Genomic DNA, 72,089 nt, shown 5'->3' with positions numbered 1-72,089 from the left:
ATGGTTATTTTTTCCTGCAATGCATTGTTATCATGTCTGTTTTTTTCTCTCATATGAGACCTGCTTTTTTTCCCTCATACTACTCTCTCTCTCTGTTTCTCTTTTTGTAGACAGAGAGATGATCGGTATTGTACATATATGGGTATATACACACACACACACACACACACACACACACACACACACATATATATTTCTTCCCTGAAGTTCAGTATAAATTAGAATGCATTTAATAGTAGAAACCTAATGAAATATATTTAAACACTGAGAGAAAGATATTAACTGCCACAAAAATCATATGTAAGGGTGGTCCTAACAATTTTTGACAGTTGTTAAAACATATTTGGAAGAATTTCTATCTCTAATCTGCTTCCTAGGATTTTTTACTTTATCTTAATGTTTCGTCAGTTAAGAGGCATATTCTTCTTTCATAAGCAAGGGATAAGTGGTGATATTTGTGGTGTCCTATGTGCAAATTGTTGGATTCTATTACCCTTGTTGACTTGAATTAGGTCACTTGCCCATAACTGAAAAGATTATTATGTCCAGAGAGTTGAAGGATTGATTTTCTTCTCTTGATGGGGACTAACCAATGTAGCTCCAAGTGAGCTTGGCACTAATTCCCTCCTTCCAGCACACTCTGAATTTGACACAGTGGAAAAGGATTGACTTTCTCAAAGGGAAATCAATGATATTTTGGTGGCAATAAATGCTAGAGAAGGACTCAATAAATGCCCATATTTCATGGCCCTTCTCAATTCAAGCTTTTTCCTTCTACTGCATTATTTCTTTCCATTCCCAAAATTCCAACTTGATCCTTCAGTTTCAGTGAGAGACCTGGTTTGTTTGTTCTGAAACATTTGTTTGCATGTTTGTTCTACTTCATATTCCATTTAGCTATTCTAAAATTTACAATGTTACCCATGTTTTCTATGAAATCATGTGGAGGGAACATTCCAAGGTGCTGCACTTAATATCAGATTAGTCTTCCCTAGTTATATAAACTTAAATACACTTAATAATAAGGAAATAAGCCACACAACTCTAAGTTAACTTGTCTTCCCAGGGGAACTCTCTGAAGACTGCTTCTTTAAAAATAATATATGAGGAAATATATGGGGAAAATACATACTATATGAGGGAAAATATATGAGGAATTTTTCATACATAAAAACAGACACAAGAGAAATATTTTATCAGAATAGGTTTATAGAGTCTAAATTTCAGGCATATAATTTTTTAAAGTTAACAAAGAGGATAACAGAAGAGATTTCTGGAGGAAAAATAAAAGAATGGAGAAATTAAGTTTATACTACTGCAACAGGGAATATGTTTTCTGAGAATTCATCTAGTGAAATAAACTTTTAAACTCTAAAATAGCTATTTCTAACATCTAAACAACATATATGGAATTATAATATCCTGTAAATATATCAACTTTTTTATATAGATATGCTGTTTCCATATTCTTATTTAATATGTAAGCTCTTACATATTAAGAGCTTAATTTTTTCAACATATTATTAACAGTATTTAATTTATGTTACGTAGTTTATGCCTCAAAAATTTGAAATGCATATATAAAATGCTATTAAGATAAATTTCTCATTGTTTTTCTTTTAAAGGCAATTTACTACAGAAATGTTATGTTCAACTATTTCTTCAAGTAAAAATACATGATAATTGGTCAAGTTATTCTGGGATTTAGTTGAAATGTTTCCGTGTTCAATTCTCATCCATAAACAATGGAATGAACTACTTTTAAATATAAGACTTCTAGCTTAAAGGGTCAATTCAGTTCCAAACAAGATTGTGGTGAAACGCTTTATAACTAATCATATCCTGATAAAATTCATCAACTTTGAAAAAAAGCTAAAATGTTAGGAGTTTCCATCCAAGAGAAAATATATATATAAAACTAAAATACAACAGTGTCTCAGTTTCAGTATCTTCAACTCTGGAATTCAGAAAACAATGGAGTAACAGCAGCAGATTACTAAAATGAAAGAACTATAAGAGTCCTATATTCTTCTTAGTAAATGGCATCACCATCCACATTGATATAGTTTTTCAATTCCCAAACATAGGAATTAGTGATAAACTTTCTTTTCCTCATTACCCATATGTAAACTACTTGTTCATTTAACAGATATTTGTAAACAAATATATATTCACTTTACAAAGTTTATGTATTTTGTGTATCTGTAAATGTCAGTGACTCTATGACTAAAATTGCATGCTCCTTATGGAGCAATATTGAGTTTTTTCTGTTTTGTTTTGTTTCTTTTTGCCTTAAGGCCTTTGCACTGGCACTTCCTCTGCAAAGGAAGTCTTGTTATGGCTGGTTCCTTTCTGTGTTTAAGGTTTAAGCTCAAACATTGCTAATTCAATGAAACCTTCCTTGACCAATTATCAGGTCTTCCAGACTCTCATATTTACTTTTTTTTAGCATGAAATATTAAACTTAATTGAAGTATAACTGATCTACAATGTTGTGTTAATTTCTGTTGTACAGCACAGTGATTCTGTTATACATGTGTATGTGTATGTGTGCTCAGTCATGTCCAGCTTTTGGCAACTTCATGGACTGTAGCCCACCAGACTCCTCAGTCATGGAATTTTCCAGGCAAGAAAATAAATAAATAAAGAAAAAAAAAATAACTAAATAAAGAAATAAAGAAAATAAATTAAAAAAAAAAAATAACTAAATAAAGCAGATTGCCATTTTCTACTCCAAGGGATCTTCCTGACCCAAGGATACAACCCACATCTCTTGCATCTCATGCACTGGCAGGCAGATTCTTTACTATTGCACCACCTGGGAAGCCATATATACTTATGCATATATACATACACTTTTTCACATTCTTTTCCATTCTATATTATTACACATGTTGAATACAGTTGGCTGTGCTATACAGCAGGACCTTGGTGTTCATCCGTTCTGTATAGAAGTTACGTTTGCTAACCCCAACCTCCTCCAGCATCTCTCTCCCAACCCCCTCCTTATTGGCAACCACAAGTTTGTTCTCTATGTCTGTGGAGCTATTCCTCTTTTGTCATTTGTGTCATATTTTAAATTCCACATATAAATTATGTCATATGGTATTTGTCTTTCTCTTTCTGACTTACTTCTAAGCTTAACTTTTTAAATTATATTCTCATTTGTTAATTATCTCTCCATTCCTATCTCCTACCATTTACACAAAAATATAAGTCCCACAAGATCAGATACCTCTTTTGTTTGTTCCCTAATGTATAGGTGAAACATAGAAAAGTGTCTGACAGAATTGTTGGAAGAAGAAACATGATTTTAATTTTTGGAATGGCTATTAAATTGATTCCATTTAGAAGTTGAGAGTCACAAGAATAACTTCTAGAGTACCTTGAACTGTACTATCTTCTTTTCAATCTGAACTGAAACCAAAAGAGATTCTAAAAAAGAATCTAACCTCATAAATTTCATAGTAGTAGGTACTTTTTAACCACATGAGACTCGTTAGCTGATATCCTTTTTCACCTAATGACTCTGTGTCTCTGAACTTTCTTGTAATTTCATCTCTCTTGAGGTCACTAGAAGGCTCCATGCTAGGATATTAAACTAATCCCAACCAAAACTCCACAATTTCATGTGGAAGTATCCAACCCAGTAATAAAATATAGAGGTAGAAAGACACAAGCTTGAATTTACTGTTAGATGATCTTATTTATTCTGGTATTGGGAGGCAGCTGTACTTTGTTGTTGCTTTGGGTTTTATTGCTGTTGTTTAATGAGTGAAAATAAAGGTAAAAAGAATGTTAAAGTTACCACTTACATATCAATGATTTTTCTTCTTACCCAAATTATCAGTCATTCATTAGAGATAATTTAATTATAGAAAGATAACTAGTAAATCATATATGATTCTAAGATGGTTAAACCTCTGATATGTCCCTAATGTACAAAATATTACAACTGTATTTGCTTCACAGATGCTAGAAAGAAAGTGAACTAATTTTAAATAACTGAACAGGTGAAATGAGAAAAGAGACCTAATACCATATAGGTTAAAAAAGTAGACATATAAGTAAGAATAATACAATAATATTTTGTGAGGCTTTATTGCTAGATGAATATTAGGTCAGTTTTTGTTTCTCAGTGATCATGATGGGTAAATTTATGTTCTTTTAAGTGTACTAAAATCATTTATTTTAGAATAAATTATAGCAGAATTTACATTAAAATACTAAACCCCATTGTGAAATTGCATTTGAAATAATATAACACATAATAACATTCGTGTGTGCATATGTATGTATGAGTGAGTGCACAAATATGATTCTTTTCTATAATATAAAAAGTAAAACAAGAATCATTTAAAACAATATTACATTAGAAGCAACAAAGACATAGATTCCTGTTCCTAAGAAAAAAATTGTGATAGTTTTAAATGGAGACTGATGAAAGTACACTGTATTTCTAATTTAATTTCTATGTGCAAGGTTTCTGATTAACAACTTTTAGAAATAACCCCCAATAATAGCAACAAAAAAGTTCTATCCTCGTTTTTAACATACTAATTTTATTCTTAAAAATTTGAGTAAATATTAAAATCTTAACAAAAATAGTTTGTGTTCATTTGTAAGATGAAGTTAGGTTCGGATCACTGTGATCAGTGTTTCATATATATGACTGATATGATATTTAGAAATCTTATTGGACACTCAGGACTAATTTTCACTTTTTCAGATAGTCTTTCTTTATGTAGGATGTCTGGCATATTTGACCCTTCATCAAAAAGTGCCTCAATCCTTATAAAGACAACCAAGCAATCTCTAAGGATACTGCTGAGCTGTACAGGGGTTGGGAAACTATGACCTCTGTGCCATAAAATGACCTATGGCCCCTTTTGTATGGCCCATGAGCTAAGAATGTTTCTACATTTGTAAAGAGATTCAAGAAAACAAGCAAAACAAAGGCTATGCAGCAGAGATGCTTAGTGTTTGACCCTTATAACAAAATGCTGATCAGTCCCTGCACTACTTCCACGATTGACATATACTTTGTATTGTTCACCAATATACTGGGACTAGAAGTGTTTCCAAAATGTAGAAGGGATATAATTAATGTTTGTATAGAGTCAGGAAGGGATAAACTATAATTAGAGTAAAGAGACTATAAAAATATAACACTGAAAGGAACTTAGAAATCAAAGCAAATGTGGCAAAGAGGATCAGATGGTTAAATTAACCCATCAAAGAACTCAGCTAAGACTGAAGTCATTACCTATTTTATCTATGACTTCTAGTATATTATATATGCATAAAGGTATATATCTGTGTATACTAAATAACACAATTTAATAAGCTACTGTACACAAAATTTTATATCCTGTTTGCTTATTTTTTCCTCCTAGCATCTTTGGTAAAGTTTTTTCTATATCATTGAATAATTTTTAGGAATACATATATTTAATATTTATTGCTAAAAATACATTTGAATTTTTATTTTTCTTCTATTTTTATTTCTTACTATAAAATAATATCACAATATTAAGTAGAATGTGATTCTACAGGATTTTTATATCTCTATCTATATCTACAGATAGTCAACAAACCAACATACAAGGCACATTTAAGTGAACTGAGGAAGAAATGTAGGGAAAAATAAAATCTGGACTTAAATGATAAAGCTTATGGTATTGAGAAACCTGAAATTAAAAACACTATGCCTAGAAGGAATCATTCCCAGACAAAAATTATTAATTCATTTTCCCTTAAAAAAGCTCTGCAAGAATTGTATTATCTTGATTAATAGATGGTTAAAGCTAGTTGAGTACAGTCCACTGAATTACAGACAAATGCAACATATTTTATGGACTAATCTTAATATTCATAACACTATATTTAATGAGTATTGATCTTGGAACAACACTTTTAAGGATAGAAATCTCCATGACATCATGAGCATAATGTCGATTAGAGTTAGTAATGATAAATGTTTGAAATTTTAAAAAAGGAGACATACTGAAATTTAACCAAATTCTAATTAAATCTGCTATCTGGTATAAGAATCAGACAGTTTGTGAAGTTTGCCATATCCTGTATCTGAGTAAGGCTGTTAGAAGATGTTATTACTTCTAAATTGCTTTTGTGCTCTGAGCTAAAACACAAATCTCTCAGACTAAGTATCACATTACTATTTAATAAACATATTTTTCTCTCATTTTATTGCATATGTAAGACTATATCTATAATTAGGCTTCCCAGGTGGCTCAGTGGTAAAGAATCTGCTGCCAATGCAGGAGACACAAGAGACGCGGGTTCAACCACTGAGTCAGGGATCTTCCTGACTTTCTCAGGGAGAAAGAAATGGCAGCCCACTCCAGTATACTTGCCTGGGAAATGTCAGGACAGAGTAACCTGGAGAGGGGAAGTCCATGGGGTTTTAAAGAGTCAGATACAACCAAGCATTCAGATTGTGTATATATATAATTTGGCACATCTTCATTTCGTTCTGCATTTTCCATTTGTCCATGTGAAACTTTGAAATGCAAACTAAGTAAAAATTATGTGAGAAATGAAAATGAATTCACATTGAAATATTCACTTATTTAAAATTGGTAAACTCTTTGCTGACAGCAATAAAATTAAATATCCCTAATAATCTTGCCTTTAGTGAATTTATCTTACCCTCTTATGATTAGTATTATTTTGCCAACACAATGTATATTACTTAATAAGTATTTTAAAATGTATTTAAAATGTGCAGGAAGGGTGCATTGTGTGTGCATTGGATGTGTGTTCATTTGTCTATGTCAATGTGTATACATTTGGACTGTATAGATCTGGTATGTTTTTTGATTAATACAGTTCAGTTCCTCAGTCATGTCTGAGTCTTTGTGACCCCACGGACTGAAGCACACCAGGCCTCTCTTTTTGTCACCAAAACCTGGAGTTTACACAAACTCATGTCCATTGAGTCACTGATGCCATCCAACCATCTCATCCTCTGTCATCCCCTTCTCCTCCAACCTTCAATATTTCCCAGGATCAGGGTTTTTTCCAATGAGTCAGCTCTTCACATTAGGTGACCAAAGTACTGGAGTTTCAGCTTCAGCCTAAGTCCTTCCAATGAATATGCAGGACTGATTTCCTTTAAGATGGACTGGTTAGATCTCCTTGCAGTCCAAGGGACTCTCAAGAGTCTTCTCCAATGCCACAGCTCAAAAGCATCAATTCTTTGGCACTCAGCTTTCTTTATAGTCCAACTCTCACATCCACACACGACTAATGGAAAAACCATAGCTTGACTAGACGGACCTTTGTTGGCAAAGTAATGTCTCAGCTTTTTAATATGTTGTCTAGGCTGATCATATAACTTTACTTCCAAGAAGCAAGTGCCTTTTAATTTCATGGCTGCAGTCACCATCTGCAGTGGTTTGGAACACCCAAAAATAGAGTCTGTCACTTTTTCCACTGTTTCCCCATCTATTTGTCATGAAGTGATGGGACTGGATGCCATGATCTTAGTTTTCTGAATGTTGAGATTTAAGCCAACGTTTTCACTCTCCTCTTTCACTTTCATCAAGAAGCTCTTTAGTTCTTCTTCACTTTCTGCCATAAGAGTAGTGCCATCTGCCTATCTGAGGTTATTGATATTTCTCCAGGCAATCTTGATTCCAGCTTGTGCTTCATGCAGTCCAGCATTTCTCAATACATACTCTGCATATAAGTTAAATACTCATGGTGACAATATACAGACTTGGCATACTCCTTTCCCGATTTGGAATAAGTTTGTTGTTTCATGTCCAGGTCTAACTGTTGCATCTAGATATGCATATAGATTTCCCAGGAGGCTGATCAGGTGGTCTAGTATTCCCATCTCTTCAAGAATTTTGCACAGAATGCTGTGATCTACACAGTCAAAGGACTTAGCATAGTCTATGAAGCAGAAGTAGATGTTTTTCTGGAACTCTCACTATTTCGATGATCCAGCAGATGTTGGCAATATGATCTCTGGTTCCTCTGCCTTTTCTAAATCCACCTTGAACATCTGGATATTCACAGTTCATGTACTGTTGAAGCCTGGCTTAGAGAATTTTGAGGACTGTTTTGCTAGCATGTGAAATGAGTGCAATTGTGCAGTAGGCTGAACATTCTCCAGTATTGCCTTTTTTGGGGTTGGAATGAAAACTAACCTTTTCCAGTCCTGTGGCCACTGCTGAGTTTTCCAAATTTGCTGGCATATTGAGTGCAGCACTTTCACATCATCTTTTAGGATTTGAAAGAGCTCAACTGGAATTCCATCACCTCCACTAGCTTTGTTTGTAGTGATGCTTCCTAAGGCCCACTTGACTTCACATTCCAGGATGTCTGGCTCTAGGTCAGTGATCACAGCATTGTGGTTATCTGGGTCATGAAAATGTTTTTTTGTACAGTTTTCTGTGTATTCTTGCCACCTCTTCTTAATGTCTTCTGCTTCTGTTAGGTCCATACAATTTCTGTCCTTTATTGTTCCCATCTTTGCTTGAAATGTTCCCGTGGTATCTCTAATTTTTTAAGAGATCTCTCATCTTTCACATTCTATTGTTTTCCTCTATTTCTTTGCACTGATCACTGAGGAGGGCTTTCTTGTCTCTCCTTGCTATTCTTTGGAACTCTGCATTCAAATGAGTATATCTTTCCTTTTCTCCTTAGCTTTTCGTTTCTCTTCTTTTCCCAGCTATTTGTAAGGCCTGCTCAGACAGCCATTTTGCTTTTTTGCATTTCTTTTCTTGGGGATGGTCTTGATCCCCGTCTCCTATACAATGTCATTAACCTCCATCCATAGTTCTTCAGGCACTCTGACTATCAGATCCAATCCCTTGAATCTGTTTGTCATTTCCACTGTATAATGGAAAGGAATTTGATTTAGGTTATACCTGAATGGTCTAGTGGTTTCCCCTGCTTTCTTCAATTTAAATCTGAATTTAGCAATAAGGAGTTCATGATCTGAGCCACAGTCTGCTCCAGGTCTTGTTTTTGCTGACTGTATAGAGCTTATCCATCTTTAGCTACAAAGAATATAATCAATTTGATTTCAGTGTTGACTGTCTGGTGATGCCCATGTGTAGAGTCTTCTCTTGTGTTGTTGAAAGAGGGTGTTTGCTATGACCAGTGTGTTCTCTTGGCAAAACTCTGTAGCCTTTGCCCTGCTTCATTCCGTACTCCAAGGCCAAATTTGCCTGTTACTCCAGGTGTTTCTTGACTTCTTACTTTTGCATTCCAGTCCCCTATAATGAAAAGGACATCTTTTTGGGTGTTAGTTCTAGAAGGTCTTGTAAGTCTTCATAGAACCTAAATATTCTTGGATTACCATGATATTGAATGGTTTGCCTTGGAAACGAACAGAGATCATTCTTTCGTTTTCAACTTTGCATCCAAGTACTGACTCTTTTGTTGACTATGATGGCTACTTCATTTCTTCTAAGGGATTCTTGCCCACAATAGTAGATATAATGGTCATCTGAGTTAAATTCACCCATTCCAGTCCATTTAGTTTGCTGATTCCTAAAATGTTGATGTTCACTCTTGCCATCTCCCGTTTGACCACTTCCAATTTGCCTTGACTCATGGACCTAACATTCCATGTTCCTATGCAATATTGCTCTTTACAGCATCGGGCTTTGCTTCTATCATGTCATATCCACAATTGGGTGTTGTTTTTGCTTTGGTTCCATGTTTAAATGAGTAAAACACTTCATTTGTTCATGATCATAGAGCTATTGTTTTCACAAATTGACCCAGAAAGTGATTATTCTCATTTATAATTCAATATTCTTTTCTCTGTGGTTCAGTCTCTCTTTTGGTATTATTAATGTCTCATATGGTTTTTGCTGCAAAATCAGTTCAACATAATCTTTTCAAATATATTTACTGTTCACTGCACTTAGGACTGCTTCCTCTGTGACTTCAATACAGTTCAGTTAAATACAATTAAATTCACATTTATGGGGCATCTGCTAGATACTGAGCGTCTTTTAGGACCTGAGAGATCCATAATTGGGAAGACATTTTCAGTACACCTGGAAATTTGCTATTGTGACAGGAGACTAATAGTATACATAAATTACTCTAATATATGGAAGTCTTTGGTGAATGCTGTATAACAGCTTTGAACAAACTACTATAGTGAAGCAGAAGAAGCAATTTATTTGACTAAAAAGAGGAACATGGAAGGGATCATTTTGAAATGGCATGTGTGATAAGTATCATATAATATGCCACATATCCTGCATACTATTTTTGAAATAATTGTACATAGTCCTTTCCAAATCCTCAGTAAACTATTCAGTGTTTGTAGTCATGGATATTTTAACTTGATAAACTCAGAATAAACTAAATCACTTCAAGACTTCCTGATTTAATTTAAATTTTTGCCTTCTAGTTTTCTGGGTTTGCACTAATGTTGGAGACATTTAGTTTCATAGAATAAGTGGGGAGGAAGTATGATGGCTAATATGTTACAATACTGTTTCATTGCATATATCACTTGGCCCATGAAACATGGGCTTTTTTTTCATCCAGTAAATAAGATAAGTTCAATTTCAGCAGAGGTGGTACGCATTATACACAAAAATATAGAAACATGAAAATACATGGCACATTTGGATAAACTAACACCTTGCCCTGGTTCATATTAGTCATCACTTATCTGAAAGTATTTCTTTTCTTTCCCTCAAAATATGGCTGAAAATTCATGTCATAAAAGAAGTATTTTTCAGTGGTTCTATTAAAAGTCTCTATTAATCAGTCAGCAAGCTCACCTCTGTCAGTGACAAATGTAGCATTGTATAGGAGGTATACTTCCTGCCACAGAATATGGTTCAATTCTAGAGAAAAAAAAAAAGGAAAAGGAACACATCTAGATGGGCTTTTTCGGGTTTAAAACTTATGAAAACATAATGTGGTAAAATTGCAATGCCAGTCATGTTATTTACAATACGTCTCCTTGTAGTTGTTGGTTTGTTTTGTTATTTGACATAAAGAAGAAAGAAAAGAAAGGATGGATTTGTGATGGGCAAAATGTGAGAGAAAATGACTAGACCTGTACTCTGGTTTCTAGTTCAGGTGAGAATGTGGGGAAGGTGATTTGTTATATTTGTTTTTTTGATTGTTAAATTTTCATTAGCAACACTGAATGATTCTCTAAACTTATTTATGTTATATCCTATTTACATCTTTTCTTTAGGTGTCTCTTATTTTAAACAATTTGGCAGTTCTTCATGGTAGAGCTCTTTTCTAAGTGTGACTATCAATTATCAAATGAATGATATGCTTCTTAAAATAATGCCCATTGGAAGGCAAATGGTTGTCAAATGAATTATTTTACCATCTGAATAATATATCCTCATAATTTAAGTGTTTATTTCAGATGCTAACCATAAGACATGTGTTAATTAATTATTTCAATATTTGAAATGTTTGAAAAATTGCTCTGTAGAAGGTCAAGAAAACACAAAACTGTATCCTTTGGAAGATTCATTAAACAAACCAGCTGACTCTATCATCTTCCATCATCCCCTTCTCCCATGATTCCATTTATTATTTAATTACAAACTAATCTTAAGTTAAAATTGCTCCATAGGAACTATTATTTCACTTTGACAAAGATACCAGAGAGAATTAAAAGTAATGTAATATACTAAATTATATATACTTTAACATACCTGAAAATATAGAACACATTTAAAGTTATATACACATTTATAATTATCAGACTTACATTAGTAGAATATTTTTCTTTTTTTATTTTATGTATATTTTACCTATTTAATTTATTAATGTCTTCTTCCAGAAATATTAAATGACAACTAGCCACTGCAGCTTTTTGGTTTTTTTTTTTTTTTTCATGTAGCTTTTCTTATGATGGATCTTAATCTCTTCAGCAGTATTGTCCTTTGCAGTTTTTCCTGTGTACATTTTTCAAGAAATAGCTCTGATTTTAATGGCTCTGTATTATGAAAAATCCTGTGTCAAAACCACAGGTTTGTCATATATATATGTATATATATATATATATGATATATAGTATACAGAGGAAGAGATACACACATTCACATGTGTTGAAATAAACTGATTTCACAATGCTATTAAGAATGGTGAATTTTTGTTTTAAAAAAAAGTCTGGATAACCACAATCTCTGATGACCACACTCACCTAGAGCCAGACATCCTGGAGTGCAAAGTCAAATAGACCTTAGGAAACATCACTACAAACAAAGCTAGTGAAGGTGATGGGATTCCAGCTGAGTTATTTCAAATCCTATAAGATGATGCTGTTAAAGTGCTGTATTCAATATGTCAGCAGATTTGCAAAACTGAACGTGGCCATAGGAATGGAAAAAGTCAATTTTCATTCTAATCCCAAAGAAGAACAATGCTAAAGAATTTCACACTATCATGCAATTTTGCTCATTTCACATGCTAGCAAGGTAATGCTCAAAATTCTACAAGCTAAGCTTCAACAGTATCTGAACAGAGAACTTCCAGATGTACAAGCTGCATTTAGAAAAGGCAAAGGAACTAAATATCAAATGTCAGCATTCATTGGTTCATAGAGAAAGCAAAGGAATTCCAGAAGAATATCTATTTCTGCTTCATTGACTACCTGAAATTCTTTGACAGTATGGACCACATCATAGTGTGGGAAATTCTTAGAGAGACGGGAATACAAGATCAACTTACCTGTCTCCTGAGAAACCTGTATGCAAGTCATGAAGCAACAGCTAGAAATGGACATGGAACAACAGACTGGTTCAAAATTGGGAAAGGAGTACGTCAAGGCTGTATATTGCCACACTGCTTATTTAACTGATATGCAGAGTACATCATGCAAAATGCCAGGCTGGATGAGTCACAAGCTAGAATCATATTGCTGGGAGAAATATCAACAACCTCAGATATGGAAATCATACCACTTTAATTGCAGAAAGCAAAGAGGAACTAAAGAGCCTCTTGAAGAGGGTGAAAGAGGAGAGTGAAAAAGCTGGCTTAAAACTTAACATTCAAAAAATGAAGATCACAGCATCCAGTTCCATCACTTCATGGCAAATTGATGGGTGGAAGCACGGAAACAGTGACAGATTTTGTTTTCTTGGGGTCCAAAATCCCTGCAGGTGGTGACTTCAGCCATGAACACTTGCTCCTTGAAGAAAAAATGAAAAACCTAGATAGCATACTAAAAAGCAGACATATCACTTTGCTGAGAAAGGTCCATATAGTCAAAGCTATGGTTTTTCCAATAATAATATGGATGTGATAGTTGGACCATAAAGAAAGCTGAGCACTGAAGAATTGATACTTTCAAATTGCGGTGCTAGAAAAGACTCTCGAGAGACACTTGGACAGTAAGGAGATCAAACCAGTCAATCCTAAGGGAAATCAACCCTGAATATTCACTGGAAAGACTGATGCTAAAGTTGAAGCTCCAATACTTAGACGGGCAGTGATTTAGCTGCTAACGTGTCCAACTCTTGTAACCCCAAGTTTCCAAGCTCACCAGCCTCCTTTGTCCATGGGATTTCCCAAAGAATACCAGACAGTATTGCCATTTCATTCTGCAGGGGATCTTCCCAACCTAGGAATCAAACCTGGTTCTCCTGCATTGCTGACAGACTCCTGAACTGCAGGAGGATTCTTACCAACTGAGCTTCAAGGGAAGTTATACTGAGGCTACTTGATATGAAGAAACAACTCAGTGGAAAAGGCCTTGATGCTTGGTAAGATTGAGGGCAGGAACAGAAGGGGGTGACAGACAATGACATGGTTGGATGGCATCATTGACTTGATTGACATGAGTTGGAGCAAACTCCAGGAGACAGTGAAGGACAAGGAAGCCTGATGTAGGGCATTTCACAGGGATGCAAAGAGTTGGACACAACTTAGTGACTGAGAAACAACAACATAGACTGGAATTGGACATGCCACATTTCTCAGGAAATGAAAGTGAAGATGTATGAAAATATTTGGAAAGAATGACAGTTTAGAATACTTTGCCTCAAGCATACAGTTTGATCAAGGCTATTCCTAGATAAAACAATACCATTAAAGATTGGCCATTTTAGTAAAAGGCATACTCAAAACTGTGTTTGTTCCTGGCACCAAAGAATTTTACTACATTTTTAAAATAAGAAAATGGATACTTTGGCATTCATTGAGAAAAAATGATTTAAGAACATTTTTGCCTTGATAATCAATTGTATTGTCCAAATAAGTTCATAAGCCTAAGGAGTCAAGCATGCTCATCTTCCAGAGAATGGAAGTATTATAAATCCACCTAATAAACTCACTATACACTTTGCAATACACAGAATATGTAGGCATTGCTGAAAATTTCATAAAGAATTACAACCTGAGTTGTATATGTTGTCACAGTGGAATTCAGTAAAATCAAATCAAGTAAATAGAGTGGAAGGTTTATTAAAACATATTTGTCTTATTCAGTGATTGAATTTAACTCAGATGACCATTATATCTACTATCATGGACAAGAATCCCCTAGAAGAAATGGAGTAGCCATCATAGTCAACAGAAGAGTCCAAAATGCAGAACATGGGTGCAATCTTAAAAACAACAGAATGATCTCTGTTCGTTTCCAAGGCAAACCATTCAATATCATGGTAATCCAAGACTATGTAATGCCCGACCAGTAATGCTTAAGAAGCTGAAGTTGGGAGACCTTCTAGAATTAACACCCGCCCACCCACCCCCCACCCCCCAAAAATGTCCTTTTCATTATAAGGGAAAGGAATGCAAAAGTACGGAGTCAAGAAACACCTGGAGTAACTGGTAAATTTGGCCATGGAGTACAGAATGAAGCAGGGCAAAGGCTAATAGAGTTTTGCCAAGAGAACACACTGGTCATAGCAAACACCCTCTTCCAACAACACAAGAGAAGACACTACACATGGACATCAACAGATGGTCAATACCAAAATCAGATTGATTATATTCTTTGTAGCTAAAGATGGAGAAGCTGTATACAGTCAGCAAAAACAAGACCGGGAGTGGACTGTGGCTCAGATCATGAATTCCTTATTGCTAAATTCAGACTTAAATTAAAGAAAGCAGGGGAAACCACTAGACCAATCAGGTATGACCTAAATCAAATCCTTTTCCATTATAGAGTGGAAATGACAAATATATTCAAGGGATTGGATCTGATAGTCAGAGTGCCTGAAGAACTATGGATGGATGACATTGTACAGGACACAGGGATCAAGACCATCCCCAAGAAAAAGAAATGCAAAAAAGCAAAATATCTGTCTCTGCAGGCCTTACAAATAGCTGGGAAAAGAAGAGAAACAAAAAGCTAAGGAGAAAAGGAAAGATATACTCATTTGAATGCAGAGTTCCAAAGAATAGCAAGGAGAGATAAGAAAGCCCTCCTCAGTGATCAGTGCAAAGAAATAGAGGAAAACAATAGAATGTGAAAGATGAGAGATCTCTTAAAAAAATTAGAGATACCACAGGAACATTTCAAGCAAAGATGGGAACAATAAAGGACAGAAATTGTATGGACCTAACAGAAGCAGAAGACATTAAGAAGAGGTGGCAAGAATACAGAGAACTGTACCAAAAAAATCTTCATGACCCAGATAACCACGATGCTGTGACCACTGACCTAGAGCTAGACATCCTGGAATGTGAAGTCAAGTGGGCCTTAGGAAGCATCACTACAAACAAGCTAGTGGAGGTGATGGAATTCCAGTTGAGCTCTTTCAAATCCTAAAAGATGATGCTGTGAAAGTGCTGCATCCAATATGCCAGCAAATTTGGAAAACTCAGCAGTGGCCACAGGACTGGAAAAGGTTAGTTTTCATTCCAACCCGAAAAAAAGGCAATGCTGGAGAATGCTCAGATTACTGCACAATTGCACTCATCTCACATGCTAGCAAAGCAATCCTCAAAATTCTCTAAGCCAGGCTTCAACAGTACATGAACCGTGAACATCCAGATGTTCAAGCTGGATTTAGAAAAGGCAGGAGAACCAGAGATCAAATTCCCAACATCCATTCAATCATAGAAGAAGCAGAAGAATACCAGAGAAACATCTATTTCTGCTTTACTGATTATGGAAAGCATTTGACTCTATGGATCACAACAAACTGGAGAAAATTCTTGAAGAGACAGCAATACCAGACCACCTGACCTGCCTCTTTTAAAATTTGTATGCAGGTTAGGAAGCAACAGTTAAAACTGGATATGGAACAACAGACTGGTTCCAAATCGGGAAAGGAGCATGTCAAGGCTGTATATTTTCACCCTGTTTATTTAACTTATATGCAGAGTACATCATGAGAAACACTGGGTTGGAGGAAGCACAAGCTGGAATCAAGATGGCCGGGAGAAATATCAGTAACCTCAGTTACGCAGGTTACACCACCCTTATGGCAGAAAGTGAAGAAGAACTGAGGAGCCTCTTGATGAAAGTGAAAGAGGGGAGTGAAAAAGTTGGCTTAAAGCTCAACATTCAGAAAACTGAGATCATGGCATCTCATCCTATCACTTCATGGCAAATAAATGGGGAAAGAGTGGAAACAGTGACAGATATTATTTTCTTAGGCTCCAAAATCACTGTAGATGGTGACTGCAGTCATGAAATTAAAAGACGTTAACTCCTTGGAAGGAAAGTTATGACCAAGCTAGACTGCATATTAAAAAACAGAGACATTACTTTGCCAACAAATCTCCATCTAGTCAAAGCTATGGTTTTTCCAGTAGTCATGTATGGATGTGAGAGTTGCACTATAAAGAAAGCTGAGCTCCGAAGAATGGATGCTTTTGAACTGTGGTGTTGGAGAAGACTCTTGAGAGTCCCTTGGACTGCAAGGAGATCCAACCAGTCCATCCTAAAGGAAATCAGTCCTGAACATTCATTGGAAGGACTGATGCTGAAGCTGAAACTCCAATATTTTGGCCACCTGATGCAAAGAACTTACTCCTTGGAAAAGACCCTGAAGCTGGGAAAGATTGAAAGCGAGAGGAGAAGGGGATGACAGAGGATGAGATGGCTGGATGGCATCTCTGACTCAATGGACATGAGTTTGAGTAAACTCCAGGATTTGGTGATAGACAGAGGTCCTGGTGTGCTGCAGTCAATGGGGTCACAAAGAGTTAGACATTACTGAGCCACTGAATGTTACTTTACTCGTTTAAAATGAGAATCATATTTACCTTGTAAATTTATTAGAGTTCTGACATAAAGTTAATATATGTGGAAATATTTTCTATAGCAAAGATCATTACAATATAAGGTGTTATTATTATTGCATTTGTTAATATAATGTATAATTATGAAGTCATAATGATATTATACTGCAAAATATAACTATTCAATAGAAATTATGTACAAAGCACTATTCTAGGTGATAAACACAGGAGTGAAAGAAACAAAATACCATTTCCTTCATGATTTTGATTAAGAAAATTATGTCCTATAGTATTCTTGTGAACTTTTGAACAGATTAGATATTTCAACTTTAGCTCGTTACAGAGCTAATTTTATTTTATTATAGCTAGTTTAATTTTATTCATCTATGGGATGGCATTCCTTAGAGATATTAATGTAATAATTAATGAACAGAAAGAAGTTTCAACTTTATTTTTAACTGCCTTCTGAAAAGACTTCTCTGTAGGCTAACTCACCTTGAAGTTTTAAATTCTGAGTTATTAAAAATTCTATTTGATCTTTCTCTAAATAACTCTTTATAGCCTTTGTTTAAGAAGGAGCCAATCCTAACCTAGACAAACATGGTCTTTACAGTGCTATTTGATCAAGCATATGTGGAAAGCAAAGGAATATGTATACTCAGTATACAGAAGCATTAATATTTGCAGAAAAATTAAAAGTAGTGAAATCTAGGCATAGTAAAGAAAACACTTAAAAAGTAAAGTAGCTAATGAATGCTGACATGAAATACAACTGAAAGACAAATAAAGATAGCCAAATACTGCAAGAGAATTCATCCATTAAAGTGAATTAAACTTACTGTATGAGCACTACAAAATAATTTTCAGCACTTATGTTAAGCATTCTAGTTTGATAATATAAATATGCTCGTGAGACATGACTGAAACACGTCCACATATATTTTTGTTGTTGTTGTTTACTCACTAGGGCATGTCTGACTTTTGTAACCCCATGTACTGTTGCTGCCAGGCTCCTCTGTCCATGAGATTTCCCAGGCAATAATACTGGAATAGGTTGTCAGTTTCTTCTCAAGAGGATTTTCTGACCCAAGGATCAAATCTGAATCTCCTGCATTGGCATCTGGTTCTTAACTACTAAGCTACCAAGGAAGCCCCCACATACATCTCCTCCTTACAATTTTAATTTGTCTCTAAATAAAAAACCTAGATAGCATGTTAAAAAGCAGAGACATTACTTTGCCAACAAAGGTCAGTCTGGTCAAGGCTATGGTTTTTCCAGTGGTCATGTATGGATGTGAGAGTTGGACTGGGAAGAAAGCTGAGCGCCGAAGAATTGATGTTTTTGAACTGTGGTGTTGGAGAAGACTCTTGAGAGTACCTTGGACTGCAAGGAGATCCAACCAGTCCATCCTAAGGGAGATCAGTCCTGGGTGTTCATTGGAAGTACTGATCCTGAGCTGAAACTCCAATACTTTGACCAACTCATGTGAAGAGTTGACTCATTGCAAAAGACCGTGATGCTGGGAGGGATTGCGGGCAGGAGGAGAAGGGGACGACAGAGGATGAGATGGCTTGATGGCATCACCAACTCAATAGGCATGAGTTTGACTGAACTCCGGGAGCTGGTGATGGACAGGGAGGCCTGGCGTGCTGCGATTCATGGGGTCGCAAAGAGTTGGACACGACTGAGCAACTGAACTGAATTGAAATAAAAAAACTGTTAAAAATGTATGATGCACTTAATCTCAAGATATGCAAACAATCTCCATAGGCAGAGAAAAAGCATCATTTGAAAAATGAAAAGTTTATGTAAATAATAAACAACTTGAAATTATATATGTATGTGTATACATATAAATGGTTTGTACATAAAAATTAACATAACAAAGATCTATCACCATCTCTGAAAGAGGAAAAGAGAGGGATTGCTGGCAGGGGAGGTTTGCAGAGAGTGATACTTGGAGGGGCATTCTTCATTCTATCACTCTGCTCTATCATTTTATTTTCTTTTGTAATATTTCAAAATTTTGGCAATTCATCATCATCTTTTATTAAAATTGTGATTAAAAAAGTTATGACACAGAAAATTACACTTTGAATAAAACAAAAATCTAAAGATAAACCTGCTTCAAGCCACATGGAATTAGCATATGTGCTAAAACAGACTGTGATTGTAAAAAATGGGTACATATATCTTGGACATGTTCACAAAGCAACAAGTTGCACAATTCAAATTTATTTATTATGATATATAACTAAAATATACTATTGAATGCAGGGCTGAAGTTCTTTGCCCAAAAATGTAATGTCAAAATATTGCATACTTTTTAAAATATTTTCCATTGAAATACATACTATTCATATTGCTCCTTGGAAAGAAAGTAATGACAAACCTAGAGAGTGTTTTAAAGAGCAGAGACATCACTTTGCAGACAAGGGTCCATATAGTCAAAGCTATAGTTTTCTAGTAGACATGTTCATGTGAGAGTTGGACCATAAAGAAGGCTAAGTGCCAAAGAATTGATATTTTTGAAATGTGGTGCTAGAAAAGATTCTTGACAATTCCTTGAACTGCAAGGAAATCATACCAGTCAATCTGACAGGAAATCAAGCCTGAATATTCACTGGAAGGATTTATGTTGAAGTTGAAGCTCCAGTATTTTGGCCACCTGATGTGAAGGGCAGGCTCACTGGGAAAAGATCCTGATACTGGGAAAGACTGAAGGCAAAAGGAGGAGGGGGCAGCAGAGAATGAGATGGTTAGATAGCATTACCAACTTAGTGGACAGGAATTTGTACAAACTCTGGGAGATAGTGGAGGACAGAGGAGCATGGCTTGCTGCAGCCAATGGGGTCACAAAGAGTCAGACACAACTTAGTGACTGAACAACCGCAACAACTGAAATACATTATTCAAAAAAAAAAACAAAAAGAAAGAAAGAAAGAGAGAAGTCATTAATGGAAGGTTGCAGAGCTTTTCATGAGCTCTGATGGTGCAAATTCACAATGGAGCAGTCTATGTGTGAGGTAAATCTCTAGGATATTATCTTTGAGAAGAGCAGTTTATATGGCCAGTAGTCCACTAAGAAGTTAGAAAAAAGGACAAAATTTTAGGATATTTCTTGGAACTCCTTTTGCCTTGGAGTTCTGAGAATGTGGGCACTCATTAATTTTAGGAATCTGATTATACCATGCATAATGTAACTTCTATGCAAATTAAGAGGTAATTTTCTATTAAATCATTCACATCTGCTACAAAAGGGGAGAGACCTTCGTTAGGTAGCAAAGCACCAGTAAATTCCCCACAGGATGCTGTTTGGCTCAGTTGGTCAAATCTATAGTTAGGAGAAAATATAAATTAAATTTTTAAAGGAATAGGTTTGTAAATGTTTATTTATTTTAATATAAATAGAATGTTAAAATACTTTCTAAGAATTTAGTAAGCAGTCATGAATGAGAAAAAAAAAAACTGTCTTAAAAACGATTCAGTTATTAAAAAGGAATGCTCTCTAGACATTTATACCAAAATTTTAGACTGTAGTATCATTACATATCATCTTCAAAATACTGTATTAAGTGTGAACATTCTCTCAAAAAACCTAGTAATGTATTAAGAAAGAAAATTGTTATACAAATAGCTAAAGTAAAAATATTATAATGCTAAAAATAAACAGCTAAAGGGAAAATTTCATAGTGCCAGGTCTTTGTCCAAATCAAAGATCTACCTATGATATCTCTTTCCTGTAACTTTGCTCTAAATTGTTAAAATGATTATAATTGATGTGTGTGATGTAAATGTTTCAACATACACATGAAAAAAATCACAGTGTCCTTCACATAAATGGTCAAATGGAGTGGAAGATAGCAATAGAAACATTGATAATTATTTGGTAAAACTAATCTGACCTATCGCTATTGATATTAACAATTGATAGGGGTAAGATTTCCATAGGATTCAGAAGAACTTTTAATATACTCTTAGACTGTACTTCTGTTCACAACATCTTAGATAACTAACACCCTAGTACATTGTCAGGAAGCATTTAACAAGAGGCTTGCTCTGTGCTGTTTTGGATCTGTCAGGAACCCTCTGGCCCTTATTGATTCCTGAATATTCAGGAATTAAGAGGAGAGGCATGCCTTTCCTGGGGCTAAGGAATCCAGACATTTCTCTTTACAGTATAAGTACCCTCTTCCTTTTTAAGAGCCATACGGTAAAAGGTGATTGTTTGCAGCTCTCTCTTTAATAGGGATCCTCTTGTGTTTTGTAAGTCTGAAATTTTAATCTTTATCTTTGCTGAGAATAACTACAGTATATATGCCCAAGCCATGTTGATTAAAACACCTTTGCTCCATCAGAGCTTTGGTCCCTGTGTCTTTCTTCCTTTTTTTCTTTCTTTCTCTCTCTCTCTCTCTATCTCTCTCTCTTTCTTTCTTTCTTTTCTTCCTGTCTTTCTCTCTCTTACTCTCTGGACCACCAGGTTCCGGTCCATTAAAGGACCAACAGTACATATTTCTGTGGCATTAATATTGAGACTGGCTGGATCAGATATCCATTTACGAAAGTCAATTTCTCAGTCATAGGATATATGAATCATACATTGGTAAATTCACCTGAATACACTCTTAGTCCTATTGTTAGTAGCTGAGTTATCATTTAAGTTTAGGTTTAAAATACTTATACCAATCTCAGATCTTCCAAGTAAAAAACAAACAAAAAACAACATATTCGAGATGAAAGTGTCATAGTAGCAAACTCCCCAAGGTAAAAGAAAGAGAAGACAATAACTTACTGACAAGCATAGTCAAAAAGGCAAAATAAAAGTTAAATGTCCAATAGAATAGTTCTCCCCATATAATAAAACACAAGCACTGTGGAAGAATAACAAGCATCGTGGTGTAGAAAACACTAAGTCTGTAGAGAGAAGAGCTGCTACCTTATTTTTTAATATGATTAGATTGAAATTAATCTGTAGTGCAGAGAAGTGATGGCACCCATCAATGGAATAGAAAATACAGAAGAATTTCTATATCAGCAGGTAGAAAACTAGATTGAATAGCAGTTTGTTTAGAATGCAAAAATAAGGGAAAGAAGGTAAAAGTGAAAGGACAACATAAATATGAACTAAAGTATGTTAGAAAAACTCAAATTAAATATAGAAGTCATTAGGCTAAATGAGACAAAATTTTTCAGAGTTAAGAATTCTGAGATGCATGCATTTTTAATAAATCCTGACAAGGCAAAGCAACAAAATTGTTGAAAAGGAACATTTGGACAAGAATATGCATTAAAAACAAAAACAAAAAATATGAATGACAAATTAACATCATATGTGTTAGAGCTAGACTAAGATACCAGGTGCACCAAGTGACATTATTTAATGACTTAGATCCAATTTATAAACATTATTAAGAGTCATAAACCTTAAACTATAAAATTCATAAACATACATATATTGATATTCAATCTCACCAAAGTAGAGGAAAAAAAACTTAGACACACTTGTGAAGTTCACAGTCCAGAGGAATAGACTCATTAAAAGATTGAGACATGAGATTTAATCATAGGACTATAGAACACTTTACCTCCCTTCATACCTCACCATCACATTACTAAAACCTTGTTTAGAGCAATTCATTTTACCTATATCCCATCTGGACATCAAGAAAACAATTACAAAAAGCAAAAGTACAATTTAAAGAAAAACTCAATGCAGATCTATTGTAATTATCAAACTAGGAATTTAAATAACTATGATTAATATAGTAACAGTTTTATAAAGTAAATGTCATGCAAGAACATATGAGCAATGTAAACAGATTGAAATCCTAAGACAGGATAAAAAATAAATGTTGGACATTAAAAAAAAATTCTAACAGAAATGAAGAATCTCTTTGATGGACTAATTAGTGGATTGGACATGGTTGAGGAAATAATCTCCAAGCTAGAGTATATATATATATACATATATAATTCTAAAAAAAAAAAAAAAAAGGAAGAAGAAGAACAAAGGTGGAAAACTAACAAAAATATCCAAAAATTGTAGGACAACTACAAAAGGAGCAACAAAGGCCAGATGGGAATACCAGAAGGAAAATAAAGAGAAAAAGAGGAACAGAATAAATATTTGCAACAATAATGACTGAGAATTTGGCCAAATCAATATCAGACATCAAACGACACATGTAGAAATCTCAGAGAACATCAAACAGGAAATGCCAAACAAACAAAACAAAAATAACAAAAATAGAAAACTAAAGAAACAACCCCACATATACATGTATCATCTTCAAACTACAGAAAATCAAAGAAATTTAAAAGCATCATAGAAAAAAAGGAGGATCAAAGATAAGAACTACAAACTTCCCTGATAACTCAGTTGGTAAAGAATCCGCTACAATACAGGAGACCCCAGTTTGATTCCTGGGTCGGGAAGATTCCCTGGAGTAGGGATAGGCTACCCACTCCAGTATCCTTGGGCTTCCCTTGTGGCTCAGCTGGTAAAAAAAAAAAATCTGCCTGCAATGCAGGAGACCTAGGTTCAATCCCTGGTTGGGAAGATCCCCTGCAGAAGGGAAAGGCTACCCACTCGTTTTCTGACCTGAAGAATTCCATGGACTGTATAGCCCATGGGGTCAAAAAGAGTCGAACACGACTGAGTGACTTACACTCTCACTTTCTCAGAAAATATGTAAACAAAAAGAGGGTGAGGTGTAAACAAAAAATAATAATAATAACAATTATAAAAGTTAATATTAAAAAGGGCCTACAAAATATATAGATGAATATTCAAATAGCTCATAAACTCACTATTGTATTAATGAGAGCCTTCCCAATGCTACTGTTGTCTCAAAAATATTATTTTTTTCTCTTTGTTCTCCCACTGGAATTCTGGAAAGTTTTCCCAGTAAGTAAATAGTCACCAAAACACAACTTCTAAGAGTTGTCTGGCTTTCCCAGGTGGTTCAGTGGTAAAAAATCTGCCTGTCAATGCAGAAGATGCAAGAGGTGCAGGATCGACCCTTGGGTTGGAAAGATCTCTTGAAGTAGGAAATAACAACCCACTCCAGTATTCTTGCCTGGGAAATCCCATGGACAGAGAAACCTGGTGAGCTGCAGCCCATGGGGTCATAAAAGTCTGACATGACTAAGCACCACCAGCAGTAAGAGTTATATAATAGTCCCTTCTCTAGATGCCACTGGCTTAATTGATCCCACATTGTAAGACACCTAGTTGTTTTTATTTTCCTTTTTTTTATGCTTCTCTGAATATTCCTTACAAAAATTTTAATTTATTATAATTCCTTGGAAATAATTCCTAGAACACAAATTATGGATTTTTGAGCCTCTGTAAATTGGTAAATTGCTAATCTAACGGACTATGCAAAATCAAAAGCCACAAATGGTACAGAACTTTTTTTATACTTTCACTAGCACTAATAATTATTCTACTAAACTTTTGTCAAATTAACAGATGAAAGTTGTTTCAATTAGTATTTCATTGATTCCTAGTGTGCTTAATTTAAATATGGTTTAAAAAATTCTTATTTCTTTTCCTACAAATTAACTCTCTCTATTTTTCCTCTACCCTTTTCTTTCTATTGAGGTATGTGGTTTTTTTTCCAAATTTGCTCTAAATTTCCTTATACGATAAAGATATCAATGCTTTGCCACAAAGTAAAGCACAACAAAACACCAACCTAAACTTCCATATCCTGAAAAAATATCTTACAGAAAGGAAGGCAAGTTCTTAAGAAGTTAGAAATAAGACTACCCTATGACCAACAATTCCACTACTGGGCATATACCCTGAGAAAACCATACCTGAAACAGACACATATACCACAATGTTCATGTGCTAAGTCACTTCAGTTGTGTCTGACTCTTTGTGACCCTATGGACTGTAGCTGGCCAGACTCCTCTGTCCATGGGGTTTTCCAATGTTCATAGCAGCATTATTTACAAAAGGCAAGACATGGGACAATCTAGATTTCCATAGACAGATGAATAGATAAAGAAGTTGTGGTGTATACACACACACAAATACACACACACACAATGGAATATTACTCAGCCATTAAAAGAGATGCATTTGAGTCAGTTCTAGTGAGGTGGATGGACCTAGAGCCTGTTATACAGAGTGAAGGAAGTCAGAAAAAGATAAATAAATACCACATATTAACACACGAACACACACACACATATATATACACACATATATACATATGTATAAATACATATATATACATACATATGTATGTATATATATATATACTATATATATATATATACAGAATCTAGAAAAATGGTGGTATTGTTGAACATATTTTCAGGGAAGGAATGGAGGTTCAGATATAGAGAATGGACCATGGACACAGTGGGGGAAGAAGAGAGTAGGACAAATGGAAAAAATAGCATCGACAGATACACAATACCACGTGTAAAATAGCTGGTGAGAGTTTGCTATATAACACAGGTCACCTAGGTGGTGTTCTATGATGACCTAGAAGGGTGGAAGATGGGGAGGGGAAAGAGGCTCAAAAAAGAGGTAATATGTTAATATGTATAATTATGTCTGAATTGCATTGTTGTATGGCAGAAACCAACACAACACTGTAAAGCAATTTTCTCCCAAATAAAAATATAGTAAAAAATATAGTGAAGGAGAAATAGACTTTCTAAACAAATAAAAATTGATAAAATCCATTGCCAGTAATCATGTCTTACAAGAAATATTAAAAGAATTTCTCAAGAGAGAAACATAATGTGGTCAGGAACTCACATATACATAAAGGAAGAGCATAAGAAAAGGTATAGTAAAGGTAAAATAAACACAAAAACTTTTACTTTTTTCAGTTTTATTTAGATTAACATAACATTTTTCAAAATAATGGAAACAATATTTCAATTATTAAACTTATGTATACATACATATGCATATATCAACTTATGGATTCTTATATGTAAGTGAAATAAATGACATCAATGATACAGGAATGGAGGAAGAAATTATAATTATTTTCTTATTATAAGGTATTGACACTACCTGTGAAATTGTATAGTGTTATTTGAAAGTAGACTTGGATTATTTGAAAATGAATATTGCAAAATCAAGGTCACAAACCATAAAATGTTTTTAAAAATGTATAACTGATAAACTGAGAGAGAATGGAATAAAAAAAATGTTCAACCATATATAATGCTCAACTAAATGCAAATCATATAAAAAGGCCAACTAAAATCACCAAAGGCAGAAAGTGAATGGATAACAAAAATAAGAACAAAGAACAAAACAACAAATAGAAAACTGTAAGGAATAGAGTAGATCCTAATCCAAGTAAATCCATAATCATTTTAAATGTCAATGGTCTAATGTGCCAATTAAAATCTGAGAGTTTCAGGTTCCCAATATATGTTGCCTACAAGAAACCCTATGAACATTTCTAGGACAGCAAAGAAATATGAATAACTCACCATAAATTTGATACCCCCTAAATATTTTAATAATGATTAAATAATAATAACATTTTAATGATTTTAAGAGGTCCAGGAAATAAGGAACCAGCAAACAATATTGAGGAATGAACAATTTTGTAATGTATTAGGGAAACCAGGGAAGTATGACATCTTAGAAACCAAGGGAAGCATGTGCTTTAAAGAAAAGGAAGTGATTTACTATGTCAAATGCTAAAAATTATTTAAATAAAAAGAAATCTTACAGTTAAATGTTAGATTTAGCAAGAGTAAGCTCATTGGTGATTTTGGCAAGAACAGTGTAAATGAAACAGTGGAAGAAAAAACAAAACATTTAAATGAGTTTTAGGGAAAAAGAAATGAGGAAAATTGGAGAGTGCCTAATTCTCTTTCAAGTACCTTAAGAAGCCATAAAAGGAAGACTAGAAGTAGTGTGAAGTAAGTCCATATGAAGGAATAAGTTACTTATACATGCTCAATTGTTATTCTGCTTGTAAAGCATTCCAAATTCCACAAAACAAACTTTAAAATGTCTTAATACATAATTAAATTTTTCTTTTTTTTTCTCTTTCTTTTTTCTTTTTCATTGTGCTTTCTTTTTTTTCTTTTTCTTTTTTTTTTTATTAGTTGGAGGCTAATTACTTCACAACATTTCAGTGGGTTTTGTCATACATTGGTATGAATCAGCCATGGATTTACACGTATTCCCCATCCCGATCCCCGCTCCCACCTCCCTCTCCACCCGATTCCTCTGGGTCTTCCCAGTGCACCAGGCCGGAGCACTTGTCTCATGCATCCCACCTGGGCTGGTGATCTGTTTCACCATAGATAGTATACATGCTGTTCTTTTGAAATATCCCACCCTCACATTCTCCCACAGAGTTCAAAAGTCTGTTCTGTATTTCTGTGTCTCTTTTTCTGTTTTGCATATAGGGTTATCGTTACCATCTTTCTAAATTCCATATATATGTGTTAGTATGCTGTAATGTTCTTTATCTTTCTGGCTTACTTCACTCTGTATAAGGGGCTCCAGCTTCATCCATCTCATTAGGACTGGTTCAAATGAATTCTTTTTAACGGCTGAGTAATATTCCATGGTGTATATGTACCACAGCTTCCTTATCCATTCATCTGCTGATGGGCATCTAGGTTGCTTCCATGTCCTGGCTATTATAAACAGTGCTGCGATGAACATTGGGGTGCACGTGTCTCTTTCAGATCTGGTTTCCTCAGTGTGTATGCCCAGAAGTGGGATTGCTGGGTCATATGGCAGTTCTATTTCCAGTTTTTTAAGAAATCTCCACACTGTTCTCCATAGCGGCTGTACTAGTTTGCATTCCCACCAACAGTGTAAGAGGGTTCCCTTTTCTCCACACCCTCTCCAGCATTATGCATTTTTTAGCCTAATATATGTCTTTTTCTGGGCTTTCCTGGTGGCTCAGATGGTAAACAATCCACCTGCAATGCGGGAGACCTGGGTTCGATCCATTGGTCAGAAAGATCCCCTGGAGGAGGGCATGGCAACCCACTCCAGTGTTCTTGTCTGGAGAATCCCATGGACAGAGGAGCCTGGCGGGCTATGGCCCGTGGAGCCACAAAGAGCCGGACATGACTGAGCAGCTAAGCACACATGCATGTTTTTCCTAGTTGATGCTGATAACATAAAATTAGAATAGTTCTAAGTAACTGCAAGAGGAGAACACTAGTTCTGCCCAAATTTAATGAGATGACATTTTTTAACAGAGACTAGAAGTACAGCATATGTCTAATTAGAGAAAAACTGCTGATTCCATTAGAATAAGAATTTCTTCCTCCTAATGAAAATTTATTGTTGTATATAGTAGTCACTATTTCCATTATGTAGCTACAGATTTTTACCCTCTTATCTAATATGCTTTCTCAAAAGATATTTCAATTAAAATATATTTATACATAGTGCATGCATGCTCAGGGGTTCAGTTGTGTCCAACTCTTTATGACCCTATGGGTTGTAGCCTGCCAGGGTCCTCTGTCCATGGGATTCTCCAGGCAATAATATTGGAATAGGTTGCTATTTCTTCTTCCAGGGGACCTTCCTGACCCAGGTATTGAACCAGCATCCCCTGCATCTCCTGCACTGGCAGGGGATTCTTTCAACACTGAGCCATCTGGTATGTGTATGTAAGTAAAAAGATCTATGCGTGTCATCACTCAGTCGTGTCTGACTCTTTGTGACCTCATGGACTGTAGCCTACAAGGCTCCTCCGTCCAGAAAATGGGATTTTCCAGTTAAGAGTACTGGAGTGGGTTGCCATTTCCTTCTCCAGCGGGTCTTCCAGACCCAGGGACAGAACCCAGGTCTCCTGCATTGCAGGCAGACGCTTTACCCTCTAAGCCACCAGGGAAGCTCCATATAAAAAGATCTATAATACTTAACTAATCATATAATGCATACCATCTCATACAAATCAATAAAATATTATAATCCTCACAATTATATCTATGTATAGAAACTACTATACTGTTTTCTGAACCAAACAAATATTCCTTAAGGTAGGTGTATATTAAGTTTTTATCATGATTTTGTGATTTTACACAAAAATCACAATATCAGGTATTGGAAAGTCATGTTTTTACTAAGTAAGAAGGAATCTACAATCTCCCATTTTCACCACCCTTTAGACATATGAGTTCTTACTTGACCAGTTGCCAAAATTATAAATAAAAACCAGTTAAGTATTATTTTGAAGTTTTTTTTTCTCAGCAAAAAAGTAAAATAATAATGTACTGCATAATAATTTTGGAAATTCAAAATCTTTTTCAGAGTATAAATTTTTATTGAGGGTGGCAAAAAATTTTATTAATAACATTTATAAATTTTTTCTCTATCTGTTTGCCATGAAGTGATGGGTCCAGATGCCATGATCTTAGTTTTTTGAAGTTCGAGTTTTAAGCCAACTTTTCCTCTTTCAACTCCCCTTTATCACCCTCATCAAGAGGCTCTTCAGTTCCTCTTCACTTTCTGCCATTAGAGCAATATCATCTGTATGTCTGAGGTTATTTACATTTCTCCCAGCAATCTTGATTCCAGCTTGTGCTTCATTTAGCTCGGCATTTTGCATAACATACTCTCAAAGAAGTTAAATAAGCAGGGTGATAATATACAACCTTGACTTACTCCTTTCCCTATTTGGAACCAGTCTGTTGTTCCCTGTCTGGTTGTAACTGTTGCTTCTTGACTCCCAGACAGTTTTCTCAGGAGACAGGTAAAGTGGTATTCCCATATCTTTAAGATATGGGATTTAATCCACAGTTTGTTGTGATCCACACACTCAAAGTCTTTAGCATAGTCAGTGAAGCAGAAGTAGATGTTTTTCTGGAATTCCCTTGCTTTTTCTATGATCCAACGAATGTTGGCCATTTGATCTCTGGTTCCTCTACCTTTTCTAAATCCAGTTTATATATCTAGAACTTCTCATTTGACATACTGCTGAAGTTCATCTTGAAGGATTTTGAGCATTACCTTGCTAGGATGTGAAATGAGCACAATAGTATGGTAGTTTGAACATTCTTTGGCATTGCTTTTCTTTGGGATTGAAAAGAAAATGAAACCATTAAGAGTATTATATGAGTATGTCTTATGACAATGACTAAGGATAAAAGTCCATGTAACTATATCTATAGTACATACAGATATGCTATCTGGGTGCATTGAACTAATATAAAAAGCTAAAGAGACAAAAAAGTACATTTAGAAAATTCTTCTAAAAAAAAAAAAAAGAAAATTCACCTGAACTTAGGATTTCAGAATTATAGTACTAAATATAATTTGAATTTGTAATAAATGTCTCTGAAATTTTCTTAGGGTTTTATAGAATTGAAAAGCCATGTACTTGGTTGTTTTCCTTTTAGAATATGCTTTTCATCCTTTTTCTATTACAGTATTCCTAAATTAGTAAATGCTAACAGTATTCACCAAATTACTCAGGTCAAAAACAGAACACATTCTTGATTCATCCTATTGCCCACTTCCTTTGCAAGCCATATAATTCCTTCTCACCTGGGCTATGGAGGGAAAATTATCTTGACTGGGGTCTGTTCTTCCATTCTTAACCCCTGATATCCATTCTCCACACACTAACCAATGGAATATCTTAAACTACAAACATCTCTATATTTAAAACTGCTTTTCATCTACAAAATTCCAGTCTGCATGTTATGACCTATATTGCTTCCTCTGATGACTCTTCTTCCACATCTTTAACCACTCATCTCTGCTTGTTGTGCTAAAATCACACCAGTATTAGTCTGTGAGGTAAACTAGTGCCACCTTGAGGGTATTGCAATTTTTTATTTCACCACTTGAAACACACTGTCCTCATACTTCCTTGTGTGATCCAGGTCATAATACAATGTCAGCACTCCAGAGAATTGTTTCAGACCAGAAGTATCCTTTTTACAGTTAACCCTTGAATAACAAGGGGGTTGGGGGTATTAGACCAGAGTCTGATACCAGAGTCTGATACAAGACTAGAGTCCCTTGACAGCAAGGAGATAAAACCAGTCAGTCCTAAAGGAAATCAAGCCTGAATATTCATTTGAAGGAATTATGCTGAAGCTCAAATACTTTGGCCAACTGATGTGAGGAATCAAGTCACTGGAAAAGATACTGATGCTGGGAAAGATTGAGGGCAGAAGGAGAAGGTGGTGATAGAGGATGAGACGGTTGGATGGCATCACTGACTCAATGGTCATGAGTTTGAGTAAACTCCAGGAGACAGTGAGGGGCAGGGAAGCCTTGTGTGCTGCAGTCCACGGGGTTGCACAGTCTGAAATGACCTAGAGACTGAACAACAATAACAGTATATGTACAGTACTGTACCATATCTATCAATATTATAAGTTACATCATCTGTTTATAAAATGAATTGTCTGTCAGTACCTACATCAATATTGTCTTATGTGATACAAAACATTGTAGATGTTACACAATTAATAACATTGACATCAGAAATGAAAAGATAATGTGAAAAAGAAATTAACATCTATTTACAGGTATTGTTCATGCGTTGATAACAAAGAAGCACCACTATGATTGTTTTAGGGTAGCTCACTGTAATCAATATGATTGCTTCATAGTAACCTATACACTAATGAACTGTTATAAAATGTTTCTTACATATGGTGTTACAGTCATATCCATGGTATATATTGGAAACAGTATTAATTTTGTTAAATGTGATGTGATGACAGGTGGGCAAAAAATTCTCCAAACATGAAAATGAGGGTCATACTGTCAGTCAGTCAGTTCATTCTCTCAGTCATGTCTGACTGTTTGCATCTTCATGGACTGCCACACATCAGGCATCCCTGCCTATCACCAAATCCCAGAGCTTGCTCAAACTCATGTCCATTGAGTCAGTTTTGCCATTCAACCATCTCATCCTCTGTTGTTCCCTTTATATCCTGCCTTCATCTTTCCCAGCAACAGGAACTTTTCCAAGAAGTCAGTTCTTCTTTGCATCAAGTAGCCAAAGTATTGGAGTTTCAGCTTCAGCATCAGTCCTTCCAATGAATATTAAGGACTAATTCCCCTTAGGATTGACTGGTTGGATCTCTATGCAGTTCAAGGGACTGTCAAGAGTCTTTAACACCACAGTTCAAAGCATCAATTCTTGGGCGGTCAGTTTCTTTATAGTCCAAGTCTCACATCTATACATGACTACTGGAAAAACCATAGCCTTGACTAGACGGACCTTTGTTGGCAAAGTAATGTCTCTGCTTTTTTGTGTGTTGTCTAGGTTGGTCATAGCTTTTCTTCCAAGGAGAAAGCATCCTTTAATTTCATGGCTGCAGTCACCATCTGCAATAATTTTGAAACCCCCCAAAATAAAGTCTCTCACTGTTTCCCCATTTATCCCATGAAGTGATGGGACTGGAGGTGTGATCTTAGTTTTCTGAATGTTGAGTTTTAAGTCAACTTTTTCACTCTCCTCTTTCACTTTCATCAAGAGGCTCTTTAGTTCTTCCTCACTTTCTGCCATAAGAGTGGTGTCATCTGCATATCTGGGGTTATTGATATTTCTCCCAGCAATCTTGATTCCAGCTTGTGCTTCATTCAGATGAGCATTTCACATGGTATATCAGGGATATAAGTTAAATAAGCAGGGTGACAATATGCAGCCTTGATGTACTCCTTGCCCTATTTGGAACCAGTCTGCTGTTTCATGTTCAGTTCTAACTGTTGCTTCTTGACCTGCATACAGATTTCTCAGGAGGCAGGTCAGGTGGTCTGGTATTCCCATCTCTTTTAGAATTTTCCACAGTTTGTTGTGATCCACACAAAGGGTTTGGCATAGTTAATAAAGCAGAAGCAGATGTTTTTCTGGAACTCTCTTGCTTTTTCCATGATCCAACAGATGTTGGCAATTTGATGTCTGGTTCCTCTGACTTTTCTAAATCCAGCTTGAACATCTGGAAGTTCATGATTCATGTATTGTTGAAGGCTGGCTTGGAGAATTTTGAGCATTACTTTGCTAGCTTGTGAGATGAACATTCTTTGGCATTGTCTTTCCTTGGGATTGGAATGGAAACTGACTTTTTCTGGTCCTGAGGCCGCTTTTGAGTTTTCAAAATTTGTTGTCATATTGAGTGCAGCACTTTCACAACATCATCTTTTAGGACTGAAATCGCTTAACTGGAATTCTATCACCTCCACTAGCTTTGTTCGTAGTGATGTTTTATAAGGCCCACTTGACATGGCATTCCAAGATGTCTGGCTCTAGTTGAGTGATCATACCATCATGGTTATCTGGGTCATGAAGATCTTTTTTGTATAGTTCTTCTGTGTATTCTTGCCACTTCTTAATATCTTCTGCTTCTGTTAGGTTCATACCATTTCTGTCCTTTATTGTGCCCATCTTTGCATGAAATGTTCCCTTGCTGTCAATAATTTTCTTGAAGAGATTGGTCTTCTTTCCCATTATATTGTTTACTGTAAAGTAAATTGTTTATTGTTTACTGTATTTTGTTGTTATACTGTAAAGTAATATAAATCTTTGAAAGCAAAATTATAAAACAGTAAGAAAACTAACACCTTTTCCATTTTATATTAAATTCCACTCATGAATGTGTGTATGTGTTAGTCACTCAGTCATGTCCGACTCTTTGCCACCCTATGGACTATAGCCCATCAGGCTCCTCTGTCTGTGGGAATTCTCCAGGCAAGAATACTGGAGTGGGTTGTCATAAACTAGCATCTCCATCTATTTTATGCATTTATGATCTATCAAATTTTTCTTAATTTCTTCAATATTTCTAGACTATACAGTTCATTTACAAGTTTTTTCAAATTGTTGCAAATCTCCAAAATTTTTTGTGTATTTATTTTACATAATCTACACATAAATAGACCCCTGCATTTCAAACTTGTATTGTTCAGGGTTCCATAGCATACTTTTCCATTTCCTCTCAGAACTAGGCACATTACAGACACAGAATATATATTTCATAGATTAACAAATATGACTCACAATGTATGTAACCCTTAATTTATGGATTTTTTAAATTAGTATAGAATTGTGGAAAGGAAGGGAGAATGCTGCAGAAGACACATAGACTCTCCTATCAAATACTGGAGCTCGAATCTCATTTTTTCCACTTACTTACTGTATGGGCAAACTATATACAACTACTGGACTTTTCCTACAAACAACTTCCTAAAAAAAGTATTTAAGAAATGAAAAATTGCACTTTATAAGTGTGGCACTATTTATAGCTGAATAAATAATCTCTTCTGTGTATCCATATTTTAAAATAGCCTCATCAGATATCTATGTTGTCTCATGCAAGGGAAATTATTAGGTAGTGAATACATTCAGAAAGAATAAATATATATTTAACTATACTGAAGAAGAATAAATAATTGAAAAGTTTTGCCTAAAATTGTGGTCTTACTAGATAGTTATGGATATTAATCATACAATAAAATAGGCACAATTTAGAAGCGTTCAAAACACCTGTCACTTGTACTTTTTTCAACTTAGAATCACAATAGCCACTTGTTACTATATGTGTAAATCTATATGTTAAGAGCAATGTAACACATTTCATAAGAAATATGGAACTGAATAACTATTATTATCTAAATGTAGAACTTGATTATTTCCTTCTGAACAATCCAAACTGCTTCCAAAGATACATATATCACAACAGTTCCAGCTTTTTAAAATTATAAAATAATACCTGATTTCTAACAGCAAACAGAATCTTCTTTCTCAGAGAGCATATACTTCATGTTCTGTATTGAACAATTAATGTCATTAGAGAACAGAGAGCTAATAGCTCTCATTAAAAACATCTGCACAATTTCAGCTCCACCACAACAGCTGCCAACCTGTTCTGCCCAAGTGTAGATCAAGGTTATATCCTTTATTCCTGCTTTTAAATTGGCTTCTACAAATTTATGATTATTATGATTTTGGAGATTCAAATTTGGTTGCTATTCAGGATTAGTATAAAATGCTAAACTATTAATTCCATTTAATGAAAAATAAAACCTTATCTTGACATATCGGTTAGTACAATAAAACCAATACTGTTTTTATTTTCTGCAGTCAGAATGATAAAATGTATTATCCTTGTTACTTCCATTATTCCTAAGGCCATCAAGAGAAAATAAGTGATTTTTGACAATCTGTTCAATTGATATAGAACCATGTAGCCTTAGATTATTTTCTAATATACAAATTCACATAATGTTAATTTAATTCAGTAAGACTAAAGGGGTAATACTTAAATATGTCATTTAAATTGATGTTCTTAAATTATTAAAAAAAAATTTATACAAAATAAATCATATTTAAGCAATACATTTAAATTCAATGCCAACTGATTTCTTAACTTTATTATATAAATGGACTTAATTCTTAAAGGTGTAGGAAAATAAAGTTCATCTAGATTAAAATATGTGATACATTTTAATAATCAAAGAATAAATTGGAAAGCTGAAGGAAGCAAATAAAAAAGCATGTGATATGAAAGTAGAGAAGGTATAGTCCTTCTAGCTTAGTAGCCTGAGAGCTATGCAAATATTAGCAATATAGTAGGTTTTTTTTTATATTGTGGTTAAAATTCCTTTTTGAACTTAATTATTATTTATCATTTTCTACTAAAGATTTATGTTATTAATCATCAGTTTTCTTTGGAATTATATTTTTCATATAGTTTTTTAAAATAATAAATTGATATAATAATTAAGTTAATTTATATAATAAATTCTGAATTTAAACTATAGTCAAAAAATTTAAACTCAGAAAGTCACACAGTTGTATCACTACCGCCCTCATTTTTATGCATATATGTGTGAGGGAAAGTAATTTATAAATATGCTATAGAACTAACGTTCTGTGGAACACAATTTGGGAAATTTTCCTATTAGTCCACAGATGTTCTTTTATGTAAGATCAAAAGGAAACTATGAGCTATTAGAACTCTGAATATTTATAAAACTCCTAATACCTTAAGAGTATTCAAAACTTTGACTACTTATTAAAACTCTCAAATATCTTAGGTCTGCAAAATTTCCTAGAAACTAACCTCTTAAACACTAGCTATATTATTAGATTGCTAGCAATAGCTACTTCCCTTCAGGCTATAAACACACTTAGAACAACCTCCAAATGATTTTACTTCTTTTTTGGAAACTATTATAGAAAAGGCAGACATACATAGAATACAAGAAATTTTAAGGTTGTAAAATTAAGTTTTATGAAATTTCAGATTTTAGAAGCTCAAAGTGTATAATTAAAACAATTATCATACTTTTAAAGCCATTTCTCAGTTCAGTTCAGCTCAGTCGCTCAGTTGTGTCCAACTCTGCAGCCCCATGGACTGCAGCACACCAGGCTTCCCTGTCCATCACCAACTCCTGGATCCTACTCAAACTCATGTCCATGATGTCAGTGATGCCATCCAACCACCTCATCCTCTGTCGTCCCCTTCTCCTCCTGCCTTCAATCTTTCCCAGCATCAAGGTCTTTTCCAACGAGTCACTTCTTCGCATCAGATGGCCAAAGTATTGGAGTTTCAGCTTCAGCATCAGTCCTTCCAGTGAATATTTAGGACTGATTTCATTTAGGATGGACTGGTTGGATCTCCTTGCAGTCCAAGAGACTCTCAAGAGTCTTCTCCAACATGACAGTTCAAAAGCATCAATTCTTCGGAGCTCAGCTTTCTTTATAGTCCAAGTCTCACATCCATACATGACAACTGGAAAAACCATAGCTTTGACTAGATGGACATTTGTTGATAAAGTAATGTCTCTGCTTTTTCATATGCTGTCTAGGCTGGTCATAGCTTTTCTTCCTAGGAGCGTCTTTTAATTTCATGGCTGCAGTGACCATCTGCAATGATTTTAGAGCCCCCCCAAATAAAATCTCTCCCTGTTTTTATTGTTTCCCCATCTATTTGTCATGAAGTGATGGGGTGAGATGCTATAATCTTAGTTTTCTGAATGTTGAGTTTTAAGTCAACTTTCTCACTCTCCTCTTTCACTTTCATCAAGAGGCTCTTTAGTCATTTCTAGGAATTATTAAAAGGAGAACCAACCAAAGCCAGTTTTCCTACAGTCAGTGTGCTTAAAATCTTTGGATGTTTTGAACTGCAGTTCTTTTACTTTAAGTGAGAGGACACATAGTTGCACAGTTTATTTTCAATCTTTATCTTTAATTTATAATTTACTTGTATATGTAAAATTGAGTTTATTAAGCTTATAAACAGGAGTGATAGGAATGCCAATTTGAGGAATAGATAATTTGTACATTGAGTTTCCCTTATAAAATCAGCATTCCAGTTTGTTCTGACTTAGCAAATATTCTGTATTGTCTGCAGTCCAAAATAGCTTGTATTAGTAGAAAATAAAGGTTCAGAATAGAGGTCAAAATTTTCAAGCCTGCTTCCTCTAAGAAAACATGATAATGAAAGCTAAAGTTTAAGAACATGTTCATTAAGTAAGTTTAAATACACCATACCTTTAGCACACAATAGATCCAATATTATTCATTCCATTGTTTTATTCTTGTAAATGTTAAAATCTTCTTTTCATATTTAACTTAGAAACAGCTAGAGTATTTTACCATATAAGGTAATACAAATAGATTTCTTCAAAATTATCTTTTAATTCATCAAAAAGTGATTTAAAAATCTAAATGTATTAAAATCTAAATGTATAAAAATCTAAAATGTAATACTACTAAAATGTGAACAGCCCTCTGTTTTTTAGAGAAGAGCAGTTAATTTTTTTTTAACTTTACTTTTAGAGTTTTGTGCTTTCCAGATTTTTCAGATGTTTCAAGCCAGCATTCTTTACTATGTAATATGCACGTATGGTAGGATAGAGAAAGAGAGAGATGAATAGGAACAACTTTATTTTTTGAGAGGTTCTGTGATAACAATATTCAGGTTTGATTGATGTGTGAAACTAGTTTTCTCATGAAACACAGTTATGGGTTCTCTGGAGAATCCCACACATTGGAGATCTCTCAGCTACATTGACTTTGATCTTAATAACTCAATTAGACTGAATGTTTACTTCTTCACAACTTGCCGACTATTCAATGGTCACATTTCAGCTTCATTGTCATTTGGTCTCATCCTCTGTCCAGGCAGACAGAACAACAAGATGAAACAAATGTATACTGTTTTTCTCTCCCAGGATACATCTTACAACATCATATTTAGGAGTATCAGGGAAAGCAGAATTGAGGCACTAATATACTAATAGAAAGAAAGAAAGGAAGAAATAAGGAAAGAAAAGAATGAAGGAGGGAAGGAAGGAAGGAAGTAATAAACGCAATCACTTCACAATCTTCCTTTTAGGCATTTGTCCAAAACCCAATCTGAATAGGACAGGTCCTGATAAAACCACAGGCTTTTGACTGAGACCAGTGAAGAGCTACGTTATAGAAGAACAAGGCAAATTGGAAATATGCTAGCTCCTGTAAAAACTGACACGGAGCTCCCAATAATCTTATTCTTAATGTATGGTGAGCTACTCTTTATCAATCTTTGAGAAGAAAATGAAATCCTCTGAAAGGATTTCAGAGAACTGATAATTATAAAAAAGAAATGTGGGAAATATATAAATATAAGTTTAATGCTAGAGAAGAAAGCAACAGATGGGATTCACAGATCACCAAATCACTGGACATGTCAGAAGAGATGATTAGTTGGCCATAATAAATGTTGATATAAAGTGAAGTGCATAGGAGAAAAAAACAGAAAATACTGAAAAGAGCCAAAGAGCACGATGAAAATATTTAATGCACATGAAATACGACTCCTAGATGAACAGACATAAAGCAGGAAAAGGCAATATTTGAAGAAATAATGAGAGTATTTGCTTTCAAACTGACAACACAGTACCACAGATACAATAAACTCTTCAAATATTAAGAATATAAATATAAGAGTTCACAGCAACAGAAAATTTTTAAACTGTGAAAAATGAAATATAAACAGAAAACATTAAAAATGTCTGAATAAAACTCATGTGTTAAACTTCAAAAGCAGTAATAAAATTAACATCTGATCCTTCAAATGAAAAGCATAACAGCAAGAAAACAATTAAATGGTTTAGTTAAAGTTCTAACAAAAATAAATTTCAAAATATGTACTAAGCAACAAAATTAAATCCATATTAAAGATAATGACATTCAAAACTAAAGATAAAATAAAAGTATTTTAAGGCAAAAAATTAAGATAATTTGGCTTTACCACATCTGCACTAAAAATAAATAAATAAATAAATAAAGGGAGTTCTTTAGCCAAAATCATAATAATTTAACTGGAAATAATTATAATATAGGAAGGGATAAGAAGCATTAGAATGACAAAATCTATATATAACTTTAAATAAATCATAATAACTTCTAAATGTATTAAATATATGTGGATTTATATGTAGCATCAATAGCACAGAAAAATAAATGAGGCAGTAAACAAAACTCAGAGGAATAATTAATTGGTCTAAACTTGAGAATATGGGATACAGGTTTTAATCACTGAAGTACCAGTCAATATAATAAAAGTATGCACAGTTAGCAAGCTAATAGAGAATAAAATCAATGATAATTGATTGATGATGATTAATTAAACCAAAGGGCAAGAATTTAAATTGATGGACACAAAGGAGACAGGTAAATAGAAAAACAATAATAGATTGTGTGTGTGTGCTAAGTCATGTCCGACTCTTTGCGACCCTGTGGACTGTAGCCTGCCAGGCTCCTCTTTTCATGGAACTCTCCAGGCAAGAATATTGAAGTGGGTTGCCATCCTCTCCTCCAGGGGATCTTCCCAACCCAGGGGATTGAACCGGGCATCTCTCATGTCTCCTGCATTGAGAGATGGGTTATTTTACACTAGCACCACCTGGGAATTCCAATAAAACTGTATATTTAAACAAATATATCATTAGTTGCATTAAAACTAAATTAACTACATACTGTAAAAGAAAAAGTTCACCAAATCATCAAATAGGTGTGTATATACATATAAGTCCACACAACTTAGTAATTATTATGAAAAGATGAACTTAAAAAAAATCTGATTTACCTAAATTAAAATTCAGAAAAAAGAAGACTTAAAGGCAAGAAATAATATGAGATGAATAGGCATATTTTCTAATGAAAAAATATCAAGTCAGTAAAATATGTGTTCTAAGTATGCATTTCATAACAAAGTATCAAAATATAAAGGCAAATTGAGATCACTGAAAGAAAAAATTGACAAATCCAATATAATTGTTAAATATTTTAATTTCAAATAAGAGAACTGATACATCACAATTAACAAACGAAACAATAGCAATAGTGATGTCATTGTTGTTTATTTGCTAAGTCCTGTCCTCTCCTGACCCCATGCACTGCAGCATGACAGGCTTCCCTGTCTTTCATTATCTCCCTGAGTTTGCTCAAGCTCATGTCTGCTGAGTTGGTGATGCCATTCAACCATCTCACCCTCTGTTGCTCCTTATCTTCCTGCTGTCAATCTTTTCGAGCATCAGGATCTTTTCTAGTGAATTGGCTCTTCACATCAGGTGGCCAAATTACTGGGCTTTTCCCTACTCAGTGTTCAAACCTAGGTCTCCTGAATTAAATGCAGATTCTTTACTGTCTGAGCTACCAGAGAAGACCCATAAGATGTAAACAATATGAATAACAAAATTTGATGAACTGAAATACATATAATAATCCAAGAAATACAGAAAAGACTTTACACAAGGAATTTTTGACAAAAAATACATATATACAGGGCCGTACAGTGTCTCAAATAATTTTCAAGGATGAATTAATCCAGTAAAAAATAACAAAAGACAAATACAATTATCAAAAATTGAATAATACATGTTATATTATAAGCATGAAATAAAATATATTCATTCAAAAACAATACCCAGTTGTGGATGTGACTCATGATAGAGGCAGGGTCCGATGCTGTAAGAGCAATATTGCATAGAAACCTGGAATGTTAGGCCCATGAATCAAGGCAAATTTGAAGTGGTCAAACAGGAGATGGCAAGAGTGAATGTCGACATTCTAGGAATCAGCGAACTAAAATGGACTGGAATGGGTGAATTTAACTCAGATGACCATTATAGCTACTACTGTGGGCAGGAATCCCTTAGAAGAAACAGAGTAGCTATCATGGTCAACAAAAGAGTCTGAAGTTCAGTACTTGAATAAAATCTCAGAAGTGACAAAATGATCTCTGTTGGTTTCCAAGACAAACCATTCAATATCACGGTAATCCAAGCCTATGCCCCAACCAGTAATGCTGAAGGAGCTGAAGTTGAACGGTTCTATGAAGACCTACAAGACCTTTTAGAACTAACACCAAAAAAGACGTCCTTTTCATTATAGGGGACTGGAAGGCAAAAGTAGGAAGTCAAGAAACACCTGGAGTAACAGGCAAATTTGGCCTTGGAGTACAGAAGGAAGCAGGGCAAAGGCTAAAAGAGTTTTGCCAAAAGAATGCACTGGTCATAGCAAACACCGTCTTCCAACAACACAAGAGAAGACTCTACACAAGGATATCACCAGATGGTCAAATCAGATTGATTATATTCTTTGCAGCCAAAGATGGAAAAGCTCTATACAGTCAGCAAAAACAAGACCAGAAGCTGACTGTGGCTCAGATCATGAACTCCTTATTGCCAAATTCAGGCTTAAATCAAAGAAAGTAGGGAAAACCACTAGACCATTCAGGTATGACCTAAATCAAATCCCTTATGACTATACAGTGGAAGTGAGAAACAGATTTAAGGGACTAGATCTGATAGACAGAGTGCCTGATGAACTTATGGACGGAGGTTTGTGACACTGTACAGGAGACAGGGATCAAGACCATCCCCATGGAAAAGAAATGCAAAAAGGCAAAATGGTTGTCTGAGGAGGCCTTACAAATAGCAGTGAAAAGAAGAGAAGTGAAAAGCAAAGGAGAAAGGGAAAGATATTCCCATTTGAATGCAGAGTTCCAAAGAATAGCCAGGAGAGATAAGAAAGCCTTCCTCAGCGATCAATGCAAAGAAATAGAGGAAAACAACAGAATGGGAAAGACTAGAGATCTCTTCAAGAAAATTAGAGATACCAAGGGAACATTTCATGCAAAGATGCATTTGATAAAGTACAGAAATGGTATGGACCTAACAGAAGCAGAAGATATTAAAAAGAGGTGGCAAGAATACACAGAAGGACTGTACAAAAAAGATCTTCATGACCCAGATAATCACGATGGTGATTATCACCTAGATCACTCACCTAGAGCCAGACATCCTGGAATGAGAAGTCAAGTGGGCCTTAGGAAACATCACTATGAAGAAAGCTAGTGGAGGTGATGGAATTCCAGTTGAGTTATTTCAAACCCTAAAAGATGATGCTGTGAAAGGGCTGCACTCAATATGCCAACAAATTTGGAAAACTCAGCAGTAGCCACGGGACTGGAAAAGGGCAGTTTTCATTGCAATCCCAAAGAAAGGCAATGCCAAAGAATGCTCAAACTGCCACACAATTGCCCTCATATCACACGCTAGTAAAGTAATGCTCAAAATTCTCCAAGCCAGGCTTCAGCAATACGTGAACCATGAACGTCCAGATGTTCATGCTAGTTTTAGAAAAGGCAGAGGAACCAGAGATCAAATTGCAAACACCCGCCGGATCATCGAAAAAAGCAAGAGAGTTCCAGAAAAACATCTATTTCTGCTTTATTGTCTAGGCCAAAGCTTTTGACTATGTGGATCACAATAAACTGTGGAAAATTCTTCAAGAGACGGGAATACCAGGCCATCTGACCTTGAGAAACCTGTTAAAAGGTCAGGAAGCAACAGCTAGAACTGGACATGGAACAACAGACTGGTTCCAACTAGAAAAAGGAGTATGTTAAAGCTGTATATTGTCACCCTACTTATTTAACTTATATGCAGAGTACATCATGAGAAACTCTGGGCTGGAGGAAACACAAACTGGAATCAAGATTGCTGGGAGAAATATCAATAACCTCAGATATGCAGATGACACCACCCTTATGGCAGAAATTGAAGAACTAAAGAGCCTCTTGATGAAAGTGAGAGAGGAGAGTGAAAAAGTTGGCTTAAAGCTCAACATTCAGAAAACTAAGATCATGGCACCTGGTCCCATCACTTCATGGGAAATAGATGGGGAAACAGAGGAAACAGTGACTGACTTTATTGTGGGGGGCTCCAAAATCACTGCAGATGGTGATTTCATCCATGAAATTAAAAGAAACTCTCTCCTTGGAAGGAATGTTATGACCAACCTAGACAGCATATTGAAAAGCAGAGACACTACTTTACCAACAAAGGTCCATCTAGTCAAGGCTATGGTTTTTCCAGTGGTCATGTATGGATGTGAGAGTTGGATTATAAAGAAAGCTGACCCCTGAAGAATTAATGCTTTCGAACTGTGGTGTTGGAGAAGACTCTTGAGAGTCCCCTGGATTGAGAGGAGATCCAACCAGTCCATCCTAAAATAGATCAGTCCTGGGTGTTCATTGGAGGGACTGATGTTGGAGGCTGAAACTCCAATACTTTGGCCACCTGATGCAGAGAGCTGACTCATTTGAAAAGACCATGATGCTGGGAAAGATTGAGGGCAGGAGGAGAAGGGGAAGACAGAGGATGAGATGGTTGGATGGCATCACTGACACAATGGACGTGGGTTTGGGTGGACTCTGGGAGTTGGTGATGGACAGGGAGGCCTGGCGTACTGCAGTTCATGGGACCACAAACAGTCAGACACAACTGAGCGACTGAACTGAACTGAACCACATGTGTGTATCCTTCCAAAACTCATATTTTGAGACCTGTTCCTTAAGGGAATGTTATCAGGAGACAGGGGATATGGGAGATAACTAGATTTAGATGAGGTCAGAAAGTAGGGCTTCCACGATGGAATTAATATCCTTGAAAGAGAAAGGGAATAGAGTTTGCTCTCTTTTCTGCTGTGTGATGATACAGCAAGAAGTTGGCTGGCTGTTAACCAGGAATAGGGCCCCCACCAAGAACCTGACTGTGCTGTCACTCTGATCTTAGACTTACAGCCTCCAGAACTGAAATAATCATTTTTAAAAGCATTTATTCTATGATAACCTGTAATAGCAGCACAAATTAAGACACCAGTAAGGTAAAATTGCTGGCAGTCAGTGTAGGACTGTGAGACCTCAGTCTTGTTTTTAATAAATATCTTTTCAATAAATAATAAATTTCAATAAATATAGCCTAAAGCTATATTCTTTGTCCTAAATTCCTTGATCTGATAAGTTATCAGCACTCAGATGCAGGGAAAGGCAGTAATTAACTTCTGGTACATATGCCTGAGGGAAAAAATTGATGATCATTAATCTTAAACCCATATATCTGGTCCATTGTAAAATGGTCAGTGGGAATGAAAAAGGGTAGTGACTTAAACCAAGCATCAAGAGAAGCCATAAAGATGTCCAGCTAAACATTTTGACCTTTAAACTGATGGGATAGAAATAAAATAATGTGTTTTTGGGTTTAGCTCAGTTGGTAAAGGATCTGCCTGCAATGCAGGGTACCCAGGGTTGATTCCTGGGTTGGAAAGATCCCATGGAGGTGGAAATGGCAACCCACTCCAGTATTCTTGCATGGAGAATCCCCTGGACAGAGTAGTCTGGTAAGCTACAGTCCATGGGGTTGCAAGAGCTGGCCATGACTTAGCGACTAAACCACCACCACCAATGTATTTTAAGGACAGGAGCCAAGCAAAAATGCATGGATTAAGGATATAAAAACTCCTGGACTCTTTAACTGCCCTCAATGTCTATGCTGAGATTTTTGTACTTTTCTCCTGTCTAATAAATCCTCTTTGCTTGCTACCATGAGTGTTTCTGTGCATGGATTCCATTCTTCTGCTCCAAGAACAAGAACTCAGATTCCTGTTTCACTAGGAATAGTCAGCTTAAGGCATTTCATTGATAAGGACTCTCCTCTTATTTAATAACCTTAGTCTATAAGTCTAGATTTTAATTATCAATTTTTTAACAAAATCAATGTGCCTAACAAAATATGTGCCTCTTTATCCCAAGAATTTTCTTCAGTAAGTAGTTTAGCATTAAAAGATCAATTACATTCCTTTTACATTTAAATTGTCAATAGATATTATTATACTAAATCTTGTGTGCCTTTTAACATCCCTATGCTGCCTACTCACTGTTTTCTTATAAGATATAACATAGTTACTATACATTACATAATTATGTTACCTTTCTGCAAGTCTGTATATATAAGTATCAGTTCAGTTCAGTCACTCGGTCATGTCCGACCCTTTGCGACCCCATGAATCACAGCACGCCAGGCCTCCCTGTCCATCACCAACTCCCGGAGTCCACCCAAACTCATGTCCATTGAGTCGGTGATGCCATCCAGCCATCTCATCCTCTGTCGTCCCCTTCTCTCTTGCCACCAATCCCTCCCAGCATCAGGGTCTTTTCCAGTGAGTCAACTCTTCGCATGAGGTTGCCAAAATATTGGAGTTTCAGCTTCAGCTTCAGTGAAGCTTCAGCTTCACCTTCAGTCACCCAGGACTGATCTCCTTTAGGATGGACTGGTTGATCTCCTTGCAGTCCAACGGACTCTCAAGAGTCTTCTCCAACACCACAGGTCAAAAGCGTCAATTCTTCGGTGCTCAGCTTTCCTCACAGTTCAACTCTCACATCCATACATGACCACTGGAAAAACCATAGCCTTGACCAGACGGACCTTTGTTGGCAAAGTAATGTCTCTGCTTTTTAATATGCTATCTAGGTTGATCATAACTTTCCTTCCAAGGAGTAAGTATCTTTTAATTTCATGGCTACAATCGCCATCTGCAGTGATTTTGGAGCCCAAAAAAATAAAGTCTGACACTGTTTCTACTGTTTCCCCATCTATTTCCCGTGAAGTGATGGGACCAGATGCCATGATCTTGGTTTTCTGAGTGTTGAGCTTTAAGCCAACTTTTTCACTCTCCTCTTTCACCTTCATCGAGAGGTTTTTAGTTCCTCTTCACTTTCTGCCATAAGGGTGGTGTCATCTGCATATCTGATGTTATTGATATTTCTCCCAGCAATCTTGATTCCAGCTTGTGCTTCTTCCAGTCCAGCGTTTCTCATGATGTACTCTGCATATAAGTTAAATAAGCAGGGTGACATTATACAGGCTTGACGTGCTCCTTTTCCTATTGGAACCAGTCTGTTGTTCCATGTCCAGTTCTAACTGTTGCTTCCTGACCTGCATACGGGTTTCTTAAGAGGCAGGTCAGGTGGTCTGGTATTCCCATCTCTTGAAGAATTTTCCACAGTTTATTGTGATCCACACAGTCAAAGGTTTGGCATAGTCAATAAAGCAGAAATAGATGTTTTTCTGGAAGTCTCTTGCTTTTTCAATGGTCCAGCAGATGTTGGCATTTTGATCTCTGGTTCCTCTGCCTTTTCCTAAAATTTTATGTCTAAATCCCAAATTAATGTTCCAGGTACTTTCGCAGTCACATCATAGCGGCACAATCAGAGCGGAGGAAACTTTGAATTGTTTGCTCTCTATATTTCCAACTGATGCTGAATGAGGTGACATTTTGTTTTCTTGTTTCAGTGCTCATACTGTAAACAAGATTTATTTAGTGCAACTGGTTTTGCATTTTTTGTCCATTTTGTTACTTAAAATGCCATGAATCATATTGTTGATATGCTGTCTAGTGCTGGTAAGCATGAGAAGACTGTGATGGGCCTTATGAAAAATATATGTGATCAAGAAAAGTTGTATTCAGACATGAATTATAGTGCTGTGAATTTACTGTTAGTGAATCAACAGTATGGTACATCCAGGAAAAGGAAGGAGATATTTCCCAATTTGTGTATGAGGCCACTCTAGAAAGTACTAAAGTAACATCCATAGTTTGTGATAAAGCTATGGAAAAGATGGAAAAGTGTCTAAATTTGTAGATTCATGAGATGGCAATTAGTTTTTTTTTTTTTCTTTTTTTAAAATAAGCACAGCAGTGATATTGATAGCCAAACAATTTTATAGTGTCAGATGTTTGGATTTAATAGAATTGAGATGGTAATAAAAATCTTTATATTTAGCTAGCAGAATGAGTAATTCAAATGCAGACAGTTCACTCTTTGAAAAACAGTAAAAAAACAACAGAAATCCAGCTATTTTCAATTTAAGGACTTTTTGTTTGTTAGCAATCAAACTTGTTAAAACTATTAGAGCAACATTGTGAAGCACTAATATTTCAAAAATATCAGTGGGGATTCCAATCTAGTTGGTCACAGGAAGATATTGATTTCCTCTCCCCAATTCCCACAGCTTTTTATATAAAAAAGAAGTGTGGTTGGAAATGGACTGATTACTCCTATAATGTTTGAAATATTCTGGAGAAATCTTGACAATTATTCAGACACATCTTCCTCTAAATCGGTATTCTCTTATGTTGTTAGCCACTTAACCAAAGGTTGGTTTGCAAGAGTATACATCAATTTCTGTGCAAAAAAAAAAAAAAAAAAAAAAATGTGGATAAAGTGACAAATTTTATATATATTTTTTAAATGATTAATACTTTAAAATTTTTATAAATACTTTGAAAATACTTTAAAATTAAAAATCTATTTCAAAACTTTTTGGTGTTCTTATTTGGGCAGAATTTATATATGACTGAAGTTCTGAATATGGTCATCACAATATAAATTTTATGGATTTTTAATGGTTTTATAAATTAATACAGTCTTAAAGAATGCTAATGTCAAGATAATGTTTAAAGTGCTTTGGTTTTTAAACAATTTTACAAATGTTTTTATCATTAGTTGTATTTTTATGAATAATGTAAGGTTACTTTATTAATATTGGCACCAATTAGAATATGGAGATTAGTATATATCTTTTTATCTAACATAATCACTTAATGGACATTAATGTTTAGTTTTATATACACATAACTGAAATTCCAGTAATAAAGCAAAATTGTGACTGTTTTGCTACATGTACATATATTATAGCATTTTAATTTATTATCTAGGACAGAGAGTAACTCCGTATTTTCCTTTATCATGTGTTTGAATACATCATGTTCACATATGCTGATTACATTTCTGCAAGGACTTGCCACTATCTGTACTCAGTAGTTTTTGAAAATGTTAACCCAAAGGGGAATAAAGAACAATAATCATTAACACAAAACAACAAAATTTTGTCTAAATTTCCAAGCTCAGAATTGGCCTGCAGTTTATGATTAATGAAGGTAAATATATACTGAAAGCTGATTATGTGTTTCATTTTATGTGATGCCCTATAGGGCTGCAGCTTAAGAAAAGCAGTATCAGAATCTCTCAAATCTCAGTACAAGTTTGCTTTCCCACTTGCATTGATCTTTGGATAGTACTTAGCAAACAGAATCAGCAATAATAACTTTTGTACTAAGCAAATTTTGAGCAATTTGAATATACTTATCTCCTAGTGCCCCAAATTAGCATTGTTTCATCCAGTAAAACTATGACACGTTGATTCTTAGATTGATAAACATGGTAGAGGACAAACAAAAATGTATTTCCAAGCAATTCTTGAGCCTTTTTACAAGCTCTAATTGAATTCCTGAGGTTTTCTTTGTTTTATAAACTCTAATGTATTTTGATAAGGAGATCAAACCAGTCCATCCTAAAGGAAATCAACCCTGAATTTTCACTGGAAGGACTGATGCAGAAGCTGAAGCTCCAATACTTTGGCCACCTAATGCTTAGCTGACTCAATGGAAAAGACCCTGATGCTGGTAAAGACAGAAGGCAGAAGGAGAAGGTGACAACTGAGGATGATATGGTTGCATGGCATCATTGAATCAATGGGCATGAGTTCAAACAAGCTCTGGGAGACAGTGGAAGACAAGGAAGCCAGGTGTGCTATAGTCCATGTGGTCACAAAGAGTTGGACATGACTGAGCAACTGAACAGGAACAATGTCTTTTGAATATTCATTCTGGTTTTATTTACATAAGAAATTACAAAATTTGTCTTCTATAAACACCTCAAGATTTCCTTCACAGTGGTTCTGTGTTCCCAACTGCTGTTATATTTTATTTCTCATCAAAATAACAACAGCAAAAGATTAGTTTTATTTTTTTTATTTATTTATTTTTTTTAAGGGGCTGCCCCACAGGGCAAACAGGTTTATTGCAGCTGCAGCCAGTGATCAGCGGTTAGACTTGGCCACGCGCTCCAGCTCATCCTTCTTCTTGATGGCGTAGGAGTTGGAGGAGCCCTTGGCTGCGTTGATGAGTTCATCCGCCAGGCACTCGGCAATGGTCTTGATGTTCCGGAAGGCGGCCTCCCGGGCACCGGTGCACAGCAGCCAAATGGCCTGATTCACACGGCGCAGTGGGGACACATCCACAGCCTGCCGCCTCACTGTTCCAGCTCGCCCAATGCGGGTGGAGTCCTCCCGGGGGCCGCTGTTGATGATGGCGTTCACCAGGACCTGCAGGGGGTTCTCGCCAGTGAGCAGGTGGATGATCTCGAAGGCGTGCTTGACGATGCGCACGGTCATAAGCTTCTTGCCATTGTTGCGGCCGTGCATCATCATGGAGTTGGTGAGGCGTTCCACGATGGGGCACTGTGCCTTGCGGAAGCGCTTGGCCGCATAGCGGCCCGCGCTGTGGGGCAGGTACTTGGCGTACTTCTCCTTGACAGCAATGTAATCCTGCAGGGAAATGTCATTGATCTGCACGTCGTCGGTGCTCCACTTCCCAAAGAGCTTGATGTCGGGGGTCTCTGCTACTGCAGGTGCAGCTGTTTCCCACTCCGTCATCCTGAAGGCACAGCCTAGGTGTCTCGATCGTTCGTCGTAGACCACGCGCTGACCAGGCACAGACCTAGTTTTATTTTAAAAATTGTATAAATCTAACAATGGACTCATGACTGGTTTGAGACTTTTACTTGTTCATTTTATCTTATCCTATCTAAAAGAAGCAAACTTTTGGTTATGTTTGATATTATATGTTCATTTTGTTATTGATTTGTATTATTACTGTATAGATAAGACACTAGAAAATTTGTATTTATCTTTAATCCTATTTTTTAATGCTTGTAAACTCCTAAAAGCTCATATTCTAAACTACAAATAAGTATTTTTTAATAGCTTACTCTAATAGTTTAGAAAACAGCATTTAAAATTTTTATTTAACTTGGTAAAATATTAAAAATCAGGGCTGTATACATGATTCATGTTGATATGTGGCAGAAATCAATATGACATTGTAAAGTAATTATCTTCCAGTTAAAAATAAAACAACATGAAACAGCCATAGGTATACATATATCCCCTCTCTCTCTAACCTCCCTCCCATCTCCCTCCCCGTCCCACCCCTCTAGGTTGTTACAGAGCCCTGGTGTGAGTTCCCTGAGTCATACAGCAAATTCTCATTGGCAATCTATTCTACATTTGGTAATGTAACTTTCCACATTATGTTTGGCAGAGACCAATACAATTCTGTAAAGCAACTATCCTTCAGTGAAAAAAATAAATACATTTAAAATTAAAAATATAACAAAAAATTAAATAAACAAACCAAAAAGAAAAATAAGGACAGTAACATGGATAATTACTTCTGACTAATCTACAGAACTCATTCAAGTTTTGCCAATTATCTTTTTTTTTTTTTTGCTTTCATTTTCCCATTTTATTTTATTTTTTTTTCCATTTATTTTCATTAGTTGGAGGCCAATCACTTCACAATAGTCAGTAATTGTTGTTCAGTTGCTCAGTTGTATCTGATTCTTTGTGACCCCACCGACTGCAGCACATCAGTCTTCCCTATCCTTTGCTGTCTCCTGGAGCTTGCTCAAACTCATGTCCATTGAGTTAGTGATGCCATTCAACCATCTCATCCTCTGTTGCCCCCTTCTCCTCCTGCATACAATATTTCCCAGCATCAGGGTCTTTTCCAATGAGTATCCACATTTCACCCATAAGTCATAGCATATATCAGTGGGTTTTGACTAAATAATTATTGATCGTGTTTGTCAAGTGATGATCTAATATTATTTCTTCAGTATTTATTAGTTACTATCCCATTGTAAATAAAAAATAAATAAAAAATTTCTCTCCTCAAGTAAAACAAAATTTGGGGAATTTGATGAATGATACATGGGAATTCTTTGTACTATTCTTTTTAAAAAATAATTACTGGAGTATGGTTGATTTACAATATTGTGTTAGTTTCAGGTGTACAAAGTGAATCAGTTTTACATACACATATATCACTCATTTTTATATTATTTTCCCATATTGGCCTTTACAGAATATTAAATAGAGCTTCCTGTGCTATACAGTAGTTTCTTATTAGTTATCAGTTTTATATACAGTAGTGTATATGTATCAGTCCCAATCTCCCAATTTATACTTCCACCCTCTTACTCCCTGGTAACTGTAAGTTTGTTTTCTACATCTATAACTCTATTTTTGTATTGTATATAAGCTCATTTGTACCCTTTTCTTAGATTCCACATATGAGTGTTACCATGATATTTGTCTTTGTCTCTTTGACTTACTTCACTTAGTATGATAATCTCTAGGTCCATCTAAGGTGCTGCAAATGGCATGATTTCATTGTTTTTTATGTCTGAGTAATACTCCACTGTATATGTGTACCACACCTTCTATATACATTCCTGTGCTGATAGACATTTACATTGCCTCCTTGTCCTGGCTACTGTAAATAGTGCTGCATTGAACATAGGAATGCATGCTTCTTTTTAAATTACAGTTTTCTCCTGTTATATGCCCAAGAGTGGGACTGTTGGATCATATGGTAGCTCTATTTCAGTTTTTTAAGGAACCTCCAATAACTGTTTTCCATAGTGGCTGTACTGTATTATTCTTGATGTTTCTTTCTTTCTTTTTTTTTTTTTTCCCCTAAGTTTGATGTTACTTCAAAATATGTAAGTGAAAGAAAAAGTAAGTGTTGGGAACTGAGCATTTCAAGCAAATAAAATGGAGGAAATGTCATTGTAATTTATGTCACAGAATTATAAAACAAGGTGTTGAATACATTGACCACATGGACTCTGAAAATATGCAAGATGGTGAAATACATTTAATAGGAATGAAGATAGAATCAGGTCAAATGTCCTTAATGAATGTGGAGGAATTAGTGGGAGTAGATAAAATAGGAAGTGTTTCAGTTCAGTTCAGTCACTCAGTCGTGTCTGACTCTTTGCAACCCCATGAACCGCAGCACGCCAGGCCTCCCTGTCCATTACCAACTCCCAGAGTCCACCCAAACTCATGTCTTTTGAGTTGGTGATGCCATCCGACCATCTCATCCTCTGTCATCCTCTTCTACTGCCTTCAATCTTTCCCAGCATCAGGGTCTTTTCAAATGAGTCAGCTCTTCGCATCAGGTGGCCAAAGTATTGGAGCTTCAGCTTCAACATCAGTCCCTCCAATGAACACCCAGGACTGATCTCCTTTAGGATGGACTGGTTGGATCTCCTTGCAGTCCAACGGACTCTCAAGAGTCTTCTCCAACACCACAGGTCAAAAGCGTCAATTCTTCGGTGCTCAGCCTTCCTCACAGTCTAACTCTCACAACCATACATGATCACTGGAAAAACCATAGCCTTGACTAGATGGACCTTTGTTGGCAAAGTAATGTCTCTGCTTTTTATTATGCTGTCTAGGTTGGTCATAACTTTCTTTCCAAGGAGCAAGCGTCTTTGAATTTCATGGCTGCAATTGCCATCCGCAGTGATTTTGGAGCCCAGAAGTGTTTAAGATTATTAAAATGAGTTACACATTGCTAAAAAATGAATATTTATGGTTTGGAAGACACAAAACTATATCCCTTTCTTTCCAACTGAGAGTCAATTTTCAATTAAGGTAAGTAATAGAATATTCAGGAAAAAAAAATATTTAATGAGAAGTTTTTAGCAAACTCCTAAGAAATAGCTTTCTAGTAATAATTGCTTTTTATATAACACAGCAAAATCATCATATCTATTTTCTGGGAAATAGGCAGCATATATATAGAATAATACAACAGAAGTTATATGGTTAGGATAAAACTGCTCATTATTTTTTCTCAATTATATTAGTGTTTAAACTGCTAATGATGGAAAATATAATACCTAATGTGGATAGAACTTTTTAAATGTTTGTAAAGTTAATGAATCCAAAACAAGAAAAAAAAAAACAACTTTCTATTGTTGCAGAGGATTTAATGGAAAGAACTTGAAAGGGATAGGTATCACTTAAGGAAATGGATTAGCACAAAAGGAGAGAGAAGAATGTGGATGATAGTTCACGAGAGGGCAGATACTTAGATGAGCCATTTTTAAGTTCACTAGATTAAAAAAAAAAAGACATGTGTAAGTTACCTAACTTTAAGGTTTTACCTAAAAGTTTTGTATAAAGTTTATTTATTTATGTGGACCAATCTGGGATATAACATCCTGCTACATAGATGTGTCCACTAATTTTACTGCTCTGAGAGTATTTCCAGGAAATTCACCTATGTGTATGGTGACAGTGTCAGTAAACCACAAGTGTGAATTTATTGCCTTACTATATTCCTTGAGTTTTCTGTTTCCGTGTTGTCATACCTGGCCCACTGGCTAAGGATTGTGATTAATAAGGTGATTCCAAAGGAATATTTAAGAGTTTGAATGACCTTGTAGTTACTTTATGTAAAAGTTATTTAGACTCATCAAGGATGATTAAATTATACCCATAAATTCCCAACATGGAAGATCAGTATTTTTTCTTAGTCAGTAACAGACTATATTTCTACTGGGAAAGACAATAAATATATGAAGTATTAGTGTGTGAAGAGCATGATCAAAATAAAGTTAGCCTCTCAGCACTGTTATTTTCTGTAATGTTGAAAGAACTAAATCCAGTGTTTATTTGGTGGTTGCTTTCTCAGTAACTTAAAATATTTTTTCAGGAAATTTGGACCAAGTTATTTCAAGATCCTATATACATCTGACATCATTTAAAGTTGTGATTCACTCTTTATAAATTACTTTATATATTCATGGAATATATATAAATTTATATATATATATAAATTTATATTATTATATAAATTTATAAATATATAAATTTATAATTTATAAATTACTTTAAATATAAAATTACTTTATATATTCATGGAAATTAAACCAGAATCCTATCTTAAAGTACCAAATTGAAACAAACAATATATTTTAAATCAGTATTTATGCTAAAAGAATATATAACATTTACAGAATGATGGCAATTTCAAAATAATGTTTCAAACTTTTACAAAAAGGTACAGAGGAAAATTATTGTTTTGCACATAAAAAAATTATTTCTGTTTATTTCATTTAAAATATCCTTCAATACTATACAATGAAATGCATGGATCTTAAATTTATTGAGATTGACTTTTACATATGATACTTTTATGTAATTGTCACCTGTCAAGATGCAAAGTATTTTCAGCATCTCAGAACGTTCTCATGTGCCACTTCCTCGGACTCTCCTCACCTGCCCAAAGATACCACTATGTTGATATTTTTGATATCTATCATGTATCATGAAAGGCATAAGTATTTTTGAGATATGGCTATGCATAAATAGCTTTAAATGTATGACTACTTATATTAAAACTGATATTAAAAATCTAGAAAACAAATTTAAAACAATATATGTAAAATAAAACACTAGCAAATGAAGTTTTTCAAGAAAATTGAAATTCAGAAAACGAAGTTTCTAGTCTTCCTTGTTAGGATAGAAGGGAGATTATGAAGGTTATCCATCTTTATTCCCTGGTAAATTCTAGAAGGTAAATTTGATCTTTCCCTGTTTATGAAGGAAGGAGATGATTTTAGTCAGACTTTAAACTCATGTTTTGAATGATCAGGAGGCTAATAGTTTGACATATGTCTAGTGTAACACTATTAAGAATTGTTTAATGAGAATTTTAACGTTTTTCCTGATCTAGTATATCCCTTAGTAAATTTTTTTCAAGAAAACCCTTATCAAAGCAGCTTATGAACTATAAACATTTGTTAATTAAACCATGTATGCATTTGAAGCTTTTCCTATTACATAACATTTTAAAGAGTACTGATCTTTGTATTTTTAAGCTGTGTCTTGGCCCCAAAGCTGCTATAACAGCTTGGCCAAATCACTAAACTCAGCCCTCTTACACAGATAAAGGAGATGATAAAAATACCTTATAGAGTAATTGCTTGATTTCAGTTGAGGATACTCAATAATGCACTTAGCATTTTATCAGAAACTCAATTGCCACTTTGTTGTTGTTTAGTCACAAAGTCATGTCTGACTCTTTTGTGACCCCGTGGGCTGTAACCTCCACCTGTCCATGGGATTTATTTTCCAGGCAAGAATACTGGAGTGGGTTTCTGTTTTCTTCTCCAGGGGATCTTCCCAACCCACGGATTGAACCTGCATATCCTTCATTGGCAGGTGGATTCTTTATAACACTGAGTCACCAAGGAAACCCCAATTACCACTCAGTAATTTTTAACTATCAGGAATTCATGTCTCAGCTTACTTTTAACTCTATTAACTAAAATATTATCTCTAATATAGGAGACATATAATAAACACTTTGAAGATAAATTATTTGTTAAATTTTCTTGTAAAGTACAATTATGAGGGAGTATTATCAGAATTGCCTAATAAGAACCTTATAAAATCACTCCTGTATAAAAACAGTGAACACATTGCCAAAACTGTCAAAATCAACTTTTTCAAAATAGTGAAAATGAATTACACATTATAAAAATCTGAATAGTACTTATGTAAGAAAACTAGACGAACCTCAGTAAAAACAACAAGCATTGTTATGCTATTTACACTATTCCCATTCCCCCTCTTTCTAACTTAATGCATGTGTGAAACAGTCTTTGCAACCAAGGTAGTATAAAGAAAGCAGCCTAGCAGCCACTAGAGGAGGCAAAACATATTTGGAGGTCCAGAAGTGCCCCATTTCCAAAGAACTGTAGCCATCTGATGTCTTTGCTCACTAAAAAGCTCCACTCTCATGATTTCTCTTAGCAGATCTGACTCAGAACTGCTCTGAACATACAGCCTATCCTCCTGTTATTTGTCAAAATTAATCAAAATAAAAATCTCCATGGCAAATGACATCAACGAAGTAAAAGGCAACCTACTGAATGGGAGCTAATACTAGTAAATCATGTATCTCATGAGGTCTAATATCCAAAATATACAAAGAGCTCATACAACTCAAGAGCAAAAACACAACCTGATTTTAAAAAATGGGCAGAGGACCTGAATAAGCATTTTTCCAAGGAAGACATACAGATGGCCAACAGACCCATGAAAAGATGTTCAGCATCATTAATCATCAGGGAAATGCAAATCAAAACCACAATGAGCTATCACCTCACACCAGTCAGAATGGTTTATTATCAAAAATACAATAAATAATAAGTGTTGGTGCTGCTGCTGCTGCTAAGTCGCTTCAGTCGTGTCCGACTCTGTGCGACCCCATAGACAGCAGCCCACTAGGCTCCGCCGTCCCTGGGATTCTCCAGGCAAGAACAGTGGAGTGGGTTGCCATTTCCTTCTCTAATGCATGAAAGTGAAAAGTGAAAGTGAAGTCACTCAGTCGTGTCCGACTCTTTGAGACCCCATGGACTGCAGTCCACCAGGCTCCTCCGTCCATGGGATTCTCCAGGCAACACTTCTCCGAAGTGTTGATGAGGGTGTGGAAAAAGGAAACCTTTGTGCCCTGTTGGTAGGAATGTAAATTGGTACAGTCACTTATGAAAAATAGTATGGAGATTCCTAAAAACATTAAGAATAGAACTACCATATAATCCAGCAATTCTACTTTTGGGTATTTTTCCCCCAACAAAGTAAATAAAACACTAATTTAAATAAACATATGCACTACAATGCTCATTGCAATCTTATTCACAAAAGCTAAGTTATGGAAGCAACCTAAGTGTCCACAGACAGATGATGAATAGATGAAGATTATGTGGGGTATGTGTATGTATTTGTACATACACACACACAATGGAATATTACTCAGACATAGAAAAGAATGAAACCTTGCCATTTGTGATAACAGGGATGAATCTAGAGGGGATTATGCAATGTGAAATAAGTCAAACAGAGAAAGACAAATACCATCTGATTATACCTGTATTTGAAATTTAAAAAACAAAACAAATTAACAAATATAACAAAAAAGAAACAGTCACAGATAACATAGATACAGAGTCACAGATACAGAAAACAAATAGGTGGATTCCAGAGGAGAGGAAATAGGGAAATGAGTGAAATGGATGAGGAAAATTAAGGGGTACAAACACCCAGTTACAAATAAATGAGTGATAAGGATGAAACTACAGTGTAATATAACCAATGAAAAGTTACTAATTTTGTTTGGCAATGGTACTAACTAGACTTTTTGTGGTGATGATTTTGTAAAGTGTAGAAATATCTAATGTTGTGCACCAAGAACTTACATTGTGTTGTGTGCAATTATCCTTCAAAAAAACAAAGAAATGTATAGAAAAAGAGAACGGACTTGTAGTTATTAGAGGTAGGGAGCAGTATGGAGTGGGGGGGGGGGAGGGGGAAATTGGATAAAGGTGATCAAAAGGTACAAACTTCCAGTTATGAGATAAATCAGTACTAGGGATGTATTGTACAACATGATTAATATAATTAACACTGTATATGTTACATAAGGAAGTCATTAAGACAGTAAATAAGAGTTCTCTATAAAGGGAAAAATATTTTTTAAAGTAGAGGACACATGTATACACATGGCTGATTCATATCAGTGCATGGCAAAAATCACTCAGTTCAGTTCAGTTAAGTCACTCAGTCATGTCCAACTCTTTGCGACCCCATGAATCACAGCACGTCAGGCCTCCCTGTCCATCACTAACTCCCAGAGTTTACTCAAACTCATGCCCATCGAGTCAGTGATGCCATCCAGCCATCTCATCCTCTGTCGTCCCCTTCTCTCCTGCCACCAATCCCTCCCAGCATCAGGGTCTTTTCCAATGAGTCAGTTCTTCACATGAGGTAGCCAAAGTATTGGAGTTTCAGCTTCAGCATCAGTCCTTCCAGTGAACACCCAGGACTTATCTCGTTCAGGGTGGACTGGTTGGATCTCCTTGCAGTCCAAGGGACTCTCAAGAGTCTTTTCCAACACCACAGGTCAAAAGCGTCAATTCTTTGGTGCTCAGCTTTCCTCACAGTCCAATTCTCACATCCATACATGACCACTGGAAAAACCATAGCCTTGACCAGACGGACCTTTGTTGGCAAAGTAATGTCTCTGCTTTTTAATATGCTATCTAGGTTGATCATAACTTTCCTTCCAAGGAGTAAGCGTCTTTTAACTTCATGGCTGCAGTCACCATCTGCAGTGATTTTGGAGCCCAAAAAAATAAAGTCTGACACTGTTTCTACTGTTTCCCCATCTATTTCCCATGAGGTGATGGGACCAGATGCCATGATCTTAGTTTTCTGAATGTTGAGCTTTAAGCCAACTTTTTCACTCTCCTCTTTCACTTTCATCAAGAGGTTTTTTAAGTTCCTCTTCACTTTCTGCCATAAGGGTGGTGTCATCTGCATATCTGAGGTTATTGATATTTCTCCCAGCAATCTTGATTCCAGCTTGTGCTTCTTCCAGCCCAGTGTTTCTCATGATGTACTTCGCATATAAGTTAAATAGGCAGGATGACAATATACAGCCTTGACCTACTCCTTTTCCTATTTGGAACCAGTCTGTTGTTCCATGTCCAGTTTTAACTGTTGCTTCCTGCCCTGCATACGGGTTTCTCAAGAGGCAGGTCAGGTGGTCTGGTATTCCTATCTCTTTCAGAATTTTCCACAGTTTATTGTGATCCACACAGTCAAAGGCTTTGGCATAGTCAATAAAGCAGAAATAGATGTTTTTCTGGAACTCTCTTGCTTTTTTGATGATCCAGTGGATGTTGGCAATTTGATCACTGGTTCCTCTGCCTTTTCTAAAACCAGCTTGAACATCTGGGAGTTCTCGGTTCACGTATTGCTTAAGCCTGGCTTGGAGAATTTTGAGCATTACTTTACTAGTGTGTGAGATGAGTGCAATTGTGAGGTAGTTTGAGAATTCTTTGGGATTGCATTTCTAAGAGACTGGAATGAAAATGGACCTTTTCCAGTCCTGTGGCCACTGCTGAGTTTTCCAAATTTGCTGGCATATTGAGTGCAGCACTTTCACAGCATCATCTTTCTCCTTTGCTTTTAGCTTCTCTTCGTTTCACAGCTATTTGTAAGGCCTCCTCAGACAGCCATTTTGCCTTTTTGCATTTCTTTTCCATGGGGATGGTCTTGATCCCTGTCTCCTGTACAATGTCACGAACCTCTGTCCATAGTTCATCAGGCTCTCTGTCTATCAGATCTAGTCCCTTGAATCTATTTCTCACTTCCACTGTATATTCAAAAGGTTTTGTTTTAGGTCATACCTGAATGGTCTAGTGGTTATCCCTACTCTCTTCTGTTTAAGTCTGAGTTTGGCAATAAGGAGTTCATGATCTGAGCCACAGTCAGCTCCTGGTCTTGTTTTTGCTGACTGTATAGAGCTTTTCCATCTTTGGCTGCAAAGAATATAATCAGTCTGATTTTGGTGTTGACCATCTGGTGATGTCCATGTGTAAAGTCTTCTCTTGTGGTGTTGGAAGAGGGTGTTTGCCATGACCAGTGCGTTCTCTTGGCAAAATTCTGCTTCATTCCATACTCCAAGGCCACATTTGCCTGTTACTCCAGGTGTTTCTTGACTTCCTACTTTTGCATTCTAGTCCTCTATAATGAAAAGGACATCTTTAAAACCACTACAATATTGTAAATCAATTAGCCTCAAGTTAAAATAAATTTTTAAAAATTTAAAAAATAAAAACTCAATAAATAAAATAAAGTGAGACCAGCAACAATAACAAGAACAACAAGATGACCAAAACACAAGCTGACCAAAAGTAATAATAATAAAGATTGAAGAATGAAAGGTCCACAGGAAATTCTGACAATTTCTGACACATGCTGAGCATCTTGGAGGCAAACAGATACACAGGAAAGATCTGAGAAGACTAAATTCTAACCTCTGACTGACTTCGAGGATCTATATAAGCAGAAAGTAAAAGTGTTAGTTGCTCAGTCGTGTCTGACTCTTTTTGACCCCGTGGACTCTAGCCCACCAGGCTCCTCTGTCCATGGCATTCTCCAGGCAAGAATACTTTAGTGGATAGCCCATTTCCCTCTTCCAGGGATCTTCTCAAAAAAGGGAACAAACCCAGGTCTCCTGCATTGCAGACAGATTCTTTATCATCTGAGCTACCACGGAGGCCCATATAAGCAGAAAACAGAGGCTAAAATGTTTACTTCAATGTGCTTTTGGCTTAGACTTACTCAGTCGTGTCCAACTCCTTGTGACTCCATGGACTATAGCCTGCCAGGTTCTTCTGTCCATGGGACTTCCCAGGCAAGAACACTGTAGCGGGTTACCATTTCCTCATCCAGGGGATCTTCCCAAACCGTGAATTGAACCCACACCTCCAGTATCGCAGGCAGATTCTTTACCACTGTTGCTGCCTGGGAAAGCCTCCAGTGTGCTCTAGCCTGTTATAAGCAAAACCAGAGGCTAAGGAACACTAAGTAAATGGATAATAAGAAACATCCCACATAAATAGTTCACAGAAGAGAACTAGGATGATCATACTCACAGTAGACCAAAATAATTTAAGATGAAATTCTTAGAGGAAAAGAGGGATATTTTAAAATTATAAAAGAATCATCCTATTTATAGTATGCCTCTAAATTATCAGATGTTTTGTACAGGATATAAAGGAACTCTGTGTTCTTTCTGAAACCTTTATCTAAGTTTAAATTTATTTCAAAATAAAACATCTGAAAAAATACTTAAAAAAATCAGTTTCAAATATAATAAGAATTTACTACAAATAGAGTACATAATTCCTCATAAGAAGGCTTCATTTGTTCCTAGTTTACAACCACTGAGATGAAAAGAAACAATTGTTATGAATCAAACTATTAATCTCATTATGTCATTATGCATATTATCCTAAAATGTACTGAATCTCTGTTCTAGTCCCAGTATTTTTCTAGTTGAATTTTCTTTAGTTGTTTTGAGTAGTGTGACCCTCTGCTTGACAAACATATCTTTGTCAAGTTAGCTAATAGTAAATTACACATGAAAATTTTCCCTGCAGAAATCCATTGTCAGCTAATGAACCAACCAAAGTGACATCAAGTTGACTGATGTTCATTTTCAGACACAAATCAAGGTAGTTCATCAACGCCATTGCAGTTGTAATATCCATGGTTGAGAACAACCAGAAGCCTTGCTTACCTGGCTGTAAATCACAGAGAATCAATATACTGCTTCTACAACTGTATACTGTCTCTGCAAATTTCTTATTGTATATTAAAGGCTAGGATAATATATCAGAAAATTGAGTGAGTTCAACTTAGTAATATACTATACTTGACACTGCACAACAGCAATATCTTGAATTACAATTATCAATGTGTCTTAAATTTATTAATTTGTTTAGACATTTGTAGGTTGACAGCTAGAAATTTTAAGAAAAAAGCTCTTTTATTCCTTACAAGATAAGTACCCAAGTGTACAGATTCTCAAGAAATAGTTTGTAAATATGATGTCTTAGTCTGATTGCTCAGGATTGTGGTTTATTTTCATGTTCTATAATGATCAATAAATTGAGCTCAACATCTTGGGTGCTCTTGAAACATTAAACAATGCTAAGTATAGAAAAATTTTAGAAAATTAAAAAAGGAAGCTTTCTGATCTGAGTCATATGGCATACACATTTTCTCTCCACTGGAGTTTTCATTCTTTACCCTTAGCACTCAGCTCAACGTATGCCAGGTGTTTATGATATGAGTATACTGATGTCAACCTCTAGACTTTTAATGCAAGTGAAAATAGCAACAAGGGGTGCGTTGTGCCCTATGATAGCCTGCACACTTCTATTACAACACCACTTTATCTTATTTCCACAGGGCATACCATTAATGTTATTCTCCTTTAAGCTAATGTTACACTTAAAGGTGAAACACTGAATACTTTCACCCTACAATCAGAAATACATCAAGAATATCCACTCTCACCACTTCTTTACGACACAGTGCTGGAAATTTTAGCCAAGCAATAAAAAAAAAAAAGAAAGAAAGAAAAAGAAAGAAAGAAAGAAAATAAATTTTAAAATTATATAGATCAGGAACAAAAATATCAGTATTTGCAGATAAATGATTATCTTAATACATAGAGAGACATGCTATGCTCATGGACTGCAAGTTTTAACACAGTAATATGCCTAATCTCCCCAAATTGATAGATAAATTTAACCAAAATCCTATGAAAATTTCAACAAGATTTTTTGTAGATATAAACAATATTGTTCTCAAATTTTTAAGGAAAAGCAGAGGCTCTAGATTAGTGAAACTTTTAAGAAAAAATAAAGTGGGAGAAATGGCTACCTGACTTTGAATATACTATTTAGATACAAATATCAAGACTATGTGATACTGATGGAAATTTGGACACATAGATGAAGGAACAGAATAAAGATAATATGAATTTTTTTACAAAGGTGCAAAATAACAATTAATTGCAGGAAACACAACTTTTTCAACAAATGTTGCTGGAACATTCCTATATCCAAAGATGAAATAACTTACAACCCTCATCTTGTATAAAGCAAAAATAGACTGAAAATATATCACAGACTTAGTTTTAAAATGTAAAACTATAAAATTCTAGAAAAATTAAATAGCACATCTTCTGAATCTAGAGATAATCAAAGAGTTTCTAAACTTAACATCATAAGCACAATTAGTAACAGTGATATAGTTAACTTTAGGAAGGTTAATAAGGAGTCCAAGCCCCCTTAAGAAGGAGGTATACATTCTTTGCCTTAGGTAGGCTTGATGTTAATTGCTAAATAACAACAATGTATCTTGCTTGAGGAAAGAACCAGTTCCTTCAGGTTAATCTTGTATGGATGTTATCTCAAGATATATGTTGAGGGAGAGTGTCTGGTGAGAACTTTAAGACCTTGAGATGTTCTTTTGATCTATTACTAGTAACCAACTGAATAGGTATATAATGCTCTGCTTAAGTCAGCCACGTGGGTATTCTCTTAACCTCTTCTGATGTCTATGTCAGAAGTCTTCACTGTTTCTCTTCAATAACTCTCCTTCACTGCCACAAGCCTTGAGTTGTTTCTGTTATCTGCCTGGCTTGGTGAGAAATTCTCCTCACCAGGGCAGTGAGTTCAGGAACAGCCAACAATCTGTGGCTTCACTACATTGGGACTGATCTCCTCTCAACAGGAAAAACTGGACTTAACCAAAAAATTATTTTCTCTGTCTGAGGTAAGCCAGAAAGAGAAACACGAATACTGTATACTAACGCACACATATGGAATTTAGAAAGACAGTAACGACGATCCTATATGCAAGACACATATGCAAAAAACAAACTTTTGGACTCTGTAGAAGGCGAAGGTGGGATGATTTGAGAGAATAGCATTTAAACATGTATACCATATGTAAAATAGATGATTAGTGCAAGTTTGATGCATGAAGCAAGACATTCAAAGCCAGTGTTCTGGGACAACCCAGAGGGATGGGCTAGAGAGGGAGGCGGGAAGCGGGTTTAGGATAGGCGGGGGTGGCACATGAGCATGCATGGCTGGTTCATGTCGATGTATGGCAAAAATCATCAAAATATTGTAATTATCCTCCAATTAAAATTAATTTAAAAGTATTTTCTCTGTGAAAAACTCTATTAGGAAAATTAACACAAGCTACAGAGTTGGAGAAAATATTTGCAAAACACATATACCACAAAGGACTAGTTTCTAGTATATATAAAAATTCCCCCAAATTTAGAGTGAAAGCCAAAAACAAGACAACTCAATCAGAAAATGTGAACAGACATTTAAATGGAGAAAACAGATAGTAAAATAATCACATGAAAAATATTCAACATAATTTATTGCTACAAAATTGCAAGTTAACACTGCTATGAAATATCCATGGAGAAGGAAATGGCAACCCACTCCAGTGTTCTTGCCTGGAGAATCCCAGGGACAGGGGAACCTGGGGTCGCACAGAGTCGGGCACAACTCAAGCGACTTAGCAGCAGCAGCAGCAGCATGAAATATCCAAACACACCTAGAGAATGTTAAATTAAAACTTAATAAAAACATCAAATGATGGCAAAGATGTGGAGAAACTGGATAACTCTTAAGTGGATTCTGGGAATGTAAACTAGTACAGCTACTCTGGAAAATAATTTGTCAGTTTCTTATAAAATTAAAACTTTTATTATCATATAAAACATCAGCTGCTCTCTTGAGCAATTTTCTCCCAAAATGAAAATTTACATTAACACATAAATTTGTACATGAATATCTCAGCAGCTTTACATATAGTATCCAAAGGGTATCCAAAGTTAGTATCCAAAGGAACTAACTGTTAAGTAATACTAGAGCATAAACAGACTCTTATAACAATTCAGTTCAGTTCAGTTCAGTCACTCAGTCGAGTCCAACTCTTTGCAACCCCATGAACCGCAGCACACCAGGCCTCCATGTCCATCACTAACTCCCAGAGTTTACTCAAACTCATGTCCATCGAGTCGGTGATGTTATCCAACCATCTCATCTTCTGACATCCCCTTCTCCTCCTGCCCTCAATTTTTCCCAGCATCAGGGTCTTTTCAAATGAGTCAGCTCTTCGCATCAGGTGGCCAAAGGATTGCAGTTTCAGCTTCAACATCAGTCCTTCCAATGAACACCCAGGACTGATCTCCTTTAGGATGGACTGGTTGGATCTCCTTGCAGCCCAAGGGACTCTCAAGAGTCTTCTCCAACACCACAGTTCAAAAGCATTAAGTCTTCGGCTCTCAGTCTTCTTTATAGTCCAACTCTCACATCCATACATGACCACTGGAAAAACCATAGCCTTGACTAGACGGACCTTTCTTGGCAAAGTAATGTCTCTGCTTTTTAATATGCTATCCAGGTTGGTCATAACTTCCCTTTCAAGGAGCAAGCATCTTTTAATTTCATGGCTGTAATCACCATCCACAGTGATTTTGGAGCCCAGAAAAATAAAGTCAGCCACTGTGTCCACTGTTTCCCCATCTATTTCCCATGAAGTGATGGGACCGGATGCCATGATCTTAGTTTTCTGAATGTTGAGCTTTAAGCCAATTTTTTCACTTTCCTCTTTCACTTTCATCAAGAGGCTCTTAAATTCTTTTTCACTTTCTGCCATAAGGGTTGTGTCATCTGCATTTCTGGGGTTATTGATATTTCTCCCAGTAATCTTGATTCTAGCTTGTGCTTCCTCCAGCCCAAACCCATTAGATGGGGCGTGACATAATGGAGTGCTTTATTAAAGTTCTGGAACCTAAGTATTATTACTGAGATGATAATACTTATATTCTATTAAAGTGAAATGAAAGAAATGAAAAATATTTTGTTTTTATTTTCTGTTTACTGTAATAGAATACAGTTGACCCTTGAACAACATGTGGGTTTGAAACACTGACCCCAAGCTGTCAAAAATCCATGCATAACTTTACATTCAGCCCTTCATATCCTTAGTTCTGCATCTGTGGATTCAATCAACCCAGATCCTGACTGTTTAGTAGGTAGCATGCATTTACTGAAAAATTATTTTATAAATGGACCCATGTATTTCAAACCCATGTTGTTCAAGGGTCAACTGTATTTTAATTATCAAATATTTGGACATTAGAAATGTCCTACTTACTTGAATTCTTTACTATTTTCTTGAAGTTATAACTTATGGCTATAGCTGAGGAGTGTTTAAATTTTAACCCTACCATAATGTCCACTTTACTTATCTTACACAATGTTATACAATTGAAAGGGTACAAAGGAGGTATAAACAAATCCTCTTTTACTTCATTTTATTCAAAAATGTTTAAAATAATTTCAACATTCTTTTTTTTGTTTTTTGTTTTTTGTGCTGAGTATAAAGAATTAAAAAAAAAAAAAACCCCTCCATATAGAACTTTATTGAGAATGAAAACAAATTAAACTAACAAGTATATTATATATCAGATGGTAAGATGAACTATAAAGAAAGATTATTAAAGGTATTATTAAGTTAAATAAAATTATTATTCTATAACTAAATTGTTAAATTAAAATAGAGAATAAATGAGCCATATTTCATAATGAGTAGTCAAAAAAAGAGAAATCTCTAACCAGTGTTCTAACATAAGGGAAAGGATATACAATACAACCAGAGTCCTACAAGAGCTCTGTAGTTAAGCTAATGAAAATCTCCCAGGGGTGAGCAAGATGGCATGTTAAAGACATTTCAAGAAGTCACTGAGGTTGGCTAAGTGAAAGGAGAGAGTGATGGGCACTGAGGTTCAGGAGTTCAGCAAGGTTTGGGAGTTTTATTTTAGTAACTGGGAAGCCACTGAAGACAGTGAGCACTGGTTTACAGGGACAAACTCTAGAGAGATGAAGAAACTGGTAAGAATGCTGTCACAGATAATCCACATACGAAGCCACAATGGTTAGGGATTAAAGTGTTAAACGTGAAAGTGGAGAGAAATTATAGCATCCTGCATAAAGTTCAAAGAGAGGGATAATAGGATTAGCTAAAGAATTATCTAGGACAAGGAAGAAACACAGAACAGTAAAAGGGTCTTGAAGATTTTTCCCATCACCTGAAGCAATCAAGTTATCCTTTTCTGAGGTGGAAAAGTATATAAGGACAAAAAAGTTCAAACCATGATATTTAAAATGCTATAATTAGAATGATTTATTAATCATGAAAAAGGAGGTGCTGAGTATATCATTGAATATAGGAGACTGAAGTCCAGGAAGAAAGTTTCACTTAAGATACATCAGCTGTGTAAGAAGCATGTAATTTTCCTATTTTAATTCACATGATAAAAACAACTCTTTTCAAAATTTAAGTTTTGAGTTCACATTTTTAACAAAATAATAGTAAATTTGCAAAAATTTTATTTTTATTCAGAAAAAAAGAAAATTTGCTGTTTTGTTTTTAAGTTATAGAGATAAAACTAATATACAGCATAATATCAGTTTTAGGTATCAGCGCTTATTGCTTATAAGAACTCTGTTGTTTTTATTTTATTAAAGTAGAGCAACTTTTATATTTTCAGTAGAGCAACTTTGACCAAACCAAATATATTACCTACTATTTCCAAAAGTAAGGAGACTTGATATTAAACAAATTCAACTTCTAAAATTTAATATAAACAATGAGTTTTCTTTAAAGTTTTCTCACTATTTAAAGTGTAGTTCAGTTCAGTTCAGTCACTCAGACATGTCCAACTTTTTACAAACCCATGGACTGCATGGGTTTGCAAAAAGCACACGCAGCACGCCAGGCTTCCCTGTTGGTCACCAGCTACCAGAGCTCGCTCAAATTCTTGTCCATCGAGTCAGTCATGCCATCCAATCATCTCATCCTTTGTTGTCCACTTCTCCTCATGCCTTCAATATTTCCTGCATCACAGTTTTTTCCAACAAGTCAGTTCTTCGCAACAGCTGGCCAAAGTATTGGAGTTTTAGCTTCAGCATCAGTCCTTCCAATGAATATTCAGGACTGATCTCCTTTAGGATTGCCTGGTTTGACCTCCTTGTAGTCCAGTGGACTCACAAGAGTCCTCTCCAACAACACAGCTCAAAAACATCAATTCTTCATGTTCAGCTTTCTTTATGGTCCAATTCTCACATCCATACCTGACTACTGGAAAAACCATAGCTTTGTCCAGGCAGACCTATGTTGGCAAAGTAATTTCTCTGCTTTTTAACATGCTGTCTAAGTTAGTCATAGCTTTTCTTTCAAGGAGCAAGCGCCTTTTCATTTCATGGCTGCAATCACCATCTGCAGTGATTTTGGAGCCCAAGAAAATAAAGTCTGTCACTGTTTCCATTGTTTCCTCATTTATTTCCCATTGAGTGATAGGGCAAAATGCCATGATCTTAGATTTTTCAATGTTGAGTTTTAAGTCAGCATTTTCACCCTCTTCTTTCACTCATCAAGAGGCACTTTAGCTCCTCTTCACTTTCTGCCATAAGGATGGTGTCATCTGCACATCTGAGGTTATTGATATTTCTCCTGGCAATCTTGATTCCAGCTTGTGCTTCATCCAGCCCAGTGTTTCTCATGATGTGCTCTGCATATAAGTTAAATAAGCAGGGTGACAATATACAGCATTGACATACTCCTTTCCCAATTTGAAACTATTCAGTTGCTCCATGTCCGATTCTAATTGTTGCTTCTTGACCTTCATACGATTTCTCAGGAGGCTGGTCACATGGTCTGGTATTCTCATCTCTTGAAGAATTTCCCACAGTTTGTTGTGAGCCATACAGTCAAAGGCTTGGCATAGTCAATAAAGCAGAAGTAGATGTTTTTCTGGAACTCTTGCTTTTTCTATGATCCAACAGATGTTGGAAATTTGATCTCAGTTCCTCTGTCTTTTCTAAATTTATCTTGAACATCTGGAAGTTCTTGGCTCACGTAGTTTTGAAGCCTGGGTTGGAAATTTTTGAGCATTACTTCATTAGCATGTGAGATGAAGACAATTATTCAGTAGTTTGAACATTCTTTGGCATTGCCTTTCTTTGAGATTGGAATGAAAACTGACCTTTCCAGTCCAGTGGCCACTGCTGAGTTTTCCAAATTTGCTGGCATACTGAGTACAGCACTTTCACAGCATCATCTTTTAGGATTTGAAATAGCTCAGTTGGAATTCCATCACCTCCACTTTGTTTGTAGTGATGCTTCCTAATGACCACTTGACTTCGGACTCCAGGATATCTGGCTCTTAGTGAGTGATCACACCATCGTGGTTATCTGGGTCATTGAGCTCTTTTTTTAATAGTTCTTCTGTGTATTCTTGCCACCTCTTCTTAATATCTTCTGCTTCTGTTAGGTCCATATCATTTCCACCCTTTATTGTGCCCATCTTTGCATGAAATATTCCCTTGGTATCTCTAATTTCCTTGATGCGATCTCTCGTCTTTCCCATTCTATTGTTTTCCTCTTCCTTTGCATTGATCACTGAGCAAGGCTTTCTTATCTCTCCTTGCTATTCTTTGGAACTCTGCATTCAAATGGGTATACCTTTCCCTTTATCCTTTGCCTTTAGCTTCTCTTCTTTTCTCAGCTATTTGTAAGGCCTCCTCAGACAGTCATTTTCCCTTTTTGTATTTCTTTTTCTTGGGAGTTGTCTTGTCACTGCCTCCTCTACAAAGTAACAAACCTCCCTCCATAGTTCTTCAGGCACTCTATCAAATCTAATCCCTTGACTCTATTTGTCACTTCTACTCTATAATCATTGGAGTAGGAAATGGCAACCCACTCCCTCATTCATGCCTGGAGAATCCCATGGACAGAGAAGCCTGGCCAGCAACAGTCCATGGGGTCGCAAAGTGTTGACATGAATGAGTATGCATGCATGCATGTGCTGTATAATTGCAAGGGATATGATTTAGGTCATACCTGAATGGTCTAGCGGTTTTCTTCAATTTAAGTCTGAAATTTGCAATAAGGTCTTCATGACATGAGCCACAGTCAGCTCCTGGTTCCTGTTTATGATGACTGTATATAGATTCTCCATATTAGGCTGCAAAGTATATAATCAATCTGATTTCAATATTGAACATCTGGTGATGTCCATGTGTAGAGTCTTCTCTTGTGTTGTTGGAAGCAGGTGTTTTTTATGACCAGTGCATTCTCTTGGCAAAACCCTGTTAGACTTTGCCCTGCTTCATTTTGTACTCCAAGGCCAAACTTGCCTGTTACTACAGGTATCTCTTGACTTCCTACTTGTGCATTCCAGTCCCTTATGGTAAAAAGAACATATTTTTCAGGGATTAGTTCTAGAAGGTCTTGTAGGTCTTCATAGAACCATTCAACTTCAGCTTCTTCAACATTAGTGGTTGGGACATAGACTTGGGTTACTCTGATATTGAATAGTTTGCCTTGGAAACAAACATGATCATTCTGTCATTTTTGAGACTACACACAAGTACTGCATTTTGGACTCTTTTATTGACTATGAGGACTACTCATTTCTTCTAAGGGATTCTTGTCCACAGTAGTAGTTCTGAATTAAATTCACCCAGTCCAGCCCATTTTAGTTCACTGATCTCTAAAATGTAGATGTTCACTCTTGCCATCTCCTGTTTGACTGCTTCCAATTTGCCTTGTTTCATGGACCTAACATTCCAGGTTCCCATGCAGTATTGTTCTTTACAGCATCAGACTTTACTCCAGTCACCAGTCACATCCACAACTGGTGTGGTTTTCTCTTTGGCTCCATCCCTTCATTCTTTCTGGAGTTATTTCTCCACTCTTCTCCAGTAGTATTTGGTACCTACCCACCAAAGAAGTTCATCTTTCAGTGTCATATCTTTTTGCCTTTTCACACTGTTCATGGGGTTCTCAATGCAAGAATACTGAAGTGGTTTGCCATTCCCTTCTCTAGTGGACCATGTTTTTTAAAATTCTCCACTATTACCCATCCATTTTGGGTGGCCCTACATGGCATGGCTCTTAGTTTCATTGAGTTAGACAAGGCTGTGGTCCATTTGATCAATTTGGTTAGTTTTCTGTGACTGTTGATTTAATTCTGTCTGTCCTCTGATGGATAAGGATAAGAGCATTGGAAGCTTCCTGATTGGAGAGAATATTTTCTAAAAATTTAATAGTAGTTGCAATCTAATTTTTTTTTCTTAAAGAAAACCATCCAAGTTAGGAAAATCCACAGACCTCTCAAAGCAGAGTATCATAACACATAACAAAACACTCAACTTTGATATCACCTATTTCATTAAAGATCAATCAGACTGTTTCATATTTTAAAATGTCTTCAATGTTGCTCTTTTGCTGTCTACAGTCAGGAAAAGATATCTGTTCCTTCATAACAAATTACGGTTGAGCAGTTCCTTTTGAAAGAAACATGGAGAAGGAAATGGCAACCCACTCCAATATTCTTGTCTGGAAAATCCCATAGATGGAGGAACCTGATAGGCTAAAGTCCATGGGGTCACAAAGAGTTGGACAAGACTGAGTGACTTCATTTTCACTTTTTGAAAGAAAAATCTTCCTTTCCCACTGTTCTACAGAGTGGCCTTATTGTCAAGTAATGATATAAACCACTAACCTGGAAAGGATGGAAATAAACTTATTTTCATAGAGGAATTTAAACAATCTAATATAAATCCTTTGTATACATACTGATTTAACATTATCCCCTAAGATTAACACTTTCTTTAGAACTCTATAGAGATGCTGCACAAATCCATTTTAAAAGAGGTATTTTCTTGGCAATGTAGTTATGTATCAAATACTCTGTGTGTTCACTATATATTCAACACACACTAGCCACTAATCTTATAAAGATTTAAAAAAGTATACTTATTAAATAGTATACAAAAAAACTGTAGGAGAATGTCTAGTCTAGATTTTCATGCTTGTGCTTATTGGAGACAGTTCTCAGGAACCAGACCATAGAGCAGTGAGTAACGCAGGGTTACATAGAAGGAGAAATTACACTTTAATGCTGCTGTGACAGAAGCCTAATCTCCCAGAAAGGGCTCCAAAGCAGGGATGGCGCCCTTCAGAAGAGTCACAAATTGAGGGAGGTTATGCCTTAGTGTACCCGCGTCCATCAGTTTATAAAAGGAAGATACCCCCAGGGAGGAAGAATGCTTTTTGGGTAAGGCAGCACCATTGACTTCTGGCTTTCACAGACAGGGACAGGACTCTGAGCAATCGGCTACCTAGCAATCTCTGCAATTGAAA

The 72,089-nt window shown here is 35.7% G+C and overlaps 1 protein-coding gene across 1 annotated transcript; it reads right to left on the bottom strand.

The window, feature by feature from the left end:
• Positions 1-49,338: 49,338 nt before the first annotated feature.
• On the bottom strand, positions 49,339-50,058 carry LOC122688449 (40S ribosomal protein S5). The gene has a single exon (XM_043894447.1). The coding sequence runs from the start codon at positions 49,992-49,994 to the stop codon at positions 49,380-49,382; it is 615 nt and encodes a 204-aa protein (XP_043750382.1). The 5' UTR covers positions 49,995-50,058; the 3' UTR covers positions 49,339-49,379.
• Between the last annotated feature and the right edge of the window lie 22,031 nt (positions 50,059-72,089).

Source organism: Cervus elaphus, chromosome 33 (genome assembly GCF_910594005.1).
Source record: "Cervus elaphus chromosome 33, mCerEla1.1, whole genome shotgun sequence".
Lineage (NCBI taxonomy): Eukaryota > Metazoa > Chordata > Mammalia > Artiodactyla > Cervidae > Cervus > Cervus elaphus.
Note: the sequence above shows the minus strand (reverse complement) of the source record. Positions and strands in the feature narration are given on the sequence as shown.

Bases quoted from the DNA above. Each gene is read 5' to 3' on its own strand.
- LOC122688449 (XM_043894447.1), bottom strand. From the start codon at position 49,994: ATGACGGAGTGGGAAACAGCTGCACCTGCAGTAGCAGAGACCCCCGAC.